At 37.8% G+C, this 61,874-nt stretch overlaps 2 protein-coding genes across 2 annotated transcripts; both read right to left on the reverse strand.

Annotated features, from left to right (window-relative positions):
* Window positions 1-34,261: 34,261 nt before the first annotated feature.
* LOC143621465 (high mobility group B protein 10-like) lies at window positions 34,262-37,902 on the reverse strand. The gene is made up of 6 exons (XM_077092883.1): window positions 37,698-37,902; window positions 35,740-35,818; window positions 35,453-35,615; window positions 35,294-35,353; window positions 34,876-35,207; window positions 34,262-34,521 (listed from the first exon to the last, which is right to left on the reverse strand). Exons 1-6 carry the CDS (start codon window positions 37,856-37,858, stop codon window positions 34,483-34,485), a joined length of 834 nt encoding a protein of 277 aa, XP_076948998.1. The 5' UTR covers window positions 37,859-37,902; the 3' UTR covers window positions 34,262-34,482.
* Window positions 37,903-48,381: 10,479 nt separating this feature from the next.
* On the reverse strand, window positions 48,382-51,567 carry LOC143621423 (phosphatidylinositol/phosphatidylcholine transfer protein SFH13-like). The gene is made up of 12 exons (XM_077092851.1): window positions 51,561-51,567; window positions 51,173-51,465; window positions 50,994-51,107; window positions 50,653-50,919; window positions 50,490-50,567; window positions 50,303-50,407; window positions 50,171-50,220; window positions 49,996-50,095; window positions 49,828-49,921; window positions 49,637-49,749; window positions 49,047-49,553; window positions 48,382-48,925 (listed from the first exon to the last, which is right to left on the reverse strand). Exons 1-12 carry the CDS (start codon window positions 51,565-51,567, stop codon window positions 48,908-48,910), a joined length of 1,746 nt encoding a protein of 581 aa, XP_076948966.1. The 3' UTR covers window positions 48,382-48,907.
* Window positions 51,568-61,874: the final 10,307 nt, after the last annotated feature.

Raw genomic sequence — 61,874 nt, forward strand, 5'->3', positions numbered from 1 at the left:
TTGAGAACGAAAAGACGAGAAGATCATGACGATGATCCCAATGCACCTTCAGGTGCAGGTGATGAGCTGCCAAGAACCTCTCAGGCTCTTGGAGCCTCCACAACTGAGGGGGAGTCTACAAATGCAGCTGGTGATGATGTTGTAGTTGTGGATGACGACGCTGATGTTGAAGACGTTATTGATGCGTTGAAGGAGTTGGATGAGGAGGAGGACGATGAGTTGATGGATGATGATGACGTGTTGCCTATGGATGAGATTGAGAGGATTGGAGAACAGATTAATGTGGAAGATGTATTAGAAGAAGGTGAGATTGTGGATGATTCAGTGGAACATGAGATTCCAGCTGTTGAGAGATCAGAATTGGGGGATGAGAGCATGATAGAAGATACAGTATGGGAGGAGCAGCCGAACTGGAAAGAAGGCTGTGCTCAGTGGTTTGTTAAAACCAAGAAGCCTGCAGTGCCAACGATGTTCAGAAAGACTTATAATATAAAGGGCTATGCAGAGTCAAAGAAAGGAATCATATGCTGGTTGTACGACAAAGAACTGAAACTATTTGTGATCAAACGGTACGACGGCATTCAGTACTTTAAGAGATTGTTGAGATCTCTGAATTCCTTACCAGAATGTGAGGTGAGAGATTTAGCGAGATTGGGGCTGATCAATAGAAGTAATGATGATATGGCAAGAATCATTGGGAAGATCGTCTGGAAAGAAGCCATTAAAGACAAAAAGTTTGAACTGCTAAAGCCTCAAAAAGGAAAGTTGATAGAAGACAAAGATCGTGGAATGAGGGCTGACGGCAAACCTTGGATGGTAATGAAGTATAAACCAGTCCGTCATTTGAAAGAAGTACCGATGAAAGTTATGCCCAAGAACGTCCTAAAAGATTTAAAATGGTGGTACGTGGATTGTGAGACAGCTGAGGCGGTAATGGAAGATGAGGATGAACAAGAAGTACTTCGGGTGTACGACCCGATGCATCTTGTTAATCTATCGAAGGATGATTTGAAAGTGCTCAACGAGAAGAAGATCTTCTACATTCCTGCTTGGAAGGATCAAGCTAGGAAATATCAAAGGGTAGTGTCGGTATGTGTGAGAGAAGGGGCGCACGCGTAGAGGTAAAGATTACAAGACTCAAGATTTGAAGATCAAGATATGAAGCTACTGCCAAGGGGGAGTCTGTTGGTACATGTATGTCAGTAGTTCATAGTCTAGCATTTGTAATCGAGTCTGTAATGTAATTATGTTTTGTTTATGTTTGTTTTGTAATGCGCGAAGTTGTCAACAAGTTCGCTATGGCGAACTTGTTGAATCAGCGAAGTTATTGACAACTTCGCCTGTGGCGAAGTTGTCGTGTTTAAATACTGTTCAGCAGAACAGATTACGAGTTGTTCGTTTAGGGTTTTCGTTTCAGTTTTCAGTAACCGAGTTACGTGTCATAGTCTGTAACAGTGACCTCGGGTCACGTGTTTGTTATCAATATAACGTGGTTGGTTTATTGCTTGTGTGTTCGATCTCTACATACTCTACACTCGTATCTACCTACGCAGGGATTCCGCACCTGCGTTGTTAGAGACATCCCGTGTACGATCCGTCCAGGAACCTACAGATAATGGTACAGAGTTCAAGAACTATCAGATGGAGATGTTCTGCTTACAGAAAGGGATAGAACATCAGTACAGCGCCCCGTATACTCCGCAACAAAATGGAGTAGCTGAGAGGAAGAATAGAATGCTAATCGAAGGAGCCAGAACCATGCTGGCAGATGCTAAACTTCCCGTGGTGTTCTGGGCTGAGGCTGTTGCCACATCCTGTTATATCCTTAATCGTGTTTTAACTATTAAAAGATTAAATAAAAATTGTTATGAACTTATGCATGGTAGAAAGCCAAACATAAATGGTCTCGAACCTTTTGGGTCCCCATGTTCGATATTAAAGACTAACTCTAAATTTGGTGAGAAAGCCGACGAAGGTATCTTAGTCGGATATGTTGTTGGGACCCCCAACAGAAGAGTCTTTAATTTATCGAACAGCAAGGTTGTGGTGGTCTGTAACACTGACATTACGAGTTACAAATCACCAAGGCCTAGCATGGGACCGGCTGAAGCTTTCGACTATGACAAACTATTCAAATCTTTTAATGTGCCTTACTTGGATTTTGCAGAAGTTGATGAGAAAATTGCTTCACAGATTCTGTATGACGAGGAGGAAAATATTGTGCAACGTCCGCAATACGATGAAAGTCAACCAACCTCGTCAAGTGTTGTTGATACTCCTGATGTCTCTACTAAAGAAGAATTCTACAATCCATTTCACACTCAACATCAATCACACACTGATGAACTCTCTTCAAATTTAGAAAACAATCTAGAAGTCGGTCCGGTTCAGACTACTGGAATTCACAAAAATCACCCTTTGGAGAACGTGATAGGTAATCTGTCTGACGATGTTCGAACAAGAAGAAGTTTGGATGAACACACATGTGTTTACGCAAGCATTAAAGACACGCGTATTATAAATGAATGCTTGTACACCTGCTTCATCAGCCAGAGTGAACCAAAGAATTATCAAATGGCTCTAAAGGATAGCTCGTGGGTTGAAGCCATGCAGGAAGAACTAGCACAGTTTGAGAAGATGGAAGTATGGAAATTAGTTGAAAAACCACAGGACGTGAATGCTATAGGTACTAAGTGGGTTTATAAATGTAAGAGAGATGAGAAAGGGATAATCATACGCAACAAGGCAAGATTGGTTGTGAAAGGGTTTAATCAGCATGAAGGAGTCGATTACAATGAAGTGTTCTTTATGCTGCACACAAAGAAATGAAAGTGTTCCAGTTAGATGTGAAAAGTGCATTTCTGTATGGTGAAGTTGATGAGGTGGTATATGTTGAACAACCTCCGGGTTTCCCTGACCCAGATTTTCCTGATCATGTGTACAAACTGAGCAAAGCGTTGTATGGATTACATCAGGCTCCTCGTGCCTGGTACGCAACCTTGTCCGACTACCTGCTTGAGAATGGGTTCGAAAGAGGAAAGATTGATAGTACGCTGTTTGTCAAGAGAAAAGGGGGAGATATTCTACTCGTTCAAGTCTATGTGGACGACATCATTTTTGTTGCATCAAAAGTTACCATGTGTCAGGAATTTGAAGCAGTCATGAAAAAGAGGTTTGAAATGAGCGCCATGGGCGAATTAACTTTCTTTTTGGGATTGCAGGTAGATCAGAAGAAAGATGGGATGTTTATTCATCAAACGAAATATGTCCATGATGTGCTCAAACGCTTCAAGATGGACGATAGCACCCCATTTGACACTCCAATTTGCGTCAACCACAAACTGGGTGCTGATTCTGACAGTGATGAAGATGTTGATCCCACCCAATATCGAGCAATCATAGGTTCTTTAATGTATCTAACTGCATCTAGACCTGACATTATGTTTGCAGTTTGTCTTTGTGCTCGTTTTCAGGAAAACCCGAAGGAGTCTCACATGAAGGGAGTGAAGAGAATCTTGCGGTATCTCAAAGGGAAGCCAAAGTTGGGACTATGGTACACGAAAGGGGGAGAACTGGATTTGGTAGCTTACACAGATTCTGACTATGGAGGTGGCAATCAGAACAGGAAATCCACAACCGATGGATGCCAGTTTCTCGGAGGAAGATTGGTGTCGTGGCAGTGCAAGAAACAAATCTCAGTAGCCATTTCCACCTGTGAAGCAGAATACATGGTAGCATCAAACTGCTGCTCCCAGGTTCTATGGATACAACAGCAATTGCGCGATTATGGTCTGAATTTCACTCAAACTCCTATTTGCATTGATAACACTGCTGCAATCTCAGTAACTAACAATCCCTTAAAACACAGTAAAACTAAACATATTGACATTCGTCATCATTTTATACGGGATTGTGCTGAGAAGAAATTAATTGTGCTTGAAAATGTTGATTCTTTGGATAATTTTGCCGATCTTTTTACTAAAGCGTTTGACCGATCTCGTTTTCAAAATCTTGTTGAGCTTAATGGGATGATCAATCCCGAGTAACCTTATTTTCCGTTTTATTTATTAAAAAAAAAAAAACCATCACTATCGCTTAAAATTATGTCGGTTGCTTAAGTTTGAAGGACATATCTTCGAATATGTTTGGTCCTTACTTCTACTTGTAGATTATGAAGGACATATCTTCGGATAGTCGTTCATACTTAGTTAGAAGGACACATACTCGTATGTGGTCGGTCCAGCTGATCCATTGGATCTTCAGGATAGCCGTTTACCTGAAGACTTTGACTTGATCGGGGCGATAGAATTTAAAATTTTTTTTTTTTTTTTGGGAGATGATATAATTTTTCAAGTCTATAACTTCATAAGAAGGTTCAATACGATGTTTAAAAAAAAATTGATCCAACCTTGGAAAGTGATAGAAAAACTGTTTCTGTGTGCTTAACTGGTGAAGTTATTAGGCCTAAAAGACTCTAGAATAGTCATTGTATGTTATGGTAGCTTTCTACGGTGCGTAAAAGTAGAAGTGATACAAACTAAATCTCCTCGATTTAATGTGGAAAACCATTTGGAGTTGTGCATGTCTCCATATACATCTTTCCGAATGATAGGCAGAAAAGTGATTACCCAGTCATACATGAGCCCGTGAGTGTTCTGATTCCCGCGAAGATAGTGTTAAGTACCTACAGTGATCCAGATTCGGGACTTGCAGTTGTCTGAAATTTGGAGTTGTATTAATGTTCTTATTTGTATCAAAAAAAAAAAAGGAAATGTATATTATTAAGCCTTCTGAAGCTTAAGTTGTTTCAAACATCTAGAAAGAGGCAAGAAAGAATATTTCAAGCATAAGAAAAAACGGGAAGAAGACTCTAAAGATAAATGTGTGCTCATTGATTAATCAGACACTACAGGTTGAGGTCAACTCGGGGTGACTTGGGGAAAGCCAAATACGCTTTGAGAATAGATAGGAGGCATCACAATCTCTCATGTGATATCCATCTAAATTTTGAGCTTAATTGAACTTAATCCGTATCACAGAAGCTATGAAAACCATACTAAGTTTTATACATGCCTACAACATGCTTCTTTATGTCATAATACCGCTGAACATGAATTTGAGTGACAGCCGCTTAATCAGCATGATTCCTGTTCGGATCTTATCTAAAACATGCAGGTTCTCGTCATGACTGAAATTTGATCCCGTTTATTTAATTATCTTTACTTTGTTTTATATTTTATACCTTGGTACGTTTTTTTAAAACTTGGTTACTTGGTTCTTTGATCGTAAAGTTTAAATCTTTAACGGAGAATTTTAAAAGCGTGTTGCATTTTGATCAATTTTATAAAGTTCTGTTTGTAAATTAATATAGGCGAAGTTGACTAATTGGTTGAAAAAGGCGAAGTTAATTTTGGGCGAAGTTAACACAACTTCTCCTATGGGGTTGCTTCTAACTATAAGAGGGGATTCGGTGGTCAAACTTGTCAAACTATTTTCAACCCATAACCCTCGGCGAACTTATACAATTGACATAAACTCTAATCAACCCTCATTCAAATATGTTTCTTGTCCGTGATTAAGGTTCGCAGGATCCAAGAGACCCGTAATTCGTTCTATATGGTGTTAATCGGTGTCACGATGATTCGTTTTGTGGTCTCGCTTGCTGCAACCCACTAAACCCTCGTTTAACAATTTGTTTTTACAGTGCTTAGTAACAAATGTGGTCCTGTGGATATCAATCGAATAAACTCTTTCATGTTTTCATCCTCAAATCGGAAAAACTAAACCACAAATGGGTCACCGTGATACACCGATTACGAGGTGAATTTAGGGTTTAGGCGAAGTTGTACTCAACTTCGCCATATGACTAACTTCGCCTGCACATGAAAATATTACCTAAGTGTTCTGATCTGTTAACTCAGGCGAAGTTGGGCTTCTGCGAAGTTAAACATAAAAGATATCATAACTTCGCTCATGGTAATAGGCGAAGTTATGATCTGCTACGTCAATGTTCTAACTTAGACCGTTTGTTGTGCAGATATGGCTACTGTGGCAGGTGCTGGTGATGACGAAGGTGGTAACAACAACCGACAGTTCTTTCCGGGTCACAATATGTATATCACATTGGATCCGGATGCTAGTGATATAGACGACTATCGTGAGATCATTTCATTCCTCGTTCGCTCACGTATTTTTCACGCCATCACAACTACTCTCCCCATTTCGTCACCAAATATCGAAAACTTTTGGCGAACGGTTGAATATGACTGTAGAGTTGATCCTCCGGTTATGCGAGCTACAGTGAACAATCAGGTGGTACAGTTCTCGGCAGATCAAATAAGGGTTGCTTTACAGTTCGGGGTTGAAACTACAAATGATCCCACAGACTTTCCGGCTACATTCAGAGATGGTGCGTTTCTGCGCATGGGTTATTCGGGTCCGTTGGGTGACACTCAAAGGAGAAAGGGATTTTTATTAGATCAGTGGCGGTTTCTGATGCACGTGATGATAGTGTGCATGTCTTGTCGTAAAGCTGGTACAGACGGTATGGGGGCAACGATGCAATCTGCAATGACTGCCCTGACTTAGAACAAGCCCTACAGCTTTAGTCAGATGGTTTTTTATGAGATTGATCGTCAGAGACGCGCAGTCGCTAGGGAAAGATTTTTGATGTATCCGAGATTCCTACAGATGATTCTGAATCACGTAGCTCCTACGCTGACTCAACGTCGTCCTATCCGTTATGTTGAGAGTGTAAGTAAGAGGATTTTTGCGCAATGCAGGTCATCAAGTGCTCGTAGCAAACCAGAACTTCGTCCGCGGCACACTGCATTGTTTAGATATTTGGTGAATCCTGCTTATGTTTCTCCTCCATGAGATGAATTTCTTGATCCGGAACCGCAACAGGCTGATGTTCCTCAACCACCACCTGTGGTACAGCAAGCACCGCCTACTGATCCTGTTGTCAATCCGGAGCAACAGGTTGATCTTGAAGTTGCCTTTGGAGGGCAAGGTTTCTTTGACATGGATCGGGTTGATCCAGCTGCTGAACTTCAAGCCTCAGTAGCTGAGGTGTCTGGGGTAAATGTGTCCATGATTGCTACTTTGGTGGCGGATTCTGGAAGAGCCGAATCTGATTCCTCCACTGACGATGTTTTTGAGGCACAACAGATTATTGCCAGACAAGAAAAAATACATAGAAAGAGGAAGAAAGATTCGGATGATAGTGAATCTGACTATGAGGAGGAGTTAGACAAGTTGGTACGAAGATCGAAGAAGGCCAGGGCTGGTGAAAGTTCAGGAGTTGGTGAAAGCTCAAGGGTGGTTCGTTTCTCTCCACCCTCGTTATCTGGTATGACTATGGTTCCTACTACTACGACTGTTACAGTGCCGATTACCACCAGTGTTTCTTTGGCGATCACGTCGTCGTCTTTTGGTACTCCTCCAACCACATTTCTGTTTACTGCTCCAGAGATAGTTTCCTTGCCGCCTCCTGTTCTTACTCCATCACAGGTTGTTGTAAGATTTGTTGAGTCTACAGTGGTTGCTACTGCGGGGTTATCTGTTTCGATACCACCCACTGTCACTATTCAGTCTACATCGGATATACCAGCCAGTTTGGGAATTCCTCCACCGTATGCACAGGATATTTCTCACATGCGTTTTTATTTTGATGCTACTTTGTCTGATTCTGAGAGGATAGCGGCTCTTGAACGGGTAGTTGCTGAACAGTCAAGAATCAACCTCATCCAAACTTGTGGCAGAAAATCAGTTACAATCATCTCTCCTTGTTGAACACGGTAAACTATTTGATGCTCTAAAATAGTTCTTAGCATCTCAGGGGGAGACGAGCTGCAAGGGTGATGAGTTGAGAATCAAAAAGAGGCAAGACAGAGACGATGATCCCAATGCATCGGAAGGTGCAGGTGGTGAGTTGCCAAGAACTGAACAAACTCTTGGGACTTCCACATCTTAGGGGGAGTCTGCTGGTCAGTCAGGCGGTACGGGTGGTGAGAATGTGGTGGTTGTGGATGATGAGGAAGTGTTGGGTAATGATGATGTGTCAGCTGATGATGTGTTAACGGCTGATGAGTTTGGAAAGATTGGGGAACAGATAGAGATTGACAGTGACTTAGAAGAAGGGGAGATTGTGGATGATGGTGTAGAACATGATATTCCAGATGTTGACAAGGTGAACTTGAGTCAAGATGCAAATGTGTCTGATGAGTCTGAGTGGGAAGAATAGCCGAGATGGAAAGAAGGCTGTGCTCAGTGGTTTGTCAAGACAAAGAAGCCAGCGGTTCCAACAATGTTTAAGAAGAGTTACAACATCAAGGGATACGCTGAGTTAAAGAAAGGTATCATTTGCTGGTTGTATGATAAAGAGATAAAGTTGTTTGTAATAAAACGTTATGATGGGATTCAATATTTTAAGAAGGCTTTGAGATCGCTCAACGCCTTGCCTGAGTGTGAGGTGAAAGATTTGGCTCGTTTGAGATTGATTAATAGGAGTGATGATGATATTGCAAGAATAATTGGAAAGATAGTATGGAAGGAAGCTATTAAGGAGAAAAAGTTTGAGCTTCTAAAGCCTCAGAAAGGAAGGTTGGTTGAAGATAAGGATCGGGGAATGAGGGCTGATGGCAAGCCTTGGATGGTGTTGAAGTATAAGCCGATCCGGTGTTTGAAACAAGTGCCGATGAAGATGATGCCCAAGGATGTTTTAAAGAGTCTCAAGTGGTGGTACGTTGATAGTCAGACAGCTGAAGCTGTTATGGAAGATGAGGACGAACAGGAGATTCTGAGAGTGTATGATCCCATGCACTTTGTTAATTTGTCACAAGCTGATTTGCAGGTACTGAACGATAAGAAGATATTCTATATTCCTGCGTGGAAGGATGAAGCAAAGAAGTACCAAAAGGTGGTCTCTGTCTGTATAAGGCAGGGAGTTCATGCTTGAAGACGAGTGGCACGAGAGTTTTGGGATTACAAGACACGAGAAAGAAGATAGAGATATGAAGCTACTGCCAAGGGGGAGTCTGTTGGTGCATAATGTCAGTAGTTCAGTATCTCGTGTTTTACATGTGTCTGTAATCGTTTTAGTTTGTTTCGTTTTTGTTTGAATATTGTTTTATGTAAGTTCGCCATGTATGATTAGCGAACTTGGGGATAGCGAAGTTAGACAACTTCGCCTAGTATGTTAGGCGAAGTTGTCAAAATCTATATATACTTCGGCTTAGGTTTGTTTGGTAAAGGTTTTTTGGACGGCAGAACGTGTGACAGTGATTATTGATATCACGTGGTGAAGCTTTGCAATATAATCGAGTTTATTAGTATTGTTCCGTGTGTTATACTTTACTGATTCAACGCATAATTAATCTTACACTCGTATCGTATTACGTGGGGATTCCGCACCCTCGTACTACGAGATATTCCTGTGTGATCCGGCTGGAACCTACATCATCTCTTTGTGACCATATATCCCAAAAACTTTCCAGCCTTAACACCGAAGTGGCATTTGGACGGATTTAGTTTCATGTTATAGTGGTCAAGGATATTGAATGCTTCCTCGAGGTCTCTAAGGTGATCCTCAGCTTTCTTTGACTTCACCACCATGTCATCTATGTAAACTTCCATAGTCTTACCCAACTGATCCTTGAACATCATGTTGACTAATCTTTGATAAGTTGCCCCTGCATTTCTTAGTCCAAATGGCATAGTAGTATAACAATATATGCCGGTTGGAGTCATGAATGCTGTATCTTCTTGATCAGATGGTTTCATCTAAATTTGTTGGAATCCAGAGGAAGCATCCATAAAGGTAAGCATTTCATGTCCAGCCGTTGCATCCACCATGGCATCTATATGTGGTAATGGGAAAGGATCCTTGGGGCATGCCTTGTTTAAATCGGTAAAATCGACACAAACCCTCCACTATCCATTCTTTTTTGAAACAACGACCACATTAGCTAGTCATCGAGGATATTGAATCTCTCTGATCATACCGGCCTTAAGAAGATTTTCAACTTCTTCTTGTATGATCTTGTTCCTCTCAGGAGCGAATTTCCTTCGCTTCTGGTGGACGGGTTTTACAGATAAATCAAGGCCGAGTTTATGAGTGATTACCTCTTTTGAAATACCTGTCATATCCGAGTGCTTGAAAGCAAATTTGGATCTTCTTCGCGATAAGAAGGATACTATATCCTCCTCGATCTTACTGGGGATATTGGATCCTAGGAACACCTTTATTTCTGAATCTTCGGGGTCCAATGATACTTCTTTAAGATCTTTCTCCCGAGCCTCCAGCACGTTCCTAGGATGTTGCTGTAATTGCTACGCTATGGTTGGCTTGGCTGTTGGCTTCATTGATGATGAATAGTAGTTTCTAGCCACCGCTTGATCACCCACTATCTTCACGACTCCCCAAGGGGTAGGTATCTTGATACATTGGTGATATGTTGAGGCTACCATTTTCATTCCATGGAGCCAGGGCCTACCTAAAATAACATTGCAACAGCAGAGGTTATCTATAACACAAAATTTTTGATATGAATTTAACCCTTCGATATAGATTGGCAAGTTGATGTCCCCCAATGTCTTTTTAGTTTCGCCACTGAAGCCGACCAGCACCGACGTTCTAGGGACGATTTCTAAATCCGGGATGTTCATCTTCTTCAGGACATCATGTTGAATAATGTTAACCAAGCTGCCACCGTCCACTAGGATCTTGCGCACATAATGGTTAGAGATAAATAAAGTAATAATCAAACTGTCGTGATGAGGATCCTGGATGTTCAGCTTGTCTTCTTCATCGAAAAAGATTCTTTTGTCTGTTGTTAATGTTGTTGACACTATCGGATGATCCCCGTTATCCATCTTGATCTCTTTGGCAAGTCTTTTTGCTGTGGAGAAAGAAGTTTCACATATGTCTGATCCTCCAGAGATGAAACTGACTGCTTGCATATCCAGCTTGTCCTGTTGTCCTTGATTTGAAAAAGATTCTCTGATCGGTCACTCGAGTAGTGGGGATGAGCGTTCTTCTTTCATCATCCAACTCGAACTTCTCTACGGAATTCTCTTTGATGGTACACGAATCTTTAAATAGATCATAATCTCTAGAGACGAAGTTGATCACACGAGCATCTGGTGGTGGTGGTGTCGCTTTCTGTGGAAGATCTTCAGGATCCTGGATCTTGGATTTCTTTCTTCCCAAGAGTTCTTTAAAGTGACCTTTGCTCAGAAGGTACCCAATTTCTTTCCTTAAGGCGATGCACTCGTCTGTTGCGTGGCCAAAATCTTCGTGGAAAGCGCACCACTTAGACTTGTCCTTGAAGCCGACAACCTTTTCATTTTTTCTGGGCCACCTTGCTTTTTCTCCCAAATCCTTCATGGCACAAATCAAGCCATGAGTATCTACAGAGAAACAATAGTCGGAGATGCAAGGATAGTCTTCGTTGTCTTCTCCTTCTTCAACTGCTCGTACGTTCTGATTGTTGAACTTGGCATACGGCTTCGCATTGTTGTTCCTATTCCAGGATCCTTTATTCTTATCAGGGGTTTCTTGTTTCGTCTGTCCACTGAGACGATCCTGGATCTTTTTATCTTCTTCTAAGCGGATGTATCTCAATGCTCTTCTTCTGACTTCATCTAATGTCCTGCATGGAGTCATCACTAAATCATCATAAAAAGGGGAGCTCTTTTGAATTCCCATCTTGAATGCTTCAACAGCAGTAGTCATATCAAGGTTTGGGATTTATAGAGCTTCCTTTTCGAACCTCGTAACGAAATCCCTAAGGGATTCATCACTGGTTTGGATAACACGATACAAATCACTGGTCAACCTCTCAAATTTCCGACTACAGGAAAATTGAGTGTTAAACAAATTAACTAAATGAGAGAAAGATGTAACCGAGAAAGGAGGAAGACTTAGCAGCCATTTTAGTGCAGCTCCCGCTAATGTGGCTCCAAATCCTTTACAAAGGCAAGCCTCTTTGAGTTTCTCAGGTACAGGATTAATTTCCATTCTCTCTCGATATTGGGCAACATGTTCCTCAGGATCAGTGCTCCCATCATACGACTTCATGTTGGGAGTTTGAAACCGCTACGTGATTTCAGCATCACATATGGGCGGAGCGAATCTGGATAATTTGTGACTCCCCTCCAGTATTTCAGGGATTGGATGTATCACTCCCGGGACACTGGATATCATATCCTTTAGCTTCTGTAATTCTCTGGCCATAGACTGGTTGATACCTGAATCCTGTATGGGAACATGGTTAGTATCTAAAGATATAGGATCGTACCGGTTACCTCTCTGCTGGGTGGAGTTTGGTATTCCAGACGAGTATCTGGGATAAGAGGACTCAGCAACCGGAGTAGGTCCTCCAGGAGCTATGGTCTGCATGGGGATTATATCTCCTTCATGGACTTCAGAGGATCGTTGGTGTTGGACGCCCGAGGATCCTTGATTCGGAAAGAAGGATCCTTGATTCGGGATGAAGGATCCTAGAGGTTGGGTACCATAGGATCCTTGTGGAAGGATGACCGATCCTTGCCGATAATATGAGGATCCTTGTATCTGCTGACCCATGGATCCCTGTTGAAGGATAGATTATCCTGGCTGAAATAGTGAGGATCCTTGAGCCTGCTGACCCATGGACCCTGGTTGAAGGATGGATGATCCTTGCGAGAACTGCGCCATGGATTCTGGATTGCTGAAATCCAGTATCCTGGGCATTAAGGGGGTGAGATCCTCAGCTGGCCTCTTGTTCTTCCTGAGATCTTCTATCTCACGGAGGATCCTCTGGTTGCTCTTGTTCTGCTGCTCCATGTGTGCTTTAACATGCGAAAACATAGATGAAACATCACTGTTAGTACTAACCACCGGGGCAGCAGCAGCAGTTTTTAAGCTCTGTAAGAATGGTAGTTGCGTCTTGCTTCCAACAGCAGCAGCTCTTGGTGATCCCGTGATTGGCGCAGGCATCGGTGGCAAAGTCCTCGAAGAAAGAGGGACCGTAGCTGGCATGGTTGATGAAGCAGAGGATGACTGAGAGGCCATTAATAGTGATATGGGTATGAAAATGTTGAGAATGATAAGAATAATATGGATTATTGCACCAATTGCCCCACGGTGGGCGCCAAATTGTTTTGGACAAAAATCTGTCAAGGATCACGTATCCAAATCTGTTAAGTGAGGTAAGGTGCTAACTCGGTAAAAGCAAGTGTATGATTGTAATATAGGTGAACACAATGATTTGATCACGAGGGAAAAAACCCTTAATCACGATAGTCTTACTTCGGTCAAAACTTATCGAGGTAATCGTTGGTAAAATAACTCCGGTCAAGGATTAATAAGATAATCTTTGGTCGGATTACTTTAGTCAATGATCAACAAGGTAACCTTTGGTCGGTGAGTATATGATTATCGTGGTCTCCGGCACAAAAAAACCCCAGACGGTGAAAACTATCACCGTCGAGTTTATTGATTAACAAAAAGGTATTACAAGTGTTTGTGGAGTTTATGATCGAGATTACAACGAAAGCTAGTGAATAGCGAGAGTGTTTAGTTCTGCTTTAGTGTGTGTGTAATTACATGTGTGTTTCTAGCTCGATCATACTCAAATATATAAGGAAAAAGTAATTAACAAACTTAACAACTTCGCCCTATAAATCCGCTAGTCTTCCATTCTTCACCAACGTGTTCTTTGACCACGTGCTGATAGTCACTCACTAGCGAACAAAGCGGTAGACCAGGTCTAGATACCGTTGTTATTATTTAAACGTCAATCTTTTAGAGAGTTCATCCAGAGTCAGCTATGTTGAATTAGGTCCTGGATCCATGCTCCAGCTAAAGGTTGTCTTGTGAGGATAATTGATGCAAGTTCGTCTTATAACTGAATACATGTCTAAGACATCACCATACTAAACGCAATCATTAGTAAACAAACAATACCAAGGATCGTCGATCCTTTATATCCTGATTTATATTTCAAGGATAAACTATCCATAAGACAGTTAAGGATAAAGGATCCTCAATATAAAAGTTGTGGCCTAACAGTGATCTTATCACAACCGCCATTTTGGGGGCAATTGTTAGTACACGGAAATTTGACACTGTGGATATGTTATCATGGCATATAATATGGATCAATTATCCTTAGAATATGTTGCAGATCCTGTCAGGATCAATGATCCTCAGTACTTATTATTTATTAACGATTTTCCTTTGTTATCTTGATATTTATGGCAGGTATAACGGCTAAATGACCAAGTCAAAGCTATAATCTCTCAATCAAATTAATATACCGCGTGGATAATGAAGGAAAGAGCTATAATTATGGAAAGGCTTGATTCTAGGCTAAAATTAGGATATTTGTTATTCTTTTCCTATTTAAATTGAGTTATGATCAGTTAGGGCACACTACCTATATATAGTACACGTTCATAATCATCCAAAGACAAGCAAGGCTAGCAATACACACACACTTAGATAATATTGTATCACTGATCATAATCTCCACCAATTGTAACACCCTTTATTCGATTAATAAACTTGACGGTGATAGTTTTCACCGTCCGGGGGTTTTTTGTGCCAGAGATTACTATAATCACGTACTATCCGACCAAAGGTTACCTCGTTAATCCTTGACCGAAGTGATTTGACCAAAGATTACCTTGTTAAGTTTTGACTGAAGTAAGATTATCGTATTCAAGGGCTTTTTCCCTCGTGATTAAATCATTGTGTACATCAAGATTTCGATTACATATTCGTTATTATCAACATAGCACTATACCTCACTTTACAGATTTGGATACTTGATCCTTAGCTGATTTTTATCCAAAACAGCTGTGGTTACCAAGGATAAAGCCTTAATCCAGCTTTCTAAGGACATGAAGCAGTTGGAGGATCAACTATCCGCAGCAGAAGCCCAGCGCCAGGAAGAAGTGAAGCAGGCTATAGAAGAGGCAAAAATGTGGGCTGCCAGGTCGGTGTTCCAGACAAGGATTAAGATGGCGATGGAGGCCAGAGATCCTGCTTTCGATAAAGCGACCTGGGACGTGAAGAAGTGGAAGTCTGCTCTGGCGGCTCTTGGTGGCGAAGAGGATATAGAGATGGCTGAAGAGAACGAAGTTGGGACTAATGGGATCAAGGATGTGATGGAAGCTGGTGAAGGAAAGGAAGCAACCGCGGAGGATGAAGCAACCGCGTAAATGGGCGATAGGATATTGAATACAAAGCCCGAGCCTATTTTTTTTTTATGTTGATGTTTTTATGAACAATAGCTATGGTCTGTAACAAACACTAGTAATTAGGGTTTAAGGATCAATGATCCTCAAGACAATTTTCAGGGGTACCGAAGGTGGATGGATCCTCTGTTTGTGGTGATGAAACCTTTGGTGCCTCTGACTTTTATTTTCTTGCACTTTAAGAACAATTAGTAACACCTGCTTAACCCGGGTGGATGGTCCATCTTTCGTATGGTGAAATCCGGGTAGGATTTTGGATAAGTCCAGGTGACTTATGTTAATAATAATCTAAAAATTTTGACTATTTACTTGTTATTTATTATTTTGAAGATTTGTTTGATATAGTCTTAGCTTTATTTAGAGTTTTAAGAAATAATCTTGATTAAGAAATTTTAGGATAGAACATCCTTAAGGAAAGTAATTATAAAAAAAAATTAGGATAGAATATCCTTATAGAGATAATCTAAAGATGTTAAACTTTTAAACAAAAAGATTTACAAGGATCCTAGCTAAACCAATATAAACTTTAAGTAGAAATCATACCACAAGGTCTAAGTAGACCTAAGTTACCATAAGTATAGAATCCTCGGTGATCCTTGTAGAAACAAGCTAAGGATCTTGAATCCATAAGTCTTGATTCTTGTTATTGAACTTAGAACATCTGTTACGAAGAGCTCATAAGATTAATTGGGGTTTAACCTGTTAAACTAGGGACAAGCCCAAATAATAAACTGGGGACAAGCCCGTGCAACTAGGGACAAGCCCGTGAACTGGGGACAAGCCCGTGAACTAGGGACAAGCCCAAAAACTGGGGACAAGCCAAAACTTGGGACATGCCCAAAAATTGGGGACAAGCCCAAACTGGGGACTGGCCCAAACTGGGACTGGCCCAAAAACTGGGGACAAGCCCAAACTGGGGACTGGCCCAATATACGGATGTTAACTGGGGACTCGCCCAAACCGGGATTTAGCCCAAACGTAAGATAACATGAAAATGTTATAAACCGGTGGTATATAAATCGTAGGATCCTCCATATAGTCGAATACAACGAAATTGTCAGCCACTAAGCGTGTACTGGTCCCGCTGCCCTGAAATATACGTTGGATAGCGTGCGCTACAGTCGAGAGTGTAGAAACTCTAATTCGTAAGAAAGTTGAAAACCTTTAAACCTTGGAGGATATGACCATCGGGGGTCATACCCAATCGTGGGCTAGGCCAAGGGAAATAGTTTAGTACCTTAAAAGTAAAGGAGAGATGGTCAACCTCTTGATCATTGAATACCTCATTAATATCCTGTATTGTTACTTACAACTTGGAAAATACAAATGTTAAGAATATGTTACCCTTAAATAAGCAAAAATCAAAAATGAATAAGTGATTAGATAGATATTACCGATTTCAGGATCCTTGATCCTTTAAGGATACTTGATCCTCAGAGGATACTTGATCCTGATCAGAAAAAGTATTTCATGAGGTGGATAGCGTTCCATGCTCTAGGTAACCTGTTGCCTTCCATAGTGAGCAAATGATATGCCCCCTTTCCTGCCTCCGATTCAATCAAATAAGAAGCTTCCCACATGGGTGCTAGCTTCCCATCTATTGGATTGGTTGTATTCTGGAAGGCTTTTCTCAAGACTATATCTCATTCTTGAAATCTTCGGATCCTTATATTTTTGTTGTATTCCCCAGCTACCCTTTGTTGATATGTTGCCATTCTGATCTTGGCTAAGTCTCTGAGTTCTTCAACAGTATCCAAGTCTTCAAGAAGGATTTCTTCATTAACCTCAGGATCACGGATGCTTGTTCTGGCTGTCAGAACCACCATTTCTGTGGGGATTACTTCTTCTGATCCAAACACCAATGAGAAGGGTGTTTGGCCTGTTGCATTCTTGGGTGTTATCCTGTCAGCCCAAAGAACATAAGGTAGCTCTTCAGCCCACTTGCCTTTCTTGGATCCTAGTTTCTTCTTCAAATTGTTGATGATTATCTTGTTACTTCATTCCGCTTGGCCATTAGCTTGAGGATGCACTGGAGTAGAGGTAATCATCTTGATGCCCCAACTGTCACAAAAGTTATTGGTTCTTTTCCCGATAAACTGGGAACCACTGTCACAAATAATTTCTGAATGAATGTCAAATCTAGTAATAATATTTCTTTTAATGAAGGATGTCACCTCTTTTTCGTGGACTTGAACAAAAGCTTATGCTTCAATCCATTTTGAAAAGTAATCAGTCATTGCAAGCATGAATACTTTTCCTCCTGGTGCCTTGGTTAGTTTACCCATAATATCCATGCCCCACTTCATGAAAGTCCATGATGAGGATATAGGATACATAGGTTCTGATGGTCGATGTAGGATATTCGCATGCCTTTGACAAGCATCACAATTCTTTGAGTACTCCACGGCATCTCTCTTCATTGTTGGCCAGAAGTATCCTGTTCTCAGAATTCTAGAAAACAGAGCCCTACCTCCAGTATGATTACCACAATCACCTTCGTGAAAGTCATTGAGCACTTCTTGAATTTCAGGATCCTCTATGCACCTCAAGTATGGACCTGCAAGAGATTTCCTATACAGAATATCATGTAATAAAATGTATTGTGATACCTTAAGTTTGAAGGACTTCGGATTCTCTGTAGTTGGAATTTCTCCATCTTGGATGTACTTTTTGATTGGGAGGATCCAGGATCCTTGAATATTTTAGGATGATGGATCCCAAAGTACAATATGTTTGTCATTTGTTATCTCTCCAACTTCTTGTTCTCCTATTGCTGGCGAGAGTATATGAATGATTGGGATATTCGTGTCTTCTGGAATCTTCAAAGATGAGGCTAAATTTGCCAAGGCATCTGCCCCATCATTCTCTTCCCTTGGTACATGTACAATGCTAAACAATTCGAAGGATTTTGCTAATTTCTTCACAACATCTAGATATTTGATTAGTTTTTCTCCTTTAACAGCATATGAGCCATTAAAGTGGTTTGCAATCAATAATGAATCTATATATACTTGAAGATACATGATCCTCATGCACTTAGCTAATTGTAAACCTGCGATCAGAGCTTCATACTCTGCCTCATTGTTCGTTGCTTGGAATTCACAGGCTATAGACTAGGGTAATATGTCCCCCTGTGGCGATTTCAATAGGACACCTAATCATGTCCCTCTTATGTTAGATGCTCCATCTATGAAGACGATCCAAGGATCCTTGGTTTCTTCTAGTTGCTGGACCTCTAAATCAGCTTCCTTTAGCATATCACTATTGAAATCAGCCACAAAGTCTGCTAGTCCTTGCGATTTGATGGTTGTTCTAGGCTCATACTGAATATCATATGCACTCAGCTTCACAGCCCACTTGGCCATCCTTCCTGACAACTCTGGTTTTCTAAGCACATTCTTAACAGGATAATTAGTTCTCAAAATAATAGTATGTGTTTCAAAGTAATGTCTCAGTTTAGTAGAAGCCATAATAAGTGCAAGAATTAATTTTTTCTAAATGAGAATACCTGGCCTCCGCATCTAAAAGACTTTTAGTTACATAATAAACGGGATGTTGTTCACCTTCATGATCCTTCACAAGGACAGCACTTACAGCATTTCATTTGACAGCTAGGTATAGGTATAAGGATTCTCCATCCACAGGCTTCATCAGAGCTGGTGCTGAGGATAAATAATCCTTTAAGGCTTTAAGTGCAGCCTCATGCTTCTCTGTCCACTCAAACTTCTTGTTTTTCCTAAGGATGTCATAAAAGTCTTTGCACTTCTCTGAGGTTCTAGAGATGAACCTGTTGAGGGCAGTTATTCTTCCCGTCAATCTTTGGACATCCTTAGCATTCACAGGGGATTTTAGATTGATTACGGCTTCTATCTGCTAGGGGCTTGCTTCTATCCCTCTTTTAGTCACCATGTATCCTAGAAACTTTCCAGCCTTAACACCAAAATGGCATTTGACGGGTTCAGTTTCATGTTATACAGGTCTAGGATATTGAATGCTTCTTCAAGATCTCTGAGGTGATCATCAGCCCTCTTTGACTTCACCACCATGTCATCTATGTAGACCTCCAAATTCTTGCCTAACTGATCCTTGAACATCATGTTGACTAATCTTTGATATGTTGCCCGTGCATTTCTTAGTCCGAATGGCATAGCAATATAACAATATATGCCAGTGGGAGTCATGAATGTTGTATCCTCTTGATCAGATGATTCCATCTGAATTTGTTGAAATCCAAAGGAAGCATCCATAAAGGTAAGCATCTCGTGTCCTGCTGTTGCATCCACCATGGAATCTATATGTGGTAATGGGAAAGAATCCTTGTGGCATGCCTTGTTTAAATCAGTAAAATCGACACACACCCTCCACTTTCCATTATTTTTGGAAACAACAACCACATTAGCTAACCATCGAGGATACTTAACCTCTCTGATCATACCGGCCTTAAGAAGTTTTTCAACTTCTTCTTATATGATCGCGTTCCTCTCAAGAGCGAATTTCCTTCGCTTCTGATGGACGGGTTTAACAGATAAATCAAGGCCTAACTTGTGAGTAATTACCTCCTTAGAAATACCTGTCATGTCTGAATGTTTGAAGGCAAATGTAGACTTTCTTCGTTTTAGGAAGGATATTATATCCTCCTGGATCTCACTAGGGATACTGGATCCTAGGAACACTTTCACATCTGGATCCTCGAGGTCCAAGGATACTTCCTTTAAGTCCTTCTCACGAGCTTCCAGCACGTCCCTAGGATGTTGCTGTGGTTGCTATGCTATCGTTTGTTTAGCTGCTGGCTTCATTGAGGAAGAATAGTAGTTCTTGGCTTCGACTTGGTCACCATCTATCCTTACTACTCCCCAAGGAGTTGGTAGTTTGATGCATTGATGGTAAGTAGAGGCCACTGCCTTCATCCCATGTAGCCAAGGCCTGCCCAAAATAACATTGCAACAAGAAAGGTTATCTATAACACAAAATTTTTTGTAAGAATTTAACCCTTCGATGTATATTGGGAGTTTCATGTCCCCAATGTCTTCTTGGTCTCTCCACTAAAGCCGACTAACACCGACGTCCTCGGGATGATTTCTGAATCTGGGATGTTCATCTTCTGGAGGACATCATGTTGATTGATGTTGACCGAGCATCCACCATGGACAAGGATCCTGGGTACATAATGGTTAGCAATAAACAAAGTAACAATCAAACCGTCATGATGAGGATCCTGGATGCTTGATTTATCTTCTTCATCAAAGAAGATCCTTTTGTCTGTTATCAAGGTGGTGGATATAACCGGTCGTTCCCCGTTATCCAACTTGGTTTCTTTGGCCAGACTCTTAGCTGCGGAGAAAGAAGTTCCACATATGTCTGAGCCACCGGAAATGAAGTTGATCTCTTGAGCATCTGGTGGGGGCGGAGTTGCTTTTTGGGGAGCCTCTTCAGGATCCTGGATCCTGGACTTCTTTCTTCCCAACAATTCCTTAAAGTGGCCCTTGCTTAGGAGGTATCCAATTTCCCTCCTCAAACCAATGCAATCATCCGTCATGTGGCCAAAATCCTCAAGGAAGGCACACCATTTGGACTTGTCTCTGAAGGTGGTTGACTTCTCATTTTTTCGGGGCCACCTTGCCTTCTCCTCTATATCCTTCATGGCACAAATCAAGCCATGGGTGTCTATGGAGAAGCAATATTCTGAAATGCTTGGGTAATCCTCATCATCATCATCTTCTTCAACAGCTCGAACGTTCTGATTGTTGAATTCAGAGTATGGCTTCGAATTGTTGTTTCTGTATGAGGATCCTTTATTCTTGTCAGGGGATTCTTGCTTCGTTTGAGCCCCTAACCGTTCCTGGATCTTTTAGTCATCATCCAGCCGTATGAACCTCAGTGCTCTGTTCCTTACTTCATCTAAAGTCCTGCAAGGAGTCATCACAAGATCATCATAAAAGGGGGAGCCCTTCTGAATTCCCATCTTGAATGCTTCAATAGCAGTAGTCATGTCAAGATTAGGGATTTCTAGAGCTTTCCTGCCAAAACTTGTAATAAAATCCCTAAGGGATTCATCGCTGGGTTGGATAACGCGGTATAAATCACTAGTTAACCTCTCAAATTTCCTGCTACAGGAAAATTGACTGTTGAACAAGTTAACTAAGTGTGAGAAAGAAGTAACAGAAAAGGGAGGAAGACTTAGCAGCCATTTCAAAGCAGATTCTGATAGTGTGGCTCCAAAACCTTTGCATAGACAAGCCTCTTTGAGCCTCTCAAGAATTGGATTAATTTCCATCCTTTCCATGTATTGGGCTACATGCTCCTCAGGATCAGTGGTCCCGTCATACACCTTCATGTTGGGGTTTGAAAGCGTTTCGGGATCTCCGCGTCACAAATTTGTGGAGCAAATCTGGATAACTTATGGCTTCCTTCTGGTATCTCAGGAATTGGACGGATCACCCCTGGTACACTGGATATCATACCCTTGAGTTTCTGCAGTTCCTTGGCCATAGCTTGGTTGATACCCGCGTCGTGCATGGAACCATGGTTAGCATTTAAGGATATAGGATTATACGCGTTACCTCTTTGTTGTGTAAAGGTCGGAATTTTAGAAGAGTGACTGAGGTAAGAAGCGTATGCTACAGGAGTTGGTCCACCGGAAGCGATGGTCTGCATGGGGATTATATCTCCTTCATGGACCTCGGAGGACCTTTGATATTGAACCCCTGAGGATCCTAGATCCTGGAAGAAGGATCTTTGACTGGGGATGAAGGATCCTAATGGTTGAGAGTTGAAGGATCCTTGTAGATACAATCCGGAGGATCCTGGTTAAAAGATGGATGATCCTTGCTGAAAGGTTGAGGATCCTTGAGCTAGTTGACCCAGGGACCCCGGTTGAGGGATGGATGATACTTGCTGAAAAGTTGAGGATCCTTGAGCTAATTGACCCATGGACCCCGGTTGAAGGATGGATGATCCTTGCTGGAAAGTTGAGGATCCTTGAGCTAGTTAACCCATGGACCCCGGTTGAATGATAGATGATCCTTGCGCATGTTGAGCCAAGGATCCTGGAGTAGTGAAATCCAACACCCTAGGCACTAGAGGAGTCTGATCCTCTGCTGGCCTCTTAGTCCTCTTGAGATCTTCTATCTCCCGAATGATCCTCTGGTTAGTTTTGTTCTGCTGCTTCATGTAAGCCTTAACCTGCGAAAACATAGAGGAAACATCATTGTTAGTACTAACCACTGGAGCGGCAGGAGTGGTTTTCGAGCTCTGGAAGACTGGTAGTTGTGTCTTGTTCCCAACAGCAGTAGCTCGTGGTGCTCCCGTGATTGGCGGAGGCATCGGCGGCAAGGTTCTTATTGAGAGAGGAACCGAAGATGGAATGGTTGATGAAGCAGAGTTTGATTGAGAGGCCATTGAAAGTGATATAGGTATGAAAAATTGAAAATTGATTGGAATAATATGGATTATAGCACCAATTTCCCCACGGTGGGCACCAAATTGTTTTGGACAAAAATCTACTAAGGATAATGTATCCAAATCTGTTATGTGAGGTTTAGTGCTAAATTGATAACAATGAATATATGAATAAAATAGGGATGAACACCGTGATTTGTTGTGAGGAAAAACCCCTTGATCTTGTTTAGATCAAAGGAAAAAAAACCGGGTGATGACAACTCGTCGATCTCCACTTTATTAATCACAAAAACGTTTGCAACTGTTTTGGAGATTACGATCAATGTTACAACAAATGCTAGCGTGTAGAGAGAATTATGAGTTCTACTCTAGTGTGTGTGAATACAAGTGTTTTTCTAATTGATCGTTATCTCGATAATATAAAGAAAATATCAACTAACAACATTTCCAAATAATACGCCACTCGTCCACAACTCATTCAACATTCTTTGACCACGTGCTGGGAGCTTCCAGTAGCGAACTTTGAGGTAGACTCAGTCATATAGTCGTTATAACTAGCTAACATATCACCACTCAAATACAATCATTAGTAAACAAATAACAGCGAGGATCCTTGAACATTTGTAACTTGAGACATATCTCCAGGATAACTTATCCATAATACAGTCAAGGATAATGGATCCTCAACATAAAATTCATGCCCTAACAGTCTCCTTGGCCAGTCTCTTAGCTGCGGAGAAGGAAGTTCCACATATGTCTGAGCCACCAGAATTAAAGTTGATCACTTGAGCATCTGGTGGGGGCGGAGTTGCTTTTTGAGGAACCTCTTCAGGATCCTGGATCCTCGACTTCTTTCTTCCCAACAGTTCCTTAAAATGGCCCTTTCTTAGGAAGTAACCAATTTCCCTCCTCAAGGCGATGCAATCGTCCGTCATGTGGCCAAAATCCTCATGGAAAACACACCATTTGGATTTGTCTCTGAATGTGGATGACTTCTCGTTCTTTCGGGGCCACCTTGCCTTCTCCCCTAGATCCTTCATGGCACAAATCAAGCCATGGGTATCTACGGAGAAGCAATAATCTGAAATGCTGGGGTAATCCTCATCATCATCTCCTTCTTCAACTGCTCGAACGTTTTGATTGTTGAATTTGAAGTATGGCTTTGAGTTGTTGTTTCTGAACGAGGATCCTTTATTCTTTTCAGGGGATTCTTGTTTCGTTTGAGCCCCTAACCGTTCCTGGATCCTTTTGTCATCTTCCAGCCGTATCCTCCTCACTTCATCTAAAGACCTGAAATGAGTCATCTCAAGATCATCATAAAAGGGGGATCCCCTATGAAGTCCCATCTTGAATGCTTCAACAGCAGTAGCCATGTCAAGATTGGGGGTTTCCAGGGCTTCCCTGCTAAACCTTGAAACAAAATCCCTAAGGGGTTCATCACTAGGTTGGATAACTCGGTATAGATCAAAAGTTAACTTCTCAAATTTCCTACTACAGGAAAATTGACTGTTGAACAAGTTAACTAAGTGAGAAAATGAAGTAACAGAGTAAGGAGGGAGACTTAGCAGCCATTTGAGTGCAGATCCTGTTAGAGTGGATCCAAAACCCTTGCACAAACAAGCCTCCTTGTGCCTCTTAGGAATTGGATTGATTTCCATCCTTTCCCTGTATTGAGCGACATGCTCCTCAGGGTCAGTGGTCTCATCATAAGTCTTCATGTTGGGGGTCTGAAATCGCTTCGGGTATTTCAGGGATCGGCCGGACCACCCCTGGTACGCTGGATATCATATCCTTGAGCTTTTGCAGTTCCTTAACCATAGCTTGGTTAATACCTGCATCCTGCATGGAACCACGGTTAGCATTTAAGGATATAGGATCATGTATGTTACCTCCTCGTTGGGTGAAGGTTGGTATTCCAGAAGAGTAGCTGACGTATGAAGTGTCTGCCACAGGAGTTGGTCCACCGGAAGAAATGGTCTGCATGGGGATTATATCTCCTTCATGGACCTCAGAGGATCATTGGTGTTGAACTCCTGAGGATCCTTGATTCTGAAAGAAGGATCGTTGATTGTGGACAAAGATCCCAGTGGTTGAGAGTTGAAGGATCCTTGAGGATATGATTCATAGGATCCTAGTTGAAGGATCAATGGTCCTTGCTGGAGAGTTGAGGACCCTTGATCTAGCTGACCCATGGACCCCGGTTGAAGGATGGATGATCCTTGTTGAAAGGTTGAGGATCCTTGAGCTAGCTGACCCATGGACCCTGGTTGAAGGATGGATGATCCTTGCTGAAAAGTTGAGGATCCTTGAGCTAGCTGACCCATGGACCCCGGTTGAAGGATGGATGATCCTTGTGCATGTTGAGCCAAGGATCCTGGAGTAGTGAAATCCAGCATCCTAGGCACTAGAGGAGTCTAATCTTCTGCTGGCCTCTTAGTCCTCTTGAGGTCTTCGATCTCCCGAAGGATCCTCTAGTTAGTCTTGTTTTGTTGCTCCATGTATGCTTTAACCTGTGAAAACATATTAGAAAACATCATTGTTAGTATTAACTACCGAAGTGGCAGCGGTAGTTTTCGAGCTCTGGAAGACTGGTAGTTGCGTCTTGTTTCCAGCAGCAGCCCTTGTTGTCCCCTTGATTTGAGGAGGCATCGGTGGCAAAGTTCTTGAGGAGAGAGGAACCGAAGACGGCATGGTTGACGAAGCAGAGGTTGATTGAGAGGCCATTGAAAGTGGTATTGATGAAAAAGGTTGAAAATTGATAGGGTGTTTTCTGGATTATAGCACCAATTGCCCCACGGTGAGTGCCAAATTGTTTTGGTCAAATATCAGCTAAGGATCCTTTAACCAAATTAGTTTAGTGAGGTTTAGTGCTGATTTGATAACAACGGATATGTGAATAAAATGAGTATGAACATCGCGATTTGTTGCGAGGAAAAACCCCTTGATCTTGATTAGATCAAAGGAAAAAAACCCCGGGTGATGACAACTTGTCTATCACCAATTTATTAATCAAAATTAAGGATTACAACGGGTGGAGTTATCGATCAATGAATACAACGATACTAAGTGTGTTTACAGAGAACTATCAGTTAGAGTATGCGAGTGTAATTGTGTGTAACCTAGCATTGATCTTAACTCAATATAAATAAGAAAAGAAAATAACAACTAGCTCCTATTAATCCGCCATTTTCTCCACTCTTTTCCTTCGTGCATTTGACCAAGTGCCATAGAAGTCCAGTAGCGAATTAAGCGTTGGACTGAGTCTTAGAGCCGTTGCAGTCATGAAATAAAAACCTACACACATAAAACAATTGTTAATAATACCAGCTGCTGAGGATCCTTGAGCCTGTCACAGCTCCGGAGCCCTTCAGAAGGATAATGGATCCAGATCTGCCATCAAGAATAACGTAACCTTAGCAGTTAATTATTTGTGACTCAACAATGTCGATCACCTTTTCTTTTTCATGAACGAACGAGCCCCCTTCTGAAACTGGCGTGAATTCTTAGTCTGCCAAAATATGGTTGTGTGGATCAAAGTTGCCTTCAACTTGTTATGTTTCTTCGACCCCTATGAAAGTTGAAGCAAATCAATAGGATCCCAATTTAGGAGGCGAGATTGATATGCCATAGGTGATCGAGCTACTTCTTCATTCTTGTTAGACTAATCTTGCATAGGTATGAGGACCTAGTTGTCGTATTTACAAAACCTATGGGGTTTTGAGTTAGTTTTCTTCTAGTTTAGTCTAATAAGGATGGATGTTGACTTATTAAATATTCGCAAGTTAAAAGGTGTTTAATATTGTGAGTGGATAAGTTAATAATTCATAATATTATGACTTAATAACCTTTAAAAAAATAATAAGGAGGTAAAATAGAAAATCCCAAACAACCCCTTAGAATTGAGACAAAACTAGATGACAATTGACAAGGGGACACAATTGTCTTTGACTTGTGACCAAACTTGATGAGACAGGGGCATAATATAGTGTTTCACTCTTCATTTGCATTCTCCTCACCTGAGGCAAAACTTGTTATTGTTTCTATTTTTAGCTGTTTGTAAATAGTTTACTGTTTATCCTTAAGAGAAAAATTATCTATTTGTACACAAAATCTTTTTACGACTCAATTATTGTTTAAATTAACTTTTTATATGTTTTATTTATTACTAGCTATGCAAAAAAGTTTGAATAGAAAACTAACATTTTTAATATGTTCCAAAGATTAAAATGCACACAGGAATGTCACTCGATAGAGACTTTTAGGCCTCCCGTAGTGGGCGAGAAAACATGGACGATTGGGGCGCAAACACCGCCCCCTGGGCGATTTTTGGGACGAATTGGGGGGGGGGGGGCTCGAGGTATTTCTCATTAAAATAACGAATTAATGTTATTTGTAGGTTCCCAACCGGATCTACACTAGATATCTCGTTCTACGTAGGTGCGGAATCCCTACGTAAGACGTTACGAGCGTAGAAGACGATGCGATTAAACACACGTTACAATAAACACAAACACGTTGTATTGAAACCGGAAACACGTGATACAATGATCACTGATTACACACTCTCTGACTCGTAAACTCGAATGACTAACTGAATAATGAAAACAGCCGTAACCTAAACCTTATATAATCACGACAACTTCGCCTGGCATGTTCAGGCGAAGTTGTCCCTAACTTCGCTTATATAACAAGTTCGCCCATATCAGCGAACTTGTTAGCTAACTTCGCTTACATCAAATACAAAACATTACAAACTCGATTACAGACACTAGACACTGAACTACTGACATCATGCACCAACAGACTCCCCCTTGGCAGTAGCTTCATTTCTTTAGCTTCAAACACGTGTCTTGTAATCTTCAACAATCTTGTATCTTCATCTTTAAGCATGAACTCCTTCGCGTACACAAACCAATACTATTCTTTGATATTTCTTCGCTTCATCTTTCCAAGCATGAATATAAAATATCTTCTTTTCATTCAGCACCTGCAGATCAGCTTGTGACAAGTTCACTAGATGCATCGGATCATACACTCTCAACAGCTCTTGTTCATCTTCGTCCTCCATTACTGCTTCAGCTGTTTCACAATCTACATACCAACACTTCAGATCTTTCAGGACATCCTTGGGCATTAGTTTCATCGGCACTTCTTTAAAACACCGGATCGGCTTATACTTCATAATCATACAAGGTTTGCCATCTGCTCTCAATCCTCGATCTTTGTCTTCAATAAGTTTTCCCTTTTGTGGTTTCAACAGCTCGAACTTCTTCTCTTTTATACTTTCCTTCCAAACAATCTTACCAATGACTCTAGCCATATTATCATCACTTCGGTTTATCAATCCCAATCTGGCTAAGTCTTTCACTTCACATTCTGGCAGTGTATTCAATGATCTCAACAGCCTTTTGAAGTACTGAACACCATCATACCTCTTAATAACAAAGAGCCTCAACTGCTCATCGTATATCCAGCAAATAATCCCTTTTCTCGATTCAGCATAGCCTCTAATGTTGTAAGTCTTCTTAAACATACTAGGGACCGCCGGTTTCTTCGTTTTGACGAACCACTGAGCATAGCCTTCTTTCCATCTAGGCTGCTCTTCTCATTCCGTCTCATCACTTCCAATCTCTTTACCTAGATCTGCCTTATCAACATCCGGAATTTCATGCTCAATATTCTCTTCTACTATCTCTCCCTCTTCAATATCATTATCTATAACAATCTTTGCACCAATCTTCTCTATCTCTTCATCAGGTAATACATCATCATCACCTACAAACTCATCATCCATCTCCTCAACATCCACGACCACCTCATCATCACCTACAGCTGCACTTGTCGACTCCCCCTGAGTTGTGGAAGTCCCAAGAGCTTGATCAGTTCTTGGCAACTCTCCACCTGCACCTTTCGAAGCATTGGGATCATCGTCTCTATCATTTCGCTTCTTAGTCCTCAACTCATCGCCTTTACAGCTCGTCTCCCCCTGAGATGCCAAGAACTCCTTCAAAGCATCAATGATTTTGCCATGTTCTACCAGCAGGGACGACTGTATATGATTCTCTGCAACGAGGCGTTGAATAGCATGGGTCTGGATAAGATTCACCCTTGATTGTTCTGCCACGACCCGTTCAAGTGCTGCTATTCGTTCAGAGTCTGATAAGGTTGCATCGAAATCAAACCTCAGATGTGATATATCTTGAGTGTACTGAGGAGGGATTTCCGATGTCACCGGGACCTCAGAAGTAGGCATAGACGTAACCGCAGGTGGTATCGTCACCGATAACCCTTCAGTGGCCACAACCGTCGACTCAATAAATCGTGCCACGACCTCCGTTGGAGTAAGAGTTGGAGGCGGCAACGATACAATCTCAGGAGCCGAAAGTTGGAAAGTAGTGGGTGGGAGGCCGAATGCTGATGAGATAGCCACCACGGGAACATCCGTGGCGCTTGGCCATGTAACTTGTAATGATGAGGGAACCATTGTCATACCGGACAGTGCGGGTGGAGTGAAACGTACCACCCTCGAGCTCTCACCAGCTCCCGATCCTGCACCTATCCGTTCCCTTCGTGGTCTGCGAATCAACTGTTGTACTTCTTCCTCATAATCTGACTTGCTGTCATCATCGGTTCTCTTTCTTTTCCCTTGAAGTCTTTCTCGAGTTACCAAAATTCGTCTTGCCTCAGCCACTTCATCATCAGAATCGGAATCAGCCACCGTAGCAGCTGTCCTAGTAACATTCACACTCGGAACCCTTTCAACTGATACTTGTACATTTTCTACAGGATCCACCCTCTCCATATCAAAGAATCCTTGACCGCCAAACTCTGCGTCAAGGTCTACATTCTCCTCCGGTAACACAACAGGAGCAGCAGGTATAGCTTGAGGTGCTCCTGCCTGTTGTGGTGCCGGGTCCCGAAACTCGTCCCCACGAGCAGGCACATACTCCGGGTTGATCAAGTACCCAAATAGTGGAGTATGTCGAGGACAGAGCTCAGGTTTGCTCCTCGCACTGGAAGATCTGCATTGGGCGAAGATCCGTTTAATCACACTTTCAACGTATCTGATCGGGCGGCGCTGAGGTAGCGTTGGAGCAACGTGATTCAAGATCATCTGAATGAATCTTGGATACTAATAAATCTCTCACGCACCACCGCTCTTCGTTGTCGATCTATCTCGTAGAAGACCATCTGACTAAAGCTGTAACGCTTATTGTAAGTCAGAGAAGTCATCGCCGACTGCATGGTCGCGCCCATGCCATCAGTACCTGCCTTTCTCCCTGACATGCACACGATCATGACATGCATGAGAAAGCGCCACTGGTCTAGTAAAAATCTCTTCCTTCTCTGAGTATCTCCCAAGGGACCAGAGTATCCCATCCTCAAAAACGCTCCATCTCGGAAAGGAGCCACAAAATCTGTCGGGTCATCCCTCGTCTCATCTCAAAATCGTAAAGCCGCCCGGATCTGTTCAGATGAGAACTGAACAATCTGATTGTTGACCGTTGCTCGCATCACCGGGGGCTCGACACGACAGTCATATTCCACGGTCTGCCAAAAATCCTCAATGTTTGGCAAGGATATCGGCAGAGTTGTGGTAATCGCGTGGAATATACGCGAGCGTAATAGAAACATGATGATTTCACGGAAATCATCAACTCCGCTCGCCTCCGGGTCTAATGTTATATACATGTTATGACCCGGGAAGAACTGTCTTTGGTTGTCACCACCATCATCACCGCCTGCACCACCTGCTCCAGCTACAGCAGCCATATCTGCATCAAACAGACTAAGTTAGATAAACGTCAAGGCAAATCACAAGTTCGCCTGTTACCATGTGCAAAGTTGTGATCTATTCTGTACAGGCGAAGTTAGAGGTAGGGCGAAGTTGGGAACAACTTCGCCTCAACTTGAATTTCGTCTGTTAACTGTTAAGTAAAAAGGGCCAGTCGCCTAACCACAACATCGCCTCATAAACTGTTTCAAAATTAATTATCAGGCGAAGTTAAACCTCAGGCGAAGTTACGGATAACTTCGCCAAAACTGTAACTTCGCCGAATACGAATCGGCAACAGTTAAGGTTTCAATTCGACGTGTAGATGATGAAATTGGAGATTGCGGATCTCGTTACACATGATTTTATGAAGTTTTAGACGTTCAAGTAGATTACGACCACGTAATAACAAGTTTGAAATCGGGTGTTTAAGGTTTCGAAAGACGAGGTCGAGAATCGAGTCGAAACGACCGATGATTAACCTCAATAGCATTGATTATACGATACTATAAACCTACACACCTTTAATCGAATTAGAACAGAGAAAGAAAACTCAGATGATCGATCGATACGATAAGTTCGCTTAGGGTTTAGGAAATAAGTTCGCTGGTTTGTGAAATAATGAACAGTCTGACCTTTAAAACTTCTTTATATATGGTCAAAATTTTACAGGCGAAGTTATGGATAACTTCGCCTATTGCAGGCGAAGTTATGGATAAGTTCGCCTATATATGAGAATTTTCAAAACAAACCCCTATAATTTGAACAATTTGCAATTAAGTTTTAAAACACCCTTTAAAGCGTTAAATGATACGATCAAGACCAAGTAACCAGATATAAAATCAAACAACTACATAAGTAGAAAAAAAAAATTTTAAAATTAAAGTACACGGGATCAAATTTCAGTCTCGACAGGGACTACCATATTTTAGAAAAGATCCGAACAGGAATCATACTCATTACGTGACTGTCACACAGATCCGTGTTCAGCTGTATTATGACATAAAGAAACAGGTTGTAAGCAGGTAAATAACTTAAAATGGTTTTCATCGTTTCTGTGATACGGGTTAGGTTCAATTAAGCTCAAAACTTAAATGGGCAACAACTCAGAGATTATGATGCCTCCTATCTATTCTCAAAGCGTATTTGGCTTTCCCCAAGTCACCCCGAGTTGACCTCGACCCGTAGTGTCTGATTAACTAGTAAGTACTCTTCGATCTTTAGACTCTGCTTCCCGTTCTCTTTCTTACACCTTGATTGAGAAGTCTTAACATTATGAACTCTAGAATGTCTCAATAACACACATTTTTTTTAAGTATTTACATAAACTTCAGAGAAGTAAACAACTGCAAGTCCCGAATCTGGATCACTGCAGTGTCTTGACACGCTATCTTCACGGGAATCAGAACACTCACGGGCTCGTGTATGACTGGGTAATCGTTTTTCTGCCTATCATTCGGAAAGATATATATGAAGACATGCACAACTCTTAAGGAGTGTCCACATAAAATCAAGTAGATTTAGTTAGTATCACTTCTACTTTTACGCACAATAAAAAGCTACCATGACATACAATGACTGTTCTAAAGTCTTTTACGCGTAATAACTTCACTAGTTAAGCACACAGAATCAGTATATTTATCACTTTCCAAGGTTGGATCAATTTTCTGTTAAACATAGTAAAGGAACTTCTTACGAAGTAGTAGACTTGAAAAATAATTTCATCTCCCGAAAAAAAATTTTAACTTCTATCGCCCCGATCAAGTCAAAGTCTTCAGGTTAACGGCTATCCTGAAGATCCAATGGATCAGCTGGACCGACCACATCCAAGTATGTGTCCTTCTAACTAAGTTTGAACGACTAATTTTCAGCGAAAGAATAAAAACAACATCATAAACCGCCCCGGTCACTTTCAGTCATCTGGTTAATGGCTATCCTCATATTCTACAAGTAGTAATGAGGACCAAACATATCCGAAGATATGTCCTTCAAACTAAGGCAACCGACATAATTCTAAGCGTTAGTGACGTTTTTTTTTTTTTTAATAAACAAAAACATAAAGCAAGGTTACTCGGGATTGATCATTCCATTCAACTCAACAAGGTTTTGAAATCTAGTTTTGTCAAACGCTTTCGTAAACAAGTCAGTGAAATTATCTAACGTATCAACCTTTTCGAGCACAATCAGTTTCTTCTCAGCACAATCCCGTATAAAATGATGACGTATGTCAATGTGTTTAGTTTTACTGTGCTTTACGGGATTGTTAGTTACTGAGATAGCAGCAGTGTTATCAATGCAAATAGGAGTAAGAGTAAAATTCAGACCATAATCGCGCAACTGTTGTTGAATCCAAAGAACCTGGGAGCAGCAGTTGGATGCTGCCATGTATTCTGCTTCACATGTTGAAATGGCGACTGAGGTCTGCTTCTTGCATTGCCACAATCACTTACCTCAAGCGAAGTTGGTCAATCATTTTACGTGGACGTGTTCAGTGATACGTCCACTGAACACGATCACCCAATCACTTACCACAATCACTGTGTTCATTGTATCACGTCTTTCTGATTACTAGCAAGTCGTGTTCAGTGAGACCACAATCACTTACCTCAAACGTGTACACCTGGATATGGTGATAATCCCGAACCACAATCACTTTCTTCAGTTGGTCAACCTCGAACAACAACAATTTCATTGCCCACAAACACCCAAATATGTGTATGTGTCAAAATCCAGTTTCAATCAATATCCCATTCACAACCTCAACTCCATATCCAGAGTTGACACGTATTTGTTCACACGTAAGACCAAGAGATAACAAGTTTCACTCGTTGACGGAACGTCTTCGGTCTCACAATAATCGTGTACACCTGGCCATACAGACGAAAACTCCAAACACTTTTTTTTTTCTTTTTTTTTTTTAACTTCGCATAAAGTCAACTTCGCCCCTCCTTAACTTCGCCTGTCCATAACATCGCCTGGCTATAACTTCGCCTGGCTATAACTTCGCCTGGCTGCTAACTTCGCTTAAACCCTAAAATTTAAGCGACAACTTCGCCTGAACCCAATAACTTCGCCTGCGGCGCTGATCGGCCAGAAACGCATCAGAAACGTGCCAGAAACACCAAAACGCAGATCTCAAACCATAGCATAAGAGCCTAAGGCTCTGATACCAATTGTAGGTTCCCAGCCGGATCTACACGAGATATCTCGTTCTACGTAGGTGCGGAATCCCTACGTAAGACGATACGAGCGTAGAAGACGATGCGATTAAACACACGTTACAATAAACACAAACACGTTGTATTGCAACCGGAAACACGTGATACAATGATCACTGATTACACATTCTCTGACTCGTAAACTCGAATGACTAACTGAATAATGAAAACAGCCGTAACCTAAACCTTATATAATCACGACAACTTCGCCTGGCATGTTCAGGCGAAGTTGTTCCTAACTTCGCTTATCTAACAAGTTCGCCCATATCAGCGAACTTGTTAGCTAACTTCGCTTACATCAAATACAAAACATTACAAACTCGATTACAGACACTAGACACTGAACTACTGACATCATGCACCAACATTATTTCGTCATTTCGACCAACCTATTTTAACTCGATCCAAATTTATCTAAACTTCTCAAGTTATCACCCAGACATCCTTCAATTCGAGTCAAACCTGATCATAATGCTTAACTCGCCATGAGAGTGAGTCAACTCAGCCATGCTCCACTTACCCTCCCTAAACCAACCAAAAGGTTCAGCCTCGCCTGTGTGAAGATCAAGATGGCTGCATCAACTTAAGGGCAGCATCACAACATATATTCACCATTCAGACATTATAAACTCGAAACAAAAACCCCAAGACTTTCAATAATTTCCATTCACCATGATCAGAAAAAATAAACATTTTCTCCATTGATCCTAAACTACAACAAACTTGATCACAGACGACAAAGTACAACAACAAACCACAAGCCTACAAATTAGCAGAGAAAAAGATCGCTACAACCTACACAAACTAACTAGATTAAAACCGAGCCGTTTCAACAATTAAACACATTTATCTTTCCTTGTCTCTCAACCCCTTTTCCTGATAAACCTACAATAAATCATCAATCACACCAAAATTAGTTCCAAGAAACATAAAGACGGTTTCTTGAAAACATTTGTTACTCAAATTTATGGATACAAAGCTTTTAATGAAAAGAAAAAAAAATGACCTAATTTCATAGAAAGATAAAACCAATTTTGGTTGAATTTTTATATTAGCTTTGACTAATGTTGACTAATCCTGACTTGACGCCTAAAACCGTCAACTAAAATAGCTTAAAGCAAAAAACTTTGAACCTCCTCTTTTCTTGGGTTAAAAAGTTGGTTACTTGAAAGAGATATTTAACCAAAGTTGGTTACTTTTTAACACAATCTGACATTCTGATAAGTGATAACTATTTACCTGTTTCTCCTCTTCGGTCAAAGTGTTCCATAAAACTTGAATTCGTTTGCGTATGACACTTTCTTGACCATGGTACAAAGGTTTTAACCTGATATAGTGCTCGGTGAAAAACACATCATAACCACTTATGTCTGGTTCAGGTGAAGGTTCCCTTACGGCAAGCTGATACATCTTGTGGGTCCCATGAGACGGTGCTGGTGAATCGGATGGCACATGATACAGAAAACCCGACAGTTTTTCTGACCCGATATCCACAGTAACCAAATAACCTTGATCGAAACGGTTAATAATTGTTCCAGTTACTTCTCCACCAACCTCAACCTTTTGCATTGCTGTACCACATAATAACAAACATGTTCAAGAATTAACATTTTTAATGGAAACAGCAAACACATGAATCACATGGTAAAAACATCACCTGAAAACAGATTCTTGACAGAACCAGATGCTGATCCATGGGCGACTTTGTTTGTTGCATCTGCGAGAATGACAAAGTATGGTGATTCATAAAGCTTTTGTTTTTAATTTTATCCATTTGACATATAATATATGACATGTTTAAGAATTAGTTAAGTACCATGTGGACCTATAGTGGGGGCTTTCTTGTGAAAATAATAAACCTGCTCGAAATGATAGAGCAATGAAAGATAATACTTGCGCAGGACAAAAGAAGCGTTTGTGATTGTAGGGCCAAATTTGAAAGCAGCCATGACTTCCTTCCATCTTCGGTCACTCACGATCTGTACAGAAAATATGTGTTTTTTATGAGAAACTATAATTAATTATTTTACACGTGAATTATTCATAAAAGAACCAAAAGATGCTTAGGCATTTGTTTCTTATGGTATTGGAAAAAAACCATACCTTTTCAATGCCGCCTCGTGACGTGACTTCTATAAATAGCCGATGTAAATCTAAAGACGACCCTCCAATGACAGGGATCCTAAGTATATAAAAGAAAAGGAACAATATGAACTTTAAAGTTATTGATTTCATATCCTATTGCATTGTTTACTTTTAAAAACAGAAAGTTTAAAGCACTAGAGATTAGGCAAAAGGATAGGTATGTACACCCTGAAAAGGTTTAAGCCATAGCAAGTAATGTAACACAGAAAGGAGACTGTTTATGGTAGAGTTGCAAGCATGTTGGATACAGTTGATAATCATATTCAAATGTCTACTCTATTTTATATACAATAATCTTATCTGAATTAAAATATTATCTATATAAAACAAAAAAAAATCAGAACAAAGTCAATAGTATATTAATTACTAAATATAATGCTAAAACAATTAAGAAACCATCCAAATAACCAGAAAAAAAATTCACAATGTGAAATACAATTATGATCAAAGTCTTGGATACATGTAACTTGCTCAACTTATTGAAAACCTTCATAGGTAGTCCCTATATGATACTTGTTTGTCATCACTTTTATGTAAACATCTATAAGATGTAATGGATCACTGATAAGTTTTTCTCGTTTCACAGGATTACACGGTCTGACATACAAACTTAAACATGGATGAATACAGGTGATATAAGTACTAAAAAACATGCTTTGACCGAAAACGTAGTAAAATAGATACACACATTCACACTAAACATTCTCAGCCTGAATCCACTGAACGATTTAACCTAAAACAGAACATACACTAGCGCACCCGATCATAAATAAACACTTATGCCAAACAAAAGAACAGAACATGGGCTTTCAATCTTTCATACATACACAATTTTCCAAATCACAATTTACAAAAGAGGCTAGATACAGTGTGCTAGTTAAACCATGAGAAACCCAATAAGAAAATAACAGAAGCAAACACAAAAATAATCTTCACATACATTAGGGTTTGTTAAAATGAGCCACTTTAATACTCAATAAAGACAATGGCAGCTTTCACTGGTAATTAGGTTATGACTACACACCAAAAACATTCATTATACATTTATACTTCAACTTTAAAGTTTAACCAGACCAGACCAGACCATCCATACATAAAATTAGAAGCATCACATTAGAAAATTGAGTAACAAAATCTCCAAATTCCCAATTTTTTATAAAACCCATCAGCCCTAATTCAAATTCAACTTAACCCCAATTCAAAACCCTCCCAATTCATCCCCCAAACACTAACTTTCCCCAAAGTAGAAAGCTTTCTTACAAATAAAGATCAAAGATCAAAACTTTCCTTCAGGATTCAAGAAACCACAACAATTAGGAAAAAGGGTTTTTTTTTTTTTTTAAATTAGCAAAGATAAAGAATTAAACCAAGTAACCCCAATTCAAAACCCTCCCATCTTATTTCCCAAATTAGAAACCTTTCTTACACAAAAACCCCCCATCAAAGCAACAAAATAAAAAGATCAAAGATCAAAACTTTCCTTCAAGATTCAAGAAAACATAACAATTATCAAAAAGGGTTTTCACCAAAATGAAAAAAAGATAAAGATTGCAGCAAAATAGAGAAATAAAACCAAAAGGGTATGCAAAAAACAAAGTCTTTAGTACTTACTTGAACTTGGTACCAAGAAGAGAGTGAAATAGCTAAAGTTGTTCCCATAAAATTGAGGGTTTTGAGTGCCAAATTCACAATTTTTATAAAACCTAATAACCCTAATTCAAGTTCAACTTAAACCCAATTTAAAAGCCACCCAAATTAGAAACCTTTATTACACAAAAACCAAGATCAAAGATGAAAACTTTCCTTCAAGATTCAAGAACCCATAACATTTAGGCAAAAGGGTATTCACCAAAACTAAAAAAGATGAAGAATGCAGCAAAATAAAGAAATAAAACCAAAAGGGATTTAGCACTGACTTGAACTTGGTACCAAGAGAAGAGTGAAAAAGCTGAAGTTTATCCCAGAAAAATTGTGGGTTTTGAGTGATTTGTTCATAAGAAGCTTCTGGTGGAGGATAAGTGGTCGTGGATGTACCGCAACCGTTGGTAAAGACTGAGGAGAGATGAGGGGCCGACATTTTTAATCGGAGGTGGTTAACCAAGATTCGATTGATTCATATGTGTAATCATACACAATAAGACTTAAGCCTAGCTTCCACAAAAACAAAATATTGTTTTGTGATTTTGATTTAATACAAATAACTAAAGATATATATTGTTATAATAAAGACGGTAGATTTATTTCATATGAAGATGAACAATTGAATAAAGACTATTCTCTTTATTGGATACCGTGATTAATACCCACCATTTAATAACGCCTTGAAAGAGTTAATGGTCCTTTTCGTCCCTCTGGTTTTCTACTTTCGCCACTTCAGTCCAAAGTTTGAAATTTTGTCAATTTAGTCCTCATAGTTTTAAATATTAGTCAATTACGTCCCATCCGTCTAACGGCATCCAGCTATGCCGTTAGTTTAAGGGTATTTTTGTCTTTCTTCTTTTTATTTTGTGTTAATGGTCATTTTCGTCCATGTGGTTTGATACTTTTGCCACTTCAGTCCAAAGTTTGAAAATTTGTCAATTTATTGTTCAATTTAATTCAGTTTTTTTTTTTTTTTTTAACTGTCTATAACCTTGAAGAGCATAATCCAAGCCCAAAACCATCCAGCATCAACTAAAACAGGTATGCATTTACTCTGTCGACAACAGTAATCATACACCCTCCCCTCGTATTAAGTTTTAGACGGTTCCTAAACTCTCCCCCATGGTGGAATTCAATGGTAAAGTGGTCAAAGCAATTCCTTGAAACCGAATTGTACGAAAAAACTAAAAATTGTTTCTTTAAAGCAATTCCCTGAAACCGAATTGTACGAAAAAACTAAAAATTGTTTATTTGATGAGTGCATAATAGTTTGGAGATTAACATATCGTAACGAAAATTTGGGTTGAAATCAACATCTGGGTCGAAATCAACTATTATACATTAATCAAAGAAACATTTTTTAGTTTTTTCTATACAATTCGGTTTCAAGGAATTACCTTGACCACTTTACCATTGAATTCCATCATGGGGGAGAGTTAAGGAAATGTCTAGAAACTAAATACGAGTGAGAATGATTACTGTTGTCAACAGAGTAAATGCATATATTAGAGGTTGCTCGATGGTTTTGGGCTTGGTTTATGCTCTTCAGGGTTATTTATAGACAAAAAAAACTGAATTAAACTGAACATTAAATTGACAACTTTTCAAACTTTGGACCGAAGTGGCAAAAGTATCAAACCACAGGGACTAAAATGACCATTAACTCAAAATAAAAACAAGAAAGACAAAAATACCCTTAAACTAACGGCATTGCTGGATGCCGTTAGACAAATGGGACGTAATTGGCTAATACTTAAAATTATGAGGACTAAATTGACAAAATTTCAAACTTTGGACTGAAGTGGCGAAAGTAGCAAACCATATGAACGAAAATGGCCATTAACTCGCCTTGAAACCTACCTTTTTTTTAATTAAATAGTTTTTGTTTTAACTTTTGTTATGTTACGTAATCCAATACATTTATTATTTTTTTAATTAAAAAAACATTAGTTTTAAAGTCAAGAAAGGTGTAAATAAATGATGTGTTATTTACTTATATTTTTATAGTTTTTAATTAGTATAAGTTTTAATTTAATTTAATTTAATTTAATAAGAACATGGTTTTGGAGGATTATTTGGTCAAAGGCTTGAAGGGTGATCTATGTTTAGAATATTTAAGGTTTCTTTTTCTTTACTCATGTGGACTTTGATGTTTGGTTCCTTCTTCTCTTTTCTTTTTTTTTTCTTTTTTAAAATATGGATGGAAATTGGTAATATACTTTTAGGTCGTTAAAGAAACAAAATTATTAGTCATTAATCGGTTTTATAATTAAGTTTTAAAAAAATTATATACTTGAGATCCTTACAAAGCAGTAACTCGCAATTCTTGTTTATGTGATTTCAATGTTTTAATGGAGATTTTATGTTGCTTTCAATTTATCTTGTTAATAATAAAATGGTTATGCATGATTTAAAGTTAATTCATCTGATAATTATATGTATCTCATATGATATAAAGGTAATAATTACAATAATATATGATACTAGTTTTTATCACTCGTATTACGGGGGCTGCGTTCCATTTTTCGTGTCTAAAATTTATATATTTTTTTGGATTTCAATTTTATTTATCGTAAAGAAGTTAATAATATACTTAAGGTTTGATTATGAAATGATTTCACAAATAAGATGTTATAACCCGTCTAAAAGCTATCTGGGTTTGGTGAGACTAATGATCCGTTTATTTTTTTACTATCAAATTGTTTCTTAATATTAATAATATCTTTTTTTTAAATGAAATATTATTTTTTAGTATATCCTTATTTTATAAGATTTTCATATCAAATATTTGGTGAGATTAATTTTTAATATAATGAGATGTTATAACTCATTTAAGGTTCTATAGGTTTGGTGAGACTCATACCCGTAAATTCGGGTCAAATGCATGAGAAGCCTCCATTTACAAATAAGTATTACCGATCTTAAATATAGAACAAAAGCCAATCAATTTTAGGTATACATATAGATTAGGGGCGATGATACAACTTACTTATTGAATTCGATTTGAAATTAGCATAATAAAAAAAAGACGCCTGAAAAAAAAAGAATTTAAAATTAGTGCACAACTAATGTGTTGCTGAAGCGATGAAATCGCACCATAGAATCGTTGATTGAGGGTATGGTTTTGCAATTGTGAAGATAGAGAAATACTTTCAATCCATCATGACATTCGCTCAGTCTTCTCTCTATTTCAATCCACACCAATAATTCTTCTGATAAAGAAGATACAGCAAGTATACGCAATTTCTTTGTGATTATGCTTTGTAATGGACTGTTTATAAATGAGTCTTAATATCAACTTCATATTTAACAAGAGGAGCCATCAAGGTTAAAGTTTGTATTATCATTTGCTTCATTGAAGTACCATCTAGAAGTTAAGTAACAAGATTCATATTAATTGTTTCGAATATTGTGAATGTATTTTTTTGGATTTCAGTTTATTTATTGTAAGAAGTTAATAATACACTTGAACCTATTTTGATAAATTTATGTTGGGTTATGTTCATTTTTTGATGAAACGTTGAATGAATTATTTACTTAATTTTTATATTTATTCGTTTATGTTCATTTGTCATAATTTGGATATTATTTTTGTGAAACTTTTCATTTATGTTAAATTTAAAATAAAAAAGAATGGCTAATGTAACTAAATCCACATATTGAGAAATTAAATTAAGGTTTGATAACGGGGTTTGTTTTACATTTTACGTTTCTAATATTTATATATTTTTTGTATTTTTATTTATCGTATAAAAATTAATAATATACTTAGGGTTTCACAAATAAATGAAATATATAACCCGTTTAAAAGTTGTCTGAGTTTGATGAGACTAATGACCCGCTTATTTTTTTACTATATAATTGTTTCATAACAAGGTTTAAAATATGATAGTAACGGCGGTTATGTTCGAAAACGAACATCGATGAAGTGGTTTCGTATATATAGGTGTCACTAACGGTGGCGCGCAGAACTTCTATAAATCTCTATCTGATTGTCCTCGTCTCTACCGGCGACGGCGGTTATATTACAGTTAGAATCAACAGATTATGTTTCTTTGCTCCGGTGAATGCTTATATTGGTATATATTCACAGGGGGTGCGACAATTACAATATGGAAACCGTCATAAATGGAAAACGAATGTGTTAAAATGAATAAAATAAAAAAAATTGCTTAAAAGGGTCAAAAGAGAAGGCGCGAAATTGGAATAAAATATTACTTAAAAGGTCAAAAGGAAGTCGTGAAATTGACATGAATTCTAAATATAGAATAGATAATTATAAATTATACATTTTTTTTAAATCGGATTTTTAACTTTTAATATATTCATATTTATATGATTTTTATATCAATTATTTGGTGAGATTAATTTTTAATATGATGAGATGTTATAACCCGTTTAATGGCTATCTGGGTTTGGTGAGATCCATACGCGTGAATTCGGGTCAAATGCATGAAAACCCACTATTTACAAATAAAGCAATCTGATGGCTTGAGAGAAAATAGGGAGGTTTCGTTCATATATATTTAAGATTATATGAAATATATAATTACCATAATATGATATTATATGTAATATAAAATTACAATGTTGTATGATATGGGTCAAGTTATTCTATAAAGGGAAATAAAAATGAGAAGTGTGAGAAACCATAAATAATTGACATGTGTCAAGTGGTGACCAAAAGAAAAAGGGTAGAGGTAATTGTACACGTTTTTTCTCTCCACATGCAAGACACAAGTTAATACCCCCATCATTTTAGAACGTCTATAACTTTTTTCGTATGATATTTTTTTTTTAAAAAAAATCATCATAATAACAAGCGGTTTTTTATCTTTAATATGAGTATGATTTTCGTTATATGAAATTTAAAACAAAAATTATGTCATTGTGTCTTTTCGCACACCATCGTGTCTTTTCGCTTATCATTTTGTCTTTTCGCACACCATTGTGTCCTTTCGCTTATCATTGTGCCTTTTTTTCGTCATTGTGTTTTTTCGTCATTGTGTCTTTTCGCACACCATTGTGTCTTTTCGCTTATCATTGTGTATTATTTAAATACTAATAACACCGTTGTGTAATACTCTCTCCGTCCTATTTTAAATGTCATGGGACCCAAAACACACAAATTAAGAAATATTTGATCATTTTATTTTATGAGCTGTAAAATGACAATAATGTCCTTTAAGTTATTATGGCTAAAAACCATTTTTTTTAAATGAAACATCTAGTATATGTAATAGTAAGAGCACAATTAGAAATTGAATTTATATGTATAGAAATAATATTTAAATTGGGACAACCAAAAATTGAAAAATGGACATTTAAAATGGGACAAAGGGAGTAATAATATGTAAAAATAATGATAAAATAACAACAAATTATCTGATATATAAAACACAATGATTAATACATGTTACACAATAACTTGAAATGTAAAACACAATGGTGAATATGTATAATACAATGACCTAAAACGTAAGACACAATGGTGAATATATATAACACAATGACTTGAAACGTAAAACACAATGAAAATACATATTACACAATGACCTGAACGTAATATACAATGAACACAATACTATTTTTCTCAAATTAAATGAATTTTTCATATGTCAATCCGAATAAAAGACAATGAACGTATTACACAATGACTAAAAGTTATTGAGAACAAAACAACATGTAATCTTTATTTTAATTTTTGTCTTTAATATGAGTACCAATTGAAAAATATAATTATCAAAATCTATAATACAATTCAAATTAAAACTCAACTAAAAGACACAATGAACAACAAAAAAAAAAACACAACTGAAAAAACTCATTACTTTTTTATTTTTATATAACAATATGATACTTATATTAAAGATAAAAAAACGCTTATTATTATGGTGATTTTTTTTAAATGTCGTATGAAAAAGTTATGGACATTTTAAAATGATGGAAGAATTGACACGTGTCTTGCATGTGGAGAGAGAATGTCAACAAAGATGGGTTATTACATTCATGCCTTTTTCATCAATTTTTATTTATTAAATTAATCTCAGTCATTCAAATCTAAGATCAATGAATTCCTTTTCACCATTCTCATTTTTGTTGTCATTTGTATTTTAACTTTACCCTTATATGTTATATAATAATGCTGCATGCATATATATATATATATATATATATATTATATATGTGTGTGTATGTGCGGAATAAACTCCAAGATATCTAGTGCAAACCACAACAATTTCCCATTTGGTCTAAAAATCAATAGGGTGTGTACGATTTAGTCCGGTTTAGTTAATAACTTCAACCAAATTAACCAATTACTTTTAGTTAATTGGTTTGTTTTATTCGCTTAACCTTTTGAATTTGGTTCAGTTAATAACCAAAAACATATTTTGGTTAAAAATTTTACTTAGAAATACATAAAAACATATACATAAATACATGAAATGATTGTATAAATACATGAAATAATTGTATAATGCATAAAATAGAGATATAAAAGCTATAAATATATGAAAGTACGAATGGTTCAGTTCAGTTAAATTTGGTTAACCTATAGTACAAAAAATAACCAATAACCACTTTTCGGTTAATTTGGGTTCGGTTTCGTCGGTTTTCGATTCAACTCGGTTAACTGCTTTTTTATTGCTCACCCCTAGAAATCACTATGGGCTAGTTCAGTTTTCACACTTGTTTTGAAATGAATTTGTGTTCGTGTAATCCGAGTTTGGTTCGGTTTGGGTAAGATCGAAATGTGAAACATCATAGCCTAAAAATTCTATATTTGGTGTTGGTCCGACCCTAGACCGACCAACTATATACTTAGGGGTTGTTTGGTAGTATCTTAATGGTCATTGAGAGACTGTCAATAGTCACTTACTCTCCTCCCGAATCACCTTGGTTCCATTATGTGCTACAATCTATCACAAAGTTTGAAAAGATGCATTATTTTACCTGGCTCTAAACCTGTGAACAACTTAAGAGTATGGATCTTTGCTATCTCGACCTCAAACCTATATATAATCTAAAAATTGTCTAGATCATAGTAATCTAGACCTTGAACCATCGAACAACCTAAGTATAAACATACATGGGTCTCTAACATACAAACACCAAACTATAAACAATAATTTGAAAGGTACCATGATCATAGTTTTATTCAACGGATAATGGGTACAAGAGTTAATGTTGCCATGACACCTCCAACAACTACATTCAACATCAAGGATATACCTTATTGTAGAAAGCTACGTTAGGGGTCATTAATGACACTATTGCACACCTTACACCTTCATTTTATATTTACTCAGTTAATGCACCATACTCTATTTTCGTATCCTACTCAATACTTACTCTCACCTCAGTTATATTACAAGAATTCTTTCACATGATTCTCAAAACATTAAGACCGAAGCGTCATCGACCCTGCCTCCGCGACCAGATTCCGTTTCAATAGCATGCGAATAACAACAGTCATGTTTATATGATTGTTACACAAATAGTTTTACCATCATTTTTATTACACTTAGTTTTACCGTCATTTTATGATTTATTTATTGTTGTTTGGTTTGTTAATTGAAATTGATGAATATTTTAGTTAAATATTATTGTGTTCTTGACTTTTTACATTAAAATGTCAACTATTAGTCATGTGAACAATTCGATTTTAAGAATTACTGGTCAGCCTCTACATCTATATATATAGTTTTATGTATTGTAAAATAGGTGAGAGGCAATTGTTATGAAATATACGTATTAATCTCATTCTTTAAAAAAAAAAAAAAAAAAAAAGGACACAAGCATTCAATGTATAAGAGCATGACTAAGTTTTGATTTTGATATATTTGCCCTTTAGACATATCATTCTCTCTTAAGTCTTGATCTTGAGGTTAAACAATACATGCAAATGTGTAATTTGTTATGCTTTATTATAAAGCTATAATTTTAAATATGTGATACGACAGTAATGTTGTCACGGTGACTTGTATATTATGCATAAAAAATGGTACATGATCTAAAGTTCTAAAGTATCGATCGACATGGGAACCTTCATATATTCTATTATTGATGCACTTAAACTAAACGTTTGTTTTTTCTAATAACAATTCATTCATAGAGTTTGGTTAGGCTAACCTCATGGGCAAAATATAATATTTTTTTTGTTTAAAAAAATCCAACTCATAATTCAAAGTTTTAAACCAAAGAAATTCATAATTCTTGTTGCTTTTGTCTTGTCAATTACAAAACCGTTCACGAAACTTTAAAAAAATTGAAAGTTGTTGAATAAATTGGAATTTGAAGAGAACTAGTTTTTGTAGTTGAAATTATAAAAAAAAATAACTAAAATCTATGATTGGAGTTTGGTTGACAAAAATATTTATATTTTGCTTGTCAAATAAATAATTGCTATCAATGAATTTAAGAAAATAAAAAAACCGAAGAATATTATTTGAAGCACAACATTGATTCAAGATCTCTGGCATTATTGTTTATTTTCGAATTCTAAGGTACATCAACTATGCATGAAGTTGTTTTTTTTACATCACCTTTAAATTAGACGCCAATTGTCATTGATATGAGTCATGTAGACATATACGACTCACATGTTTTATAACTATTTTTACTATCAAAAGTAATAATTTTTTATAATTATCTTAACGAGCTCAAAAAAAAATCTTTTTTGTAACCGTTTATATGTGGTTCCCTCCAAGCCGCCGTATTCGAACCATCAAACAATAAAACGGTCGGCATGACCTTCTTATCTAACCCAATTAGTTTGATTTGCCTATTTATGAATCTAGAAGTTGAATTTCACACCCGTGAAGAGGTAGGTCCCAGCAGAGCTCAGTTGGACCCGCAAGACTCACCTTGAATAGGGACGTCTGCGCAATTACCAAGTGCTCCAGCAGGACCCACCATGCTCAGAGAACCTTACGCACAGTACGCCAGCTGTACCCGCAGGGAAAGCCTCCCAATGGTGAAGTACCCCGCCTGTTCCCGCAGCTGCGGATACAAGCCATCAGGGAAGGCTACCCGCACTAACAGCAAGGCTACACGCACAAGGCATTCGCTACTTCAGTAGTCACATGAAGGAATGAGCAAGGCGGGAATACTCCCGCCTAAATGAGCCAGTCCGTATGCTTCTGGAAGGTCTTTCGTACTATACCTACTAAGGTATGGGCGGAACAGACAATTTGACCAGAGCAGCCCATGAACCAATCACAGGGTGACAGCTCACCGACAACAATACGAGGAGGAGCACCCTCTAGTACTGTTTGTTACTATTAGCCGCTGCCTACTCACCAACCCTTACGATGGGACGTGCGCAGCCTACAGTTGGTGGAACAGTGCGTAGCCGGCAGTAAAGGAACAGTATACAGCCGACCTTTACTGTTGGCCGTAGCCTATCCACCAACCAGCATGGCCTGTGCGTAGTCCACTGTTGGTGGAACAGGAATACTATTCAGCCGGCTGTACCTTCTAGGAAACCTACCTTCGGCTATAAATACTCCAACACCTTGGAATGGTAAGGACATCATCTGATATCTCAATCTTATCTAGCAATCTCTTAATATACACTTATATTCAGAGCAATCTAGTCTGATTCTCACGCCGGAGGGTGGTCACAAGGAGGAACCCCCCCTTCTCAGTGACGAGCTTACGGTGTCTGTTTTGCAGGTCCCCTGAAGAACAACCTTCTCTGCTAGACCTAATCCTCGTGGGAAACATTACTTAACCCCCAGATTATCTATAATCTGCCCAGGGTTCACTTAGTGTTTCTTCAGTAATATTATCTTAATAATATTATATATTTATTTTTAGCTGTTTAAAACTAATAACTTTCATTATTATCGTTGTTTTAAATTACTGAAGTATGGGTATTAAAATATAACAAGTAAAAATCTACCTAACGGTAGACCATCATAAAACCCTTATTATGTAGATTTGGCCTACACTATTGTCACATTTAAAATCCAAAATAGTTTTTATTACTTTCGGTTCTTGTATTTAACTAGATGTTCATATTATAATTATGGTGATGCATGAACACAACATGAGATATTATAGGGTACCATTATAACATTTTATACCACCAATTCCACATTTACTTCAAGAATTGCTTCTAAGGGAATGTCAATTTTTTAATCACAATGATAATACCGCAATGTTTAGGATTTTGGATCATGAATTCACTTCGAATCAATATTTTGAGAATTAGACTGAAAGCAGACACATCATCGGTTCTGTTTTGTCTATTTAAACCATATCATTTGAACCAACCAACTAATGTTAGTACCAGATTTCATTTTGTTTTCTTCAAAAATCTCTTTTAGTTTTTGTTTGGTATTTATAACTTAACTTTGTATTTCTTTTGATTAGAACTTTATATTATATATATATATTAAAAACCAAACTTCACTTTATTCATCAAAACTAGCGTTCATGAAATTTACAAACTCCTTTACATATTGTACTTATCTTTATTGCATAATGAAGATGTAAATATGGAAACATTGATGGGTATTTTGGAAATCTACTGTGTGGAGTAGAAAAGATGATGAATTTGGTTTGTGGCTAAAACATTATTTAGTTTTAGGTTTCTTATTAACTAAAGTCATGTTACGTTTTATTTTTAGTATAGTTACATTTGTTGTTGTGTCTATGTTTCTCTTAGATTAAAATTTTCCGATCCCTGCCACGAAGCGCGGGTGTAAAACACTAGTTTTATTAATTTGACAAATCCATACATATAGATGAAGTATATCCAGATTGTTATAATTAGTTATATTCAACTTTAGATTTTAGCCGTTCAAAAAAAGTTAGATTAAACTTTAAAGTTATTATCGTGCCATGGTTTCTGAATCAATAGAAATTGATTCGACTGATCAACCAGTGAACTGGTAAGGCGGCTAGGTCGACGACCATTCCAGCTATGAAAACAATGCTTATCATTTCAGTCAACATAATATAACCCCTTCATTGTAACTACTTTTCTCACATAATTCAAACTATAAAAAGCAGATTAAGGGTGGTTATATTGTTGCAGTCTGCATGCCTCACATTTGTAGGCTTCACCTTTCTCTAGTTCATCAAACTCCGGCAATTCAATTGCCACTGCACACAAGAAAAATTTGTTATGTAAAACCATACAAGAATGCTAAATTACACCTTCACACACTTTGACTTTTGCGGTCAAACACATTACTTTTACACCCTCAAATTTAATCTTAAAACAATTTAGTATTTTGAGATCAATTACACTTTTCATGTTAACATATAGTTGTCAGTGTGAATCTCGTAACAAATCTGTATAAATTTCAAATACAGAAAGTAATCTATTTGACTTTTAGAAGGTCAATGCTGACTAGAGGAAGTAGCTTACATAATTATCATAAAGAAGAACAAAGGGTAATTATGGTATTTTGCTGTGCATATGCCAACACCCTTGTAAGATTTACCTCTTCCTTTTTCTCCTTGACAAATTTCAACAAATCCTTCTTTGCTGCAAAAAGAAAAAAAAGATAAAATAATTGTCAAACTTAGTCCAAAAGATGCAACCACACACACACACACACACACACACACACACATATATATATAAATATAATTATGATGCAGCTTACACAGAATTTTGACTGCTGCAACTTGTCCATCAATTCTGAAATCTCAAGTTGCCGGACCATAGTGGAATGTAATACTTTCTTGGTTTTATCAAGATCAAGTTCTATTGTTTTAATCCTGTCGATTGACTGTTCCAACACCTGTTCTTTCTCTGCAGGAATTTGAGGAGGTTTTGTTCTAAGTTCTTCCACCGTCTTTTCTAGCTTCTCTAAACGTTCCAAACATGGAAGAAGTTGATCTGTATGAGATGTTATATCATTGGCTGGAGTGGTTCCCATTGCTCCAATTCCAATTGGCAGTCTGCAAACAGGTGTTATAAGTTTCATTGCCAATAAAACTATTGATCTTGTTATATATTTGAAGCTCCTCTTCACAGAGGCAATAGCTTCAAGTAAACGAGACAGGCTTTGAGATGCTTGCAGCCCTTGATCAGAGCAAATAGCTTCACTAAAATGATCATCGTCATCATCATTACAATTGTAGTAAACGGGTGAATCAGATGTCATAGCCTGCATACATTGAAGAAAAAACTTGATTTGTGTATTAACGTATGTTACAAAAAGTATATATATAGTGGAATTTTTAGACTTACTTCATCACTAACTGATAACAATTCTGGAACCTTAGAATTGTTTGGGGTAGTTAAACAAGGATCATCAGCATCTGATCCTGATTCACTGACTGATTTACCATTTTGGCCCTGAAAACACAGTGCAAAAGGTACGTTAAAAGAGACCATGATGACATATATCTGCTCTAACTACTTAAATGTTATTATGCTTGCCTCCATGGTCCGGAAAGAAGAGTCGTTTTTTTGTTGATTGCTAGAGATTCTTGTTATACGCCTTGCAAATGCGCCTTCTGCGTTTTTAACAACCTGGAAAACACAGACACAGATTAATATAAACAGGCACATGTAATATGAAAATAGTCAAAATATCATGATCATACCCTCATTATTTCAGGGTCATTCCATGGACCCATATTTGACCGAAGACAACCACCTTGAGAAGCACAAGTGCATGTACCACCGAGGAAGTCAGGAAGTTGACTGAAACAGTTATCAATAATAAGATTGTCTTATAAAATAAAATACAACTTATGACTTTAGGATTTAAAAAAAAACCTCGGATCAATGGTCTCAAGTAGTTTTTCCAATGACTTAGGATCCAGCACCTACAATAACGCAACATTAGTGGAAGCTAAACAGTAAACAAGAAAAGGGTAAGAAGGTCAAAAGTTAAAACATTTTGGTTACCTGAATTTTTGGAATTGTTTTTGCATCCAGAAACTTTTGAGCAGCAGGCCATAAATAATTCTTAAAAATTGAGCTAGCGTTCACGACGAACATTTGATGTAGTGTCTACTAATAAATTACAAAAACCGTTATTTCAAACACCTTTATTTATATTCAGTTTTCTTTTACTAGATTATGGGTGATTTACCTCTGGGTAGTAGCTACTGTCAACCTTTGTCACAGCTCCAAGAATACTTGCAGCAGCTGGTGTAAAATTCTTTAAGCCCTGCATACTATAATATTATACTTCATTCTAAACTATGTCATGACAGTGTATTAAGATCAAAAACATGTGGATCAGGTTTACATACCATTCCATGCACATCCAAGATTGTTGTAGTTGAACTAATCACTTTCTTCGCAGCAATTGAACAGGCGGGAAATTTTTGTTTAAAAGCGCGTTCAAACTCTTGAACGTGGTATTTTAGGTAACGGTCAACTGTAGTAATTTGCATAAGCTTACTAGGGTGGGTCATCCCAAGTCTTTCAATATAAATGGGCCTGCCTTCTTTATCAACTCCATGGTACCCTTGAGGATACTGTTGCAACACTTCTTCCAGCTCAGTAAATTTGTAATCCTGACCATTCATATTATCAATATATATAAGATATAAAGGAATACTATTATCTATATATGTACTTATTTGGTTACCTCCAGTATTGAATCTGCTTCAAACTCTTTTCGCCAATTTAGCATTTCTTCCCACATGAGGATTGTTCTTCCAATGTCAAAATCCCGAGCCTTTAAGAACCTAAAAGAAACAAATATGGTTTACTGATGTTATTACCATCTTTCTTTATGAAAATGATTTAAAAGATGTAAGAATTTACTAGCCTCAATAAGGTATAATAGTCATCGTGTCTAGCTGGCAGTAAGTTCTGATCAATGAGTTTTTCTCTTAATTCATAGACATATTTCTCCTGATCTGCATCGCGAACATCTTCTATGGGAAATGAAGGAATTTGATAATGAACTTTCCTCTTTCGCCTTTTTTTAAACGAGTTGGTGAATCTGTTTGAAGCATTCATTAATTTCTTCTTGTTTAGGGAGCTAGTTCTGGATAGCCGAACCACATCTCCAGAACTCTCAACTTTTTCATCAAAAGCCTCATTTCCCTCTAGGCCTAGTTTAAAAATAAGATTAAAAAAAACAATCATGCTTAATTTCTTAATTAAACCCCTAGAAATATCATGATTAAGAACATAATATGCAACTCACCTGACATTTTAGACAGGTGCAGAAGGGAAGAGACTCAGCAGTAGGATAGATTGACCACGAATACTATTGTCAACACACCAGAAATTACATAGATAAAGCATCATATAGTATGTTTCATAGAGTAATATAACATATGATCTCTATTATAATAGGATAGCTTCAAATAAATCAAAAGTTCCATTGAATTCCTAAAAACGCATGATCATTAAACAATCCATACATGCACATACGTAGGGTTGACAATTTCTGACACTAACTTGTTAACATGACTCGGAGTTAAACAAGTTTGAGTTTGGGCTTAACATGTTTCGTGTCTTTAACATGTCGACACGTTTAAGACCTGTTTAAATTCGTGTCTAAACAAGTTAAACAAACCTGTTAATGATCTGTTTCAAGTTTTCAACCTGTTTATATTTTTAAAAGTTTTTAAAATATAAAATATATGCCCTCCGTAGTGGATGTTATAACTTTATTTTAGACTTTTATAGATTTTTGCTTCAAGTATGTAAAGAATTATGTATTAAGTAATTACAAGACTTTTATTACTTTTATTTCACGTACCGCATATATATGTGATCGTGTAGCGTAAACAGGTTTGTGTTCGTGCATGGCACCACAGGTAATCGTGCAGTAGAACAGGCAATTAACGAGTCACAGTTAATATAAAAAAATAAAACTAAACGTAGTTAACTAACCTGCTAATTAACTCAATAACATGCATCTAACGAACTAAACGGAATTGATGATTGACGCATTCAATATAAACAATTAATTAAACACAAAAGGCGATGTACATGAATGTGAACTGAGAATCAATCATATATAATAAAATCATTACAACAACACAAAACCTAATTAGCTGTTGCGTATGATATGATTGCAATATCGCTACGTGATCGGAATCATACCAGAATTAATCCGGCATAATATAATTGTGGAAATATTGAAATGAATCGGCGTGAGAAATGAAACAGAGAGAAGAAGATGCTGGAAACGATTAATTAAATCGATATGTATATTATTATTATTATTATTCGTGTATATGTTATGTATCTATAGGTTTCTTGTAGCTCTTCTTTCATTTTGTTCCGTTTCTTTCTTATTTATTATTCTTCTCTCACCAACTTTCACAATTACGTGTCTAATACTTTTCCTATTCACTCTTATTTTCTTACCTCCTTGACACCTTTTTACAAATAATGAAAATATCTTTCTGGCTCCTTCTCCTGTTCCATGAATCTAATTTGCATGGCTCGTCGAAATTTGTCACATTTATTTAAATGTTTAAATCTTGCATGTGTCACGCTATGGTTTGCATTTCTTGTCATTTGGGTCCACTTGACTAAATTACACCGTTAGTACTTATCTGTCAAATTAAAAACGCACTATCCATGACACACGGTTTTAACCAAGCCATTATGTATATTATAGATTGTTAAAAGGTATAATGGATTGGTGAGACCTGAGTACCTGGACAAAGGTCTCTTTTATGGTTTTAACCAGGTCGTTACATTTTGTTTACAACAAAATACATATGGATAAACTTACTTACAAACAGTAAAAACTGTATAATGTATTGCTTAGAACTAAATGTATGAAAATTTAAAGTTTGTTTGTTCATACACTTATCAACCAACCCATTTGTAACTTTGTTTAGAATTGAATATATGAATAATAATAAACTTTGTAAAAGAGAAGTATGGTGGATTGGCTAGAAGTGAACATATACGGATTAACTTTGTTTGTTCATACAGTTTTTAACCAACTCATTGGACTTTGTTTATGATTGAAAATATGGATAAACTTTGTTTGTTAATTAGCTCATTACAGTTTGTTTTAGTGTTGGGAAAATGAGTGAACAAGGAGGATTTTTTCCAAGTGTCAAAGTGATTTTTCGTCAACTTCGGACACATAAATTTATAGCATACTTCTGTTATTATAAGTTCTGGCCATTTTGTTTGGCTTCTATGACTTGAGAGTTTCGCAAAAAACAAGACAATGTCAAAATGAAGCTAAGATGAATGAGATATTGATGCTCGAAGTTGAGCGTATGAAGTTGTGAAAGTTGTGAATATTAGGAAATAAACAGAGGAATACTACTTGTTCGCTTTAAAATGAGACAGACACAAGTCTAACCCTAAAGAGTGTGAAGCATCCATAACTCGCACACGCGTGCGTGGCATGGGCGAAAAGCGTAATGTGGTGCTTTGGAGGGTTGGGTCAAGTCAGGCGTGGGACTAATGATGTCATCACTTCTTGCGAGTCCAAGTCAGAAACAACCGTTGACATCATTAGTTGCATCTGATGACATCATCAACTACTAAGCTATGTGTAATGGAAGGGCTACAAAATGGGGCGACTTGTGACATGTGTCGCCCAATCAACAAAGATCGGGATTTTTGTTTTAGGGGTGTCATGGTGTTGTAGTTTAATATATATATATATATATATATATATATATATATATATACAACACATACTATTATAATAATAATAATAACCCTCACATCCACCGGCGACAATTAGACCCCCCCCACTTGTCGCCCCAGGGGGGGGGGGCTCCAATTTGTAGCCCAAAATCGCTCATTTCCTCGCCCCACTACGCATACCCTAATGTGTTTAGCAGTTATTTGTGGCAGCAGTGGTTTGAACCATTAGTCACTTGACTGAGCAGCCGCGTCGAGCCATCAGTTGTTTGACTGTAGTTGTGGTTCGAGCCATCAGTTGTTTAGCAACAATTGTTTCCGAATCAGCTGTCGTCAGTTGTTTGGCAACAATCGTTCGCTGGTCAATTCTTTCCAGATCAGTCGTTTGGATTATCAGTTTTTGAGTATTATCTGTTTGTTTCTTTAATTTTTCAGGCCATTTGTATAAACTAATCAGTTGTTCCATGCAGATCATGGGTGTATGAACTACAACAGTCTGTTCAATTCATTTAAATAAATTAAAATGCATTGAAGATACCACACCCCAACCTAAGGCGGAAGTGTCGGGGCGTGAGCTGATTACTTGTCACACCCCGACTTTGGGCCTAGGCGTGTGACACTGTGACCAATAGTTGATACCTGTTTTGTAAATATATTTAATGGGTAAATTTTAGCTGAAGACTTAAAGTTAATTAAAATATTAATTTACATTGAAAATTTACCTGGTAATTAAATACCCAATTATTCGTTTACAAAATACATGTTTATATTACAATGATTTTTAATATAAAAAACTGAGCCATCTTGTTAAACGATTCTAGCTCCATGATGACTCCAATACTTGCTACTTCTTATAAGTACTTAATTACCTACATTAGGTGGAAAAATACGTCAGCTATGTGCTGGTGAATACGTATGACTCCAAAAACAATTAAATAACAGTTACAATACAAATATAATTTTCTATAAAAGCTCAGCAGAAATATTTCTACTTCTGGGATTTGTACCACTACCTCACACACACAAAAGTGTTCCCCGAGCCACGTAGCCCCTAATGGAGAACTAATTATGAATGTTAGCCCGCAGCCAAGTAGCCTTTGACTGTTTAGGCTAGATAGTTATGTATGGATCCAGACACACGTGTAATTGGTCTGAGTTGCTTTTATTTTCTATTTTGTATTATAACGTTTTAGAGATCACGTAATCTCATGTAAACGTTGACTGAATCTTTAAGATAAACAACCTGTTCATCTTATAGAATATAAATATGTTTTGACTGTTTGTAAAGATTTAACGTATTCACATGTACTGTCGGTGTGCGTTTGAAAATCTTGACTGTGAATGAGAATGATATTAACCTATACATAAATAGGTTTGTATCAACATATCAAATGGTGTTTCCTGATTAAGCTATTGCCTTTAAGATCAACCTTGATAAAGTTTTTAACTTTACTTTTGAATGAAATCACTTGATTTTATGTGATGTTTGATATAGCATGCATTGGATTAATAGGTTCTAAAACGTTGGTGAGTTTCTCTAGGTAAGTAAACGGGTCCTGCAGTTGATTGGTGTCACACCCCAACTTTGGGCCTAGACGTGTGACCACAAGTTGGTACCTGTTTTGTAAATATATCAGAGTTTATGGATTGATTTTAGCGGAAGACTTTAGGTTTGAAAATAATATTAATTTACATTGAAAACTTACTTGAGAGTTAAATACCCAAGTATTCAGTTTACAAAATCTTTGTTCATAATACAAGGATTATATTTTATAAAAAACGGAGCCGTCTTGTAACGCGCTTCTATCTTCATAATGCTCCAATACTTGCTATTGCTACTTATGCTTAATTACCTGCAGTGGGTTGGAAAAATACGTCACGCTATATGCTGGTGAACACGTATGACTCTATAAAACACTTGAATGACATTACTATACAAATATAGTTTTCTTGACAAGATCATCGGAAGCATTTCTACTTCCTGTATATGTACCACTGCCCTACACACACAATTATTCTCGAGCCACGTAGCCCTTAATGGGAACTAGTTATGGCCGTTAGCCAGCGACCACGTAGCCTTTGACTATTTAAGCTGAACAGTTATGTTTGGATCCAGACACATGTGTATTCGGTCTGAGTTGATTTTATTTTCTACTTTGTATTATAATGTTTTAGAGAATCATGTAATCTCATGTAAACATTGACTGACTCATTAAGACAAACACATGTTCATCTTATCGAGTATAAATATGTTTTGGCTGATTGTAAAAGGTTAACGTATTCACCTGTACCATCGGTGTTGGAAAACCTTGACTGTGAATGATTAGGAATGATATTTAACCTATACATAAATATGTTTGTATAATTAACTGAATGGTGTTTTGATTAAGCTATAACTCTTAAGCTTAACCTTGAAATTGTTTGTCTTTGATTGTGAATGAAAACACTTTGTTTTTATGTGACGTTTGACGTAGCATGTTTTGGCTTAATAGGTTATAACACGTTGGTAAGTTTCTCCAGGTAAGTAAACGGGTCCCTCGGTTGATTGAAATTTGTACAAATTACTTTTCCTTAGGCAAAAAACTTACTACTAGTGATACCACCCTTACAGTTACTACATGCCCGTTAAAATATATCTTTGTTTAACATTACTTTGCTATGAAGTAACGTTTATGAAAACTCGTTTATGAATGTGAATGTTTACAAAATACTTTCAGGTTAAAGGCCATAGCTTCGATTGACTGTCTAAGCTATAAATTGAATAACTTAAACGTAACTCCTACCTTATATGGATACTTAGAATGATAATAAGAAAAAGGCAGGATCTTGATCTACTCACTTATTTGATTGCTACTTGATTATAACCTTGTTACTTGCACGGACTTTGAGAAAATGGCACGTCGGCTCGTTACGGGAATAGGGCACACCTTTCTATTCTAAACGTGTGAATGTGGAGGTGTTGTGGGATGAGAATGGCTCTAAACCCGTCACCCCCTTTTATAGACGATTTCTAGACCCCATTGCTATACGCCATGGGTTTTCTCACACCCGTCGCGTATCGCGACGCCGCAATCTGACGCCGCCATACCAGCTCGTGACATGTAGCCTGTCATATCGTGCCACGTGTTGACACGTGGTTGGTCCAGTGACTCAGCATTTGTCATCACGCTACGCGATGATCCCTTAAGGTGAGTCATCGTGCATCGCTAGCCGCCCAAAACTGGGTCTTTATGCCAGTTCATAGCGCTACGCGATGGGCTTCATGCCTGCCCCATCGCGTATCGCGATGGATGAAGATTTCAGATTTTACATTTTGGTCCCTATACTTTATAAGTTAGTTATTTTTGGTAAATTCTTATAGGGTTAAAGATGCGGTGTTACATCCTCCCCACCTTTTGAATGATCTCGTCCTCGAGATTTATTGGAATAGATAGGGATACTTGTTTTTCATTTCTGACTCGAGCTCCCACGAATACTCGGGTCCTCTTTTTGAATCCCATTTGACTTTTACGAGCTTGAGTCGCTTGTGCTTGAGAAACTTGATCATGCTATCTTCTATTAGAATCGGTTGTTCTACAAACTTAAGCTTCTCATTGATTTTAACATCTTTTAATGGCATGGCAAGAATTTTGTTGGCTAGAAACTTGCGTAGATTGGATACGTGAAACACGTCGTGAATGCCTTTCATTTCATCGGGTAACTCTAGTCGGTAAGCAACCGGTCCGATTCTTTCAAGTATATTGAATGGTCCAACGAATCGTGGACTCGGTTTCCCTTTCTTCCCAAATCTTACTTCACCTTTCCAAGGCGATACTTTCAACAAAACTCTATCTCCCTCTTTGAACTCCAATGGCTTGCGACGAACGTCCGCATAGCTCTTTTGTCTATCTCTTGCTGCCTTTAATCGTTCACGGATTTGTATAACTTGATCAGTGGTCCTTTGAACAATTTCGGGTCCATATAACCGACTATCACCTATTTCAGACCATCATACAGGTGTTCTACACTTCCTTCCATACAACGCTTCAAATGGTGCCATTTGGATACTAGTATGATAACTATTGTTATACGAGAATTCCATTAAAACAATATGAGTGTCCCAACTTCCTCCTAAGTCGATGACACAGGCACGAAGCATATCTTCTAAGGTTTGAATCGTACGTTCACTTTGGCCATCAGTTTGGGGATGGTATGCAGTACTTAGGTTTAGTCGAGTCCCCATTGCCTTTTGAAAGCTTGACCAAAAATTTGAAGTAAAACGGCTATCTCTATCGGAAATGATGGATAGTGGCACACCATGCAAAGATACTATGTTTTCAACGTATAATTGTGCTAACTTATCCATGCTAAACGTTTCTTGTATCGGAATAAAATGAGTAGACTTGGTAAGTCTATCTACAATAACCCAGATTGCATCATTCTGGCGAGAAGTTTTAGGTAACTTCATGATGAAATCCATGGTTATTATATCCCATTTCCATATTGGTATTTCGGGTTGTTGTAATAATCCTAACGCCTTTTGATGTTCAGATTTTACTTTGGAACACGTCAGGCATTTGGATACATACAGAGCAATATCCTTCTTCATACCAATCCACCAATAATCCTCTTTCAAATTGTGATACATTTTGTCGCTTCCCGGATGCATCATGTACTTTGACTTATGTGCTTCTTCAAGAATCTTAGTTCTTAGATTTCCAACCATTGGTACCTAAATTCTTGTACCAAGTCTTAGTATCTCGGCATTTCCTTTAACCAATTGATCGATGGTACCATTCTCTTTTTCGGCTTTAATGTTTCCTTCTTCTAGTGCCAACTTCTGAGCTTCTTTGATCTGACTATCTAAATCTATTTAAAGTTCCAATCTAAGATCTCGGACTTTCTTTGGTTTCTTATGTTCTTTTCTACTTAAGGCGTCAACCACCACATTCGCTTTTCCTTCATGGTATATGATCTCATAGTCATAGTCATTAAGCGTTTCCATCCAATGCCTTTGCCTCATGTTCAATTCTTTTTGATCGAATATATGCTTCAAACATTTGTGATCAATGTATACTATGAACTTTACACTATACAAGTAATGTCGCCATAACTTTAACGCAAAAATTATAGCACCTAATTCAAGGTCGTGTGTGGTGTTATTCTTTTCATGAACTTTTAATTGTCTTGAATCATAAGCAATTACTTTCTTTCCTTGCATCAAAACACAACCCATTCCTGTGTGCGAAGCATCACAGTATATGGTAAAGTTATCCAATCCTTCTGGTAAAGCCAAGATAGGTGCATTAGTTAACTTTTGTTTAAGTGTTTCCATTGCTTCCTCTTGTTTCGGTCCCCATTCAAACTTAATTCTTTTTTCTTGTGAGTGAAGTTAATGGGACAACTATTCTAGAAAAGTCTTGTATGAATCTTTGGTAATATCCAGCTAACCCGAGAAAACTTCTGACTTGCGTTGGTGTTTTAGGCTTCTCGTGATGGCTTCTATTTTAGCTGGATCTACTTGAATACCTTTTTCATTTATAACATGACCAAGAAACTGAACTTCAGACAACCAAAATTCACATTTGGAGAATTTGGCGTACAATTTCTCATTTCTTAGGGTTTCAAGTATGATCTTGAGATGAACTTGATGATTGTCTTTGAATTTTGAGTAAACAAGAATGTTATCAATGAATACGATAAAAAACTTGTCAAGATATGGTTTACAAATACGATTCATCATGTCCATGAAAGCTGCCGAAGCATTAGTGAGTCTGAAAGGCATCACGGTGAACTCATAATGTCCGTATCGGGTTCTAAATGCGGTTTTAGGGATATATTCCTCTTGTACTTTCAACTGATGGTGATGTACGTGCGTGCTAGTGGTATAAAATATAAGAGGTTGAATGATTTACTTTTGCACAAGATCGTGTTTTAAATTTATAAAATTTATTTCTACAAAGACTAAGCACACACAAAATAGGCAAGTGTACCTATCGTATATGTAGAATAGTATTGATAGGAACCAAGTATCGACACGTGGACACAAATGTTTCTAGTAATAAATCGTTGTTTTACTTTAATCGGAGGTTTTAATCATTTTGAGGTTAATTTTTGAACTTTTTATAAAATATAAATACTTATATATAATATATAGGTGACCAAGATGAGAGATTCTAAACGAGTTGTTCAATTATGTGAAGGTTACCATCTAAGATCAAGAATCCACTCCATTCTAACATTAATAGTTAATTTTTAAAGATGTGATAAACTTGCCATAGCAATATATGATAGATAGCTCCTTAAACCTTAAGTGAGCATCTTTGGCACTAAGGAGATAGCATGCGCATTTTAAAGTCCACCCTTTCCTAATGTCATGCCATCTCAATGATGTCAATTTAAGTTGGCAAGCAGTTTCGTAAAGTAGAAAGATTAGGATTGACTTCAATTTCTCAAATACCAATTCTAACAACTTCGGGTGGTTGTAGTTCATCACACAACCTCCCCTTGGTTGATTTATGTAGGTTATGATTACACATTCCATTAACATATGATTTTTTTAATTAGCATGACATCCTAACCAAAGCTATTTTCGGATTACCAAGACATAGAGAAATACATCATAACTTATATCTCATCATTTCTAAGTACAATATAAGGATCCATGTTTCAATAATGTATCAAAGTATTTCTATCTTTCAAGAACATGAATTGATCATGAACGATTGCCAATAGAATTGACAACCACCAACTTTGAATTAGTGATTTAAGATGGTGAAACATTTCTCATCAAAAGATAATTGTAATATAACCATGTATTTTACTTGACTACATCACATGTTTTATATAATTATCAAGTAGAACAAAGCTTCTTCATAGAGTTTAGATGGTAAAAGGAGTTTAGCTCATAATGTGCATGATGATAAACATTAAGATGAATGATGATAGCAAATACATGATTAAACTTGGAATGATTTAACCAAATGTAGATGAATCTTCCATCTTAATGATGATGATGATGGATGATAATAATGGTTGATAGTGATGACCTCCAAGCCTTCAAACTCTTCACTAAATCTTCTATGTGAGTGTTAGTGTGTGTTTTTATAAGAGAGAACCGGATAGAATTCTTTTCAAGGCACACTCTTCAAATGGCACAAGAGCCACTATTTATAGGCTGTCTGGAGAGAAAAGCATGGCCCCGTGCTTTATTAAGCACGACCTCGTGTCTACGTGTCCCAGTTGCATGTTGTACATGATGACTCACCACGACCCCGTGTTTCTTGAGGCATGGTCCCGTGTCTTTTTATGACATGTGCTAATTATTTTTGTCTTTTCTGAAAGGTGACCACGGCCCCGTGGTTGAGAGGCACAACCCCGTGCTTTTTATTGACATGTGCTAATTCTTTTTATATTTTCTAGTGTTCAGAAGCATGGGAGCGTGTTTCTTGAGGCATGGGGGCGTGTTTCTTTGTTTTTCTTGTGTTTTCTTTGGTTTTTCTTCATCTTTTCGCTTGTTTCTTCATTTGGGGCTTGGTTTCACCTGAAATTACATTTTATTATGATAAGTAGTCTTTTATGCTATGTTATTTAATATAAATTGCAGTTTTTAGAGATTATTTGATGCCGAAAAGATGTATAATTTTATGTACATCAAACATCCCCACACTTGAACATTGCTTGTCCTCAAGCAATTCACTTATAAATATTCTCTAGAAACAACAAACTAGGACCATAGTAAATCCCCAAAAGAGTTCCTAAGAAAATGGGAACAAAATAACCAACCTTAAATTATAGGAATATATGTAGTGATATATAAAAAGGTTTTGTTTTTATGAGTTTCTGTTTATGAAAAACGTCACGTTCTCACAATGTTCACTCACACTCGATTTTATATCTATTCATACCT

This window comes from Bidens hawaiensis, unplaced genomic scaffold (genome assembly GCF_021521415.1).
Source record: "Bidens hawaiensis isolate Kalapana, Puna unplaced genomic scaffold, B.hawaiensis_p1.1 tig00002866_1, whole genome shotgun sequence".
Lineage (NCBI taxonomy): Eukaryota > Viridiplantae > Streptophyta > Magnoliopsida > Asterales > Asteraceae > Bidens > Bidens hawaiensis.

Bases quoted from the DNA above. Each gene is read 5' to 3' on its own strand.
- LOC143621423 (XM_077092851.1), bottom strand. The intron at 50,920-50,993 runs GTAACCAAATAA...ATGAATGGTCAG, and splicing joins AAGCAGATTCAATACTGGAG to GATTACAAATTTACTGAGCT. The intron at 50,568-50,652 runs GTATGTAAACCT...TATAGTATGCAG, and splicing joins TCTTGGATGTGCATGGAATG to GGCTTAAAGAATTTTACACC.
- LOC143621465 (XM_077092883.1), bottom strand. From the start codon at position 37,858: ATGTCGGCCCCTCATCTCTCCTCAGTCTTTACCAACGGTTGCGGTACA. The intron at 35,819-37,697 runs GTCAGTGCTAAA...TTATATACTTAG, and splicing joins TCTCTTGGTACCAAGTTCAA to GATCCCTGTCATTGGAGGGT. The intron at 35,616-35,739 runs GTATGGTTTTTT...TTTTCTGTACAG, and splicing joins CACGAGGCGGCATTGAAAAG to ATCGTGAGTGACCGAAGATG.